Source organism: Silene latifolia, chromosome 7, assembly GCF_048544455.1.
Source record: "Silene latifolia isolate original U9 population chromosome 7, ASM4854445v1, whole genome shotgun sequence".
Classification (NCBI taxonomy): Eukaryota; Viridiplantae; Streptophyta; class Magnoliopsida; order Caryophyllales; family Caryophyllaceae; genus Silene; species Silene latifolia.
The window spans coordinates 107,609,221-107,681,309 of NC_133532.1; the positions used below are offsets into that span (position 1 = coordinate 107,609,221).

At 40.8% G+C, this 72,089-nt stretch overlaps 1 protein-coding gene and 3 non-coding genes across 4 annotated transcripts; 2 read left to right on the top strand and 2 right to left on the bottom strand.

Annotated features, from left to right (window-relative positions):
* The first annotated feature begins 17,336 nt into the window (after positions 1–17,336).
* On the top strand, positions 17,337–17,442 carry LOC141593753 (small nucleolar RNA R71). Its single transcript, XR_012521820.1, has one exon. It is a non-coding gene; the product is annotated as a small nucleolar RNA R71 (small nucleolar RNA).
* Positions 17,443–35,138: 17,696 nt separating this feature from the next.
* On the top strand, positions 35,139–39,510 carry LOC141592492 (protein TIFY 11d-like). Its single transcript, XM_074413192.1, has 5 exons — positions 35,139–35,396; positions 35,572–35,680; positions 37,734–38,080; positions 38,192–38,249; positions 39,162–39,510. Exons 1-5 carry the CDS (start codon positions 35,279–35,281, stop codon positions 39,283–39,285), a joined length of 756 nt encoding a protein of 251 aa, XP_074269293.1. The 5' UTR covers positions 35,139–35,278; the 3' UTR covers positions 39,286–39,510.
* An 11,905-nt stretch (positions 39,511–51,415) lies between these two features.
* On the bottom strand, positions 51,416–51,522 carry LOC141593629 (small nucleolar RNA R71). The gene has a single exon (XR_012521704.1). It is a non-coding gene; the product is annotated as a small nucleolar RNA R71 (small nucleolar RNA).
* Positions 51,523–67,615: 16,093 nt separating this feature from the next.
* On the bottom strand, positions 67,616–67,722 carry LOC141593630 (small nucleolar RNA R71). Its single transcript, XR_012521705.1, has one exon. It is a non-coding gene; the product is annotated as a small nucleolar RNA R71 (small nucleolar RNA).
* Between the last annotated feature and the right edge of the window lie 4,367 nt (positions 67,723–72,089).

Below are 72,089 nucleotides of genomic sequence, written 5' to 3' on the forward strand. Positions count from 1 at the left end.
GATTAGGTTTATAAAAGTGTTTAAAGAAAGTGGCGGAAGTAATTATATACCAAATCGCATTATTAACAAAACCCGATGAACCATCCCCCCGTAAACCAGCTACTCGATCGAGTAGCTGAGATACTCGATCGAGTGCCCAACAGGTCAGAAACTATTTTTAAAACGCAACACACCCTTACTCGACAGAGTAAGGCCCACTCGATAGAGTACCCAAAGACTCATAAAACCGTAGTATTACAGTATAACATGCAAAAAATTTCGTGGCTTTTATCCTTATAAATCACAAAATATTCTAGTTTTAATTAAATTACATCTAACTCGGAAAAACCAAACCGATTATGCATGCAACACCAAAGCTCTGATACCAATTGTTAGGTTCATATACCCTTATTATACTCTTCTAATGGTGATCTAAATAACTTGTTGATTTAGAACTAGTGGATCTAGTTGCATCCATAACAAAATAAAATAGATAAGGAGGAAAACAATGTTCCTTACAATGTTAAATGGTTCGAAATGGGCACAAGTAAGGTCTCTTACCTTCACTTGTTCTTGAGCTATGAATAATAGGATGATCCTCCAAAGTTTCAAGCTAGAAACTTTCCTTTTAATTGCATCCAAGACATTCCCATAACACTAATTCATATTCTAACTAGCTATTATGAATTAGTAACCTTAAATTTGGATCTAATATAATTTTATTACTACTATAGTAACATTTTGTATTATTAGATCTAGAACAATATTTTTGAGCTTCTAAAACCATTTTTAGAGTGAGAAGAAAAACGATACACAAGACAATTTTTGGAGTAAAAATTGGTTGAATGAAAAATAAGAGCCAAGCTCTTATCGTAGAAGGGGGGAACGGTTTTAGAGGCCAAATAAGGCCAATGCATGGCCTTTACTTTTCCTTTTGTTCTTCACAAGAAAATAGGTTATCATTGTGTCTCTATTTAACAATTAAATAAAAAACACTCACTAACACATAAGTCCCTCCATTTTTTCGGTCATTATAGATGAAATGGACTTCCATTTTATTTTGTCAATTTGTCATTTGTCACACAATATGTCACATGTAGCATGTAACATGTTATTAATTAATTTAATGCATACTTATTGGTCGGACTCCCTTGAAAGGTTTAGTTTTCGGTACTTGTCGTTATGAGCACCTAGACCAAAACACAATATATAACTCCACAAACAACTCTACAATTAGTAAAGAGGCAAGTAAAGGTCGGATCCCAAGGGACAGGAATTGAGATGAGATTTTATATTGCAACTAGTGGTGTCTAGAGGTGTCACAATTTGGGGTTTAAATAGAAGATCACTAAACTAAATGGCAATGAAAGTAAACAAACAAGATGATTAAAAAGGGGTGTAAACAATTGATAAAAGGCACTAGGGTGTCATGGGGTCATAGGGGATTCATGGGAATTGATCATACAAACATATTCTCAAATTATAAGCAAGCAATCATTATTGTGATGGATCGAGTTGGTTTATATCTTACAATCCTAGGAAAGTTTGGGTCCCGGAGCCGAATCGATTAGATTGTACAACACCTACAAGTCGACTTAATCTTCCGTACTCAACTATATGCATGATCTAATGAGACTCGAGTTGGTTTATGTCTTACAAGTATCATTAAAATATAGGTGATGGGTAAAAAATGCAAGGATTCATAGGCTCGCATTTCATCAAACATAACATGTGCATAAGTTGAGATCACAACAAGTAAGCAAATAAACTATGAAAACATATTAATTTAAGCATGAATCATCCCCCATGTTGGTTTCCCCTAATTACCCATTAACCCTAGCTAAGAAAACTACTCACTCATTATCAGGTTGAACATGCTAGCAAGGTTGTCAATCATACCAACAGAGTAAAACATGATGAATAAATGAAGATAATTAACAATAATTAAAAAGGGATTAAGAGAATTATACCTACTAATGATTCCAATAATAAAGTAAAGAATAATAGAAGTACTTGATGATTGATTGGAAGGTTGTCAATCTCCCAATAATAACCCAAATAATCTTCAATTACCCAAAATGAAAGATGAACAAAAGAGAGATTAAGGAAATGAGATTTGTATTAAGACTTGATTAAATGTTGATTACAAGATTAAAGAGATATTTGATTGATATAAACTACACTAGAGATTGCTAAGAAGAACCTTATAACCTAATTAGACTAATGGGGTATTTATAATGGGGATTAGGTACACAAATTAGGGTTTACTAAGGGCTTAAATGACGATTAAGTCCTTGAGGAATCGCCGGTCTCAAGAGAGACTCCGGTCTCCTTTTCGCCGGTCTTTGAAAAATATGTGCATCCTTCATTGAACAAGTAGAAGACGGATTAGCTGTCACACAATCCGAGCGTCCAAGGCACGGGACGAGCGGATTATGGGTCTTTTGGACGAGCGGATTCTTGGGGTAGACGGGCGGATTGTGGTTGTTCTGGACGAGCATCCAGCTGAGGAAGACGCTCGGATTGCTTTTCTTGGACGGGCGGATTGTGGGCAATCCGCTCGGATTCTCTGTCAGCTTCTTCCTTTCTTCTTTTCTTCCTTTCTCTTCATAAAATCCTTGAGGATTTCCTCGGGGATGCAAGGATCTTTTCTCATAATTGCCCATCTACTATAGTATGTACAAAGGCCTTCTAGTCTTGTCTTCTCTTTGATGCTTGGTCATTGAATTCAATCAATTTAGCTCCATTTTGCCATGAAAATGCAAGGTTTGCACTCCTTTCCTACGAAGGAATCAAAACCTCAAAGAATATGAAAAACAAAGGACTAAAGACAATAAATGACCCAAATATGCACTAAAAAGCATGGGAACAAGGCTAATTCGGGGGCTAAATATGCTCAAATTATGGTCACATCAAATATCCCGAAACCGAACCTTTCCTCGTCCCGAGTAAAGAGGTGACAAAGACAAGGACCGTTATTTAAACTAACCTAATAGCATAGCCGATATGAGACAATTAGCGGGTCTCACTCCGCCCCTTCAACTGACAACAAGACAACCATGAGGTAGGATGCCTTCTTGCAAGGTAAGGTGGGTCTTGCCAAAATGGCGACACATCCAAACATTAAAGCTCATAAAATCAAGTAATGGATGCATCTACAAAAGAATAGCCACTTTCCTCATCTAAGTGGCGGAAATTATCTAAAGGGGAAGCAATTCAAGGGTACACACTCCTTCATAGATGCAATTTCTTCAAACTACTATGCCTAGAAGGATACCAATAAATCACCTCCAAGTTGTGTCAAGCTAGGGTACCTTTGTCCTCAATCGTTAAATGCTTTTGTCAAGAATAGACTCCCTATGGCGTTAGAAACACTGGAGGATCGCGGAATTCCCCTTCTTGCCTAGACAAGAAGAAGGGTCGTCCCCTCTCTACCATGCACAAAAATGGATACGATGGATAAAGGGATCGATAGAATTTGAGTTTCATTTGGGAGTTTGCTTTGTTGTTTGTTTTTCCCCCCAATTTCTTGTGGCATATAACTTTTGAGAACACTTTCTTTTGCCATTTCTTTTGATTTTTGGCATTTCAACACTTGACAACTTTTCAACTTTTTGCATTTCTCTTTGAACATTTTCAAAGTCACCCCATATGTAGTGAGGGTGCCTTATATTTGAAGCTTTAGGAGTCTATTTTTGCTCCTCTTTTCATTTGATGCATTTTGCAAACTTTCTTTCACTTTTCATTTCATTGAACTCAAATCAATTTCTTTTTGTGCTCATTCCCTTTGATGACAAAAATGTGGTAGAACATGGATGATGGATGCATGGTTTCAAGAGTCACCTTGGAATAAACGGTAGACAAGGAGTTATCACACCACAAGGTACTCTTGACTAGGCCTTAATCCATGGGTCAAAGTGTTGGAAATCTATATCTCATTACTAAACATATTCTTATATGTTTCAAATTTATTTAGTCATAAAATAAATTCTAGATCTTATGCATGCAAACTAAAACATAAGAGATAAGAAAATCAATTTCTCACCAAATAAATTTCGGTCAAATGGGCACCAACAAGATCTCCTTCTTGTTAGTTCTTGAGCTTTCCAATATTGGATGAACATACATGACCTCAAAATAGAAGCCCTCCAATTAGTAGCACCCAAAACTATCCCTTAATCCCACAAAATAATATGTACTAGATATTTGTAATGTGGTATACCTTAAAATTGATTACTAACACTCATATATTACATTAATAATTTTAGTAATCTTTTAGAACAAATTTGGATCAAAAACTCATCTTTTGATGAAGATTAAAGAGAGAGAAGAGAGGAAAAATACATGAACCTTTTGCATGTCATATTAGAATGAATGATGAGTGAAATTAAGAGAATAAAATTCTCTATCTTCTACATACAAAACCGGTGGAGGGGAGTATCCATGACCAATGCATGGTGTTTTCTTTTTACTTTTGTTCTTATTAAGTAATATGTGTAAGACTACCCTACATTGTAGGTAATCATGGTGTTTTATTTATCCATTAAACAAAACACCCACTCACTCATACTTCCTCCAATATTTCGGTTTCTATAGTGTAATATGGAGTCCATTTTATTTTTATCAATTGTACAATTGTATGTCATGTGACATGTGACATGTCTTATGTCATGTTTTAATTTAAAATGCATATTTAACAAATTAAATATCATTTACAAATTAAATAAATCATATTTAACAAATTGACTAGTAATATAAAATTACTTTCTCATAAAATGGTCATTTAATTACTAGTTAGTATAATTCACAACCTCTTGAAATTATAACTGACTTATCATTCTCATCTCGCGTGTTTCGCAAACACCGATTAATTTTAGTAATATAACTTCTTAAATTACTAAATAAAATCTTATTTAATCACATTAGAATAAGATGTCATTTTTTCTCTCTTATGATAATAATTTGTTCAATTTTAAGGAATTAATTAATCAGACGGCATACAATTAATTAACCTTTTCAATTAAGGGAATCGTCCTTTAGGTGTGACCTCAAAGGATCAACTGGTCACCACCGTCGCACGACAAAAGAATGTCAAACTCTAGCCACCAATCATTACCGATATGTGTGGACCAGTTGACTATATATGTAATGTATCATCCCTTTTGTATTATTGGTATGAGATTTAATAATGATATTTAAATCATGTGATCGCACTATCGTTGAGGACACATTTCTCAACACAAAGGATACTAACATGACACATCCTAGGGTGTTTTACAAGTATTCTAACAAACAAAGTCTTAAGAAGAAAAAACATCTACTAGGGCTTATATACACTTGTCAAGCTTCCCAAGTAGACGGTTTCGCAAAATTTTTCTAACATGCAAACTACATGCCATGATGCAACTAACATATATACATCCTAATGCAAATGATTCTACCAACTAATATGCCATATAATCTAAATGCAAGTCCTAAATTCACATTGTTTATACCGCATCAATCAAAATAAAGCCACATAGTCATTAACGTAAAGAGGAAAAAAGAGATTGGAAAGATCATACCATGCGGTTTCAATATCCTCATGTCTCGGATGTGGCGTAGTCGATCAATGTGAACAAGGATAGAACAAACACAATATATACAACAATATATAGAAGTCTACACTACAAAGTAAATGAACTTGTTTTTGGATTTTCAATTTTTTTTGATTTTTTAGAAATTTTTGATTTTTTTTGGGTTTTTGAATAAAAGTTAAATTAGAATTTCCCATGCCCACACTAATATGGGCATTGTCCTCAATGGCCAAAATGATAGGAAATTATGCAAGTATGATGCATGAATTCTATACTAAATGCAAGCTATACTAAACTACACTACATGATGCATGGTTTTTTTTTTATGACGGAGAGCGTAATTTAGATTACCTCCCGTTGCGTATGCATGTACTTCCCCAAACCGAGATAGACATTATTTCTAATGTCTTAAATTTTGGGGTATTTCATGCACACAAGATGCAATGCATGAAACTAAATGTTGTCATTTTGGATTTTCCAAATGGGAATAATAAAAGAACACCTCAATGTGGCCGAGGTGTTAGTCCTCGTGTTGCTAGGACTCTCCAACTATGATCAAGATAAAAATAAAGAAATCAAAGAAAGAAGTAGACAAACCTCAAGAGGGTAGGAGCCTCCAAAGTTTGCTAGTCCTCCACCATATCATCATTGTCATCATTTTCCTCCATAGAAGCGGACTCATCTCCACTCTCATCTTCACTTCCATTTCCTTGCTCACTTCCTTCATCATCTTCATTAGCCTCTTCTTCTTCTTCATCTACCTCTTCATCAACACCCTCATCATCAACAACCTCATCATCGACATTCTCATCTTCACCCGGTCTTTCACCACTAGATGTGCTTGGAAATAAGACTTCCTTATCTGCCCAACTAGGCAAAAAAAATGAAGGATAAAGTAGTCCTTGCCTAGCTAAATGAAGGAGGGGTGGATATTGGGCCAAGTATGCATCTACTCGATCATTGTAAGCTTGTTTATGCATATCTTGCATAAGTAGAGTCATGTAGTCATTGCCCACTTCAACATCTTTGGGTTTGAACTCTTGATATTTGAATGGATAGGGTGGTGTGACAATGGAGGAAGAGGTCTCTTCAATCTCTCCCCTTTGTTGACGGATGATGTACTCGGCGCCCATGGAGAGTGGAAGTAGGTAGTTTGTTCGATGAGCACTCAAGCAGCATATCTTGGAAGGCAAAATGAAAGATCTAGCATCATTGGTTAGCCACCCATAGTTGGTGTCAAGAGAGTTATGCTTGACCCACGTGTACTTGTGAATCATGATATCCATGTCAATGAGATGACCCCCTTTGATCGCCACATAGGTGTTATCCTTGTTGAAATTTGCGTCAAAGTGCTTGGCCAAGAGAGTAACTAGACCTCCATTTACGATAAAAGCGGTGCCTTCCTTACCACAATCAACATTGAGCCATCTTTACACCAAAAGCCATATAGCATTGTAAGGCTTAGTGAATTCCCTTCCGACATTTAAGGCCGACTCAAGTAGAACACAATCGAGTTTGGTAAAATGATTAGTGTCTTTTCTCGCAATTATAGTATTCCCGATGACCTTGTGCCACACTCTAATGCCCGGATGGTGGACTAATAGAGCGCGACAAGCATGAAAGCTCACAAATTTCTTCCCGGAAATTGCCTCCCAAAGAGGAGCGGGGTCATACTTTTCGGGCATCTTGTGATAATAAGGTGTATCACTAAGGTCTAACGCTTTACTCAAAACATCAAAGGTGATGCGCCTATTCACATTGGTAAGGCGAAACTCGATGTATGTTCTAGTCTCTACCTTAGTCACTTTCAATTAACTTAAGAATTCCAAGGTAAGGGAGGGGTATGTCAATTCTCTTGTAGTAAACAATTTTCCCAACCCCATGGCTTCGAAGAAGGCTTTCGTTTGTTCAAGGACACCCAATTTGTTCAAGGCATCTTCACATATGAATTTGGTGGAAATGGCTTTCTTAGCATATTTGGTAAATGTATCCCTATGGGAGTTAGAAATGAAAATTACCTCCGGATAGTTTTATAATTGAGCGATTTCCGGAGTTGTTGATGTTGTTGCTTCCAAGAGAGGATCTTGTTGTTGTTGAACTTCCAAGTTTGCACTAGCAACCACCATAGCCATTGAAGCTTTCTTTGCTTGAAGGCATTGTTGCCTTTTTTAGAGTGCCTTTGCCTTGAGTGCCTTTGTTGCTCCTTTTGTTCTTGCCATTGATGATTATACCAAGAAAAGGTTAAAAATCTTCAATTTCCAATTATACCCAAATCGATTTTAAGATGAAAGGATTTGCCTTTGTATTTCAAAAATCGACTCAAAGGTTGAAGATTTTGGTGCTTGGATTGATTATTATTGTAAAAGGAGTGATTAATTGTTGTTGTAAGGAAGTTTGAATTTGATTTTGTTGAATTTGGTTGAGGAAATCTTGTTTTTGGTGATGGAGGGGATGGGAGTTTGGGGTTTTTGGGTAGTGTTTGAATGAATGAATGAATGAAATGAATGTGGGAAGGGGTATTTAAAACACCCGAAATTTTCAAAACTGCAGGGGGAAAACGAGCGGATTCCCGGTCGGGACGCTCGGATTCTGCTCAATTTGGCTTCAGGAAATCTCGCTTAAAGACGAGCGTCTTTCAGTGAAGACGAGCGGATTCTGCAATTCAGGACGAGCGGATTCCCTTAAAGATGAGCAGATTCTGTTACAGCGACTTTTCTTAATCTGCACTGGCAAAAAGACGTGCGTCTTCTTGCAAAGACGAGCGGATTCTTTCAGACGAGCGTCTTCTCAGCTGGGACGCTCGGATTCTCTAACAGACCAAAATTTTTGATTTTGCAGCTCATTTGGACGGACGAATTCTTCCACAGACGCTCGGATTCCTATAAGATGAGCGGATTACCGTTAAGGACGCTCGGATTCCTCCTGGTCTACCCGGATTCAGTTCCATCCGTGCACTTGCATATCCCGTGTGATTTTCATTCTTCAAATCTCGTGTTCTTCATTGTAGGGGCACTACGAAGGCATGAATAGCCTAGGCAATTGCTATCCCCACACTAAGTTAAAGCACTACACATCAATAAAATCATTAGTCCCTCCCTCACTTATCTCAAAAAATGATAAATATCTTGATCAAGGCATAAAAATCCAAAAATGACAAAAATGCAATGTAAGAATTAAAATGCTAGTTAGGGAGTTAGAAATATTTACAAATGGTGGTTTGGAGAGGACTCCACCAAACTCTCATCCTTAGAGAGATGTCATGGGGGCATGTCCAAGGTGTTGTTGATGTTACTCAACACCTTGAAGAAGTAGTCAAAAACTTGTTCATTATCATGATAAAGATCCTCAATAGATCTTTGCACTTGTTGTCCTTCATGTTGGTCTTGATCGATAGCATTACCAATTTAGGGATTGAAAATCCCTTCAAACTCACCGTCCCAAAGACTACAAACTTCGTCTACTTGATCATTAAAAATCTCTTGAGTTGATAGAGACAACTCTCCCACTTTCTTGTTTTGGCCAATGAGGCCCTCTTCATCATTGCTTGACTTTGGTGAGCTTTTCAAGCTCTCTTTGTTACAATTTCCTTGTTCTTTTGATGGAGCATCTTCGACTTTCTTCTTCCATTGGAATTCCGACTTCTTCCTATCATCCTTCCGGCTATAATGATCAACCATAAAACATGGTTCATGCAAACGGGGAGCTCTTATGGTCTTATCAAGATTGAAAGTTATGATTTCATCTCCCACTTCTAGAGTGAGCTCTCCATGCTTCACATCTATCACCGTACCCGCGGTGTGCAAGAAAGGTCTACCTAGAATGATTGGAATATTGGAGTCTTCTTCCATGTCAACAATGACAAAGTCCACCGGGATGAAAAATTTCCCAACTCTTACGGGAACATCTTCCCATATCCCTAATGGTGTCTTCGTCGATCTATCGGCCATTTGGAGTGTGATATTGGTGCATTTAAGCTCTCCCATCCCTAACCTTTTACTCACCGAGTACGGCATAAGACTCACACTAGCCCCTAGATCACATATGGCTTTGTTGATCGTGGTGTCTCCAATGGTACACGGTATTGAGAAGCTTCCCAGATCTTTAAGTTTTGGAGGTGAACTCCCTTGAAGTATTGCACTACTCACCTCAGTGAAGGCGATAGTCTCAAGCTTCCGGATCGACTTCTTTTTCGTAAGGATGTCTTTCATGTACTTTGCATAGGCCGGCACGTAATTGATTAATTCCGTGAAAGGAATCGAGACTTCCAAATTCTTCACAATTTCCATAAATTTTCCAAGTTGGTCATCAAATTTAGGCTTGGCTTGACGACTTGGAAAAGGAAGTCTAATCACAATGAGTTCCTTGTGGCATATAACTTTTGAGAACACTTTCTTTTGCCATTTCTTTTGATTTTTGGCATTTCAACACTTGACAACTTTTCAACTTTTTGCATTTCTCTTTGAACATTTTCAAAGTCACCCCATATGTAGTGAGGGTGCCTTATATTTGAAGCTTTAGGAGTCTATTTTTGCTCCTCTTTTCATTTGATGCATTTTGCAAACTTTCTTTCACTTTTCATTTCATTGAACTCAAATCAATTTCTTTTTGTGCTCATTCCCTTTGATGACAAAAATGTGGTAGAACATGGATGATGGATGCATGGTTTCAAGAGTCACCTTGGAATAAACGGTAGACAAGGAGTTATCACACCACAAGGTACTCTTGACTAGGCCTTAATCCATGGGTCAAAGTGTTGGAAATCTATATCTCATTACTAAACATATTCTTATATGTTTCAAATTTATTTAGTCATAAAATAAATTCTAGATCTTATGCATGCAAACTAAAACATAAGAGATAAGAAAATCAATTTCTCACCAAATAAATTTCGGTCAAATGGGCACCAACAAGATCTCCTTCTTGTTAGTTCTTGAGCTTTCCAATATTGGATGAACATACATGACCTCAAAATAGAAGCCCTCCAATTAGTAGCACCCAAAACTATCCCTTAATCCCACAAAATAATATGTACTAGATATTTGTAATGTGGTATACCTTAAAATTGATTACTAACACTCATATATTACATTAATAATTTTAGTAATCTTTTAGAACAAATTTGGATCAAAAACTCATCTTTTGATGAAGATTAAAGAGAGAGAAGAGAGGAAAAATACATGAACCTTTTGCATGTCATATTAGAATGAATGATGAGTGAAATTAAGAGAATAAAATTCTCTATCTTCTACATACAAAACCGGTGGAGGGGAGTATCCATGACCAATGCATGGTGTTTTCTTTTTACTTTTGTTCTTATTAAGTAATATGTGTAAGACTACCCTACATTGTAGGTAATCATGGTGTTTTATTTATCCATTAAACAAAACACCCACTCACCCATACTTCCTCCAATATTTCGGTTTCTATAGTGTAATATGGAGTCCATTTTATTTTTATCAATTGTACAATTGTATGTCATGTGACATGTGACATGTCTTATGTCATGTTTTAATTTAAAATGCATATTTAACAAATTAAATATCATTTACAAATTAAATAAATCATATTTAACAAATTGACTAGTAATATAAAATTACTTTCTCATAAAATGGTCATTTAATTACTAGTTAGTATAATTCACAACCTCTTGAAATTATAACTGACTTATCATTCTCATCTCGCGTGTTTCGCAAACACCGATTAATTTTAGTAATATAACTTCTTAAATTACTAAATAAAATCTTATTTAATCACATTAGAATAAGATGTCATTTTCTCTCTTATGATAATAATTTGTTCAATTTTAAGGAATTAATTAATCTGTATCGGCATACAATTAATTAACCTTTTCAATTAAGGGAATCGTCCTTTAGGTGTGACCTCAAAGGATCAACTGGTCACCACCGTCGCACGACAGTAATGTCAAACTCTAGCCAGCCAATCATTACCGATATGTGTGGACCAGTTGACTATATATGTAATGTATCATCCCTTTTGTATTATTGGTATGAGATTTAATAATGATATTTAAATCATGTGATCGCACTATCGTTGAGGACACATTTCTCAACACAAAGGATACTAACATGACACATCCTAGGGTGTTTTACAAGTATTCTAACAAACAAAGTCTTAAGAAGAAAAAACATCTACTAGGGCTTATATACACTTGTCAAGCTTCCCAAGTAGACGGTTTCGCAAAATTTTTCTAACATGCAAACTACATGCCATGATGCAACTAACATATATACATCCTAATGCAAATGATTCTACCAACTAATATGCCATATAATCTAAATGCAAGTCCTAAATTCACATTGTTTATACCGCATCAATCAAAATAAAGCCACATAGTCATTAACGTAAAGAGGAAAACAGAGATTGGAAAGATCATACCATGCGGTTTCAATATCCTCATATCTCGGATGTGGCGTAGTCGATCAATGTGAACAAGGATAGAACAAACACAATATATACAACAATATATACAAGTCTACACTACAAAGTAAATGAACTTGTTTTTGGATTTTCAATTTTTTTTGATTTTTTAGAAATTTTTGATTTTTTTTGGGTTTTTGAATAAAAGTTAAATTAGAATTTCCCATGCCCACACTAATATGGGCATTGTCCTCAATGGCCAAAATGATAGGAAATTATGCAAGTATGATGCATGAATTCTATACTAAATGCAAGCTATACTAAACTACACTACATGATGCATGGTTTTTTTTTTATGACGGAGAGCGTAATTTAGATTACCTCCCGTTGCGTATGCATGTACTTCCCCAAACCGAGATAGACATTATTTCTAATGTCTTAAATTTTGGGGTAGTTCATGCACACAAGATGCAATGCATGAAACTAAATGTTGTCATTTTGGATTTTCCAAATGGGAATAATAAAAGAACACCTCAATGTGGCCGAGGTGTTAGTCCTCGTGTTGCTAGGACTCTCCAACTATGATCAAGATAAAAATAAAGAAATCAAAGAAAGAAGTAGACAAACCTCAAGAGGGTAGGAGCCTCCAAAGTTTGCTAGTCCTCCACCATATCATCATTGTCATCATTTTCCTCCATAGAAGCGGACTCATCTCCACTCTCATCTTCACTTCCATTTCCTTGCTCACTTCCTTCATCATCTTCATTAGCCTCTTCTTCTTCTTCATCTACCTCTTCATCAACACCCTCATCATCAACAACCTCATCATCGACATTCTCATCTTCACCCGGTCTTTCACCACTAGATGTGCTTGGAAATAAGACTTCCTTATCTGCCCAACTAGGCAAAAAAAATGAAGGATAAAGTAGTCCTTGCCTAGCTAAATGAAGGAGGGGTGGATATTGGGCCAAGTATGCATCTACTCGATCATTGTAAGCTTGTTTATGCATCTCTTGCATAAGTAGAGTCATGTAGTCATTGCCCACTTCAACATCTTTGGGTTTGAACTCTTGATATTTGAATGGATAGGGTGGTGTGACAATGGAGGAAGAGGTCTCTTCAATCTCTCCCCTTTGTTGACGGATGATGTACTCGGCGCCCATGGAGAGTGGAAGTAGGTAGTTTGTTCGATGAGCACTCAAGCAGCATATCTTGGAAGGCAAAATGAAAGATCTAGCATCATTGGTTAGCCACCCATAGTTGGTGTCAAGAGAGTTATGCTTGACCCACGTGTACTTGTGAATCATGATATCCATGTCAATGAGATGACCCCCTTTGATCGCCACATAGGTGTTATCCTTGTTGAAATTTGCGTCAAAGTGCTTGGCCAAGAGAGTAACTAGACCTCCATTTACGATAAAAGCGGTGCCTTCCTTACCACAATCAACATTGAGCCATCTTTACACCAAAAGCCATAGAGCATTGTAAGGCTTAGTGAATTCCCTTCCGACATTTAAGGCCGACTCAAGTAGAACACAATCGAGTTTGGTAAAATGATTAGTGTCTTTTCTCGCAATTATAGTATTCCCGATGACCTTGTGCCACACTCTAATGCCCGGATGGTGGACTAATAGAGCGCGACAAGCATGAAAGCTCACAAATTTCTTCCCGGAAATTGCCTCCCAAAGAGGAGCGGGGTCATACTTTTCGGGCATCTTGTGATAATAAGGTGTATCACTAAGGTCTAACGCTTTACTCAAAACATCAAAGGTGATGCGCCTATTCACATTGGTAAGGCGAAACTCGATGTATGTTCTAGTCTCTACCTTAGTCACTTTCAATTAACTTAAGAATTCCAAGGTAAGGGAGGGGTATGTCAATTCTCTTGTAGTAAACAATTTTCCCAACCCCATGGCTTCGAAGAAGGCTTTCGTTTGTTCAAGGACACCCAATTTGTTCAAGGCATCTTCACATATGAATTTGGTGGAAATGGCTTTCTTAGCATATTTGGTAAATGTATCCCTATGGGAGTTAGAAATGAAAATTACCTCCGGATAGTTTTATAATTGAGCGATTTCCGGAGTTGTTGATGTTGTTGCTTCCAAGAGAGGATATTGTTGTTGTTGAACTTCCAAGTTTGCACTAGCAACCACCATAGCCATTGAAGCTTTCTTTGCTTGAAGGCATTGTTGCCTTTTTGAGAGTGCCTTTGCCTTGAGTGCCTTTGTTGCTCCTTTTGTTCTTGCCATTGATGATTATACCAAGAAAAGGTTAAAAATCTTCAATTTCCAATTATACCCAAATCGATTTTAAGATGAAAGGATTTGCCTTTGTATTTCAAAAATCGACTCAAAGGTTGAAGATTTTGGTGCTTGGATTGATTATTATTGTAAAAGGAGTGATTAATTGTTGTTGTAAGGAAGTTTGAATTTGATTTTGTTGAATTTGGTTGAGGAAATCTTGTTTTTGGTGATGGAGGGGATGGGAGTTTGGGGTTTTTGGGTAGTGTTTGAATGAATGAATGAATGAAATGAATGTGGGAAGGGGTATTTAAAACACCCGAAATTTTCAAAAGCTAGGGGGAAAACGAGCGGATTCGGTCGGGACGCTCGGATTCTCGCTCAATTTGGCTTCAGGAAATCTCGCTTAAAGACGAGCGTCTTTCAGTGAAGACGAGCGGATTTCGCATTCAGACGAGCGGATTCCCTTAAAGATGAGCAGATTCTCATTACGGCGACTTTTCTTAATCGACCGGCAAAAGACGTGCGTCTTCTTGCAAAGACGAGCGGATTCTTTCGCACGAGCGTCTTCTCACCGGGACGCTCGGATTCTCTAACAGACCAAAATTTTTGATTTTGCAGCTCATTTGGACGGACGAATTCTTCCACAGACGCTCGGATTCCTATAAGATGAGCGGATTACCGTTAAGGACGCTCGGATTCCTCCTGGTCTACCCGGATTGATTCCATCCGTGCACTTGCATATCCCGTGTGATTTTCATTCTTCAAATCTCGTGTTCTTCATTGTAGGGGCACTACGAAGGCATGAATAGCCTAGGCAATTGCTATCCCCACACTAAGTTAAAGCACTACACATCAATAAAATCATTAGTCCCTCCCTCACTTATCTCAAAAATGATAAATATCTTGATCAAGGCATAAAAATCCAAAAATGACAAAAATGCAATGTAAGAATTAAAATGCTAGTTAGGGAGTTAGAAATATTTACAAATGGTGGTTTGGAGAGGACTCCACCAAACTCTCATCCTTAGAGAGATGTCATGGGGGCATGTCCAAGGTGTTGTTGATGTTACTCAACACCTTGAAGAAGTAGTCAAAAACTTGTTCATTATCATGATAAAGATCCTCAATAGATCTTTGCACTTGTTGTCCTTCATATTGGTCTTGATCGATAGCATTACCAATTTAGGGATTGAAAATCCCTTCAAACTCACCGTCCCAAAGACTACAAACTTCGTCTACTTGATCATTAAAAATCTCTTGAGTTGATAGAGACAACTCTCCCACTTTCTTGTTTTGGCCAATGAGGCCCTCTTCATCATTGCTTGACTTTGGTGAGCTTTTCAAGCTCTCTTTGTTACAATTTCCTTGTTCTTTTGATGGAGCATCTTCGACTTTCTTCTTCCATTGGAATTCCGACTTCTTCCTATCATCCTTCCGGCTATAATGATCAACCATAAAACATGGTTCATGCAAACGGGGAGCTCTCATGGTCTTATCAAGATTGAAAGTTATGATTTCATCTCCCACTTCTAGAGTGAGCTCTCCATGCTTCACATCTATCACCGCACCCGCGGTGTGCAAGAAAGGTCTACCTAGAATGATTGGAATATTGGAGTCTTCTTCCATGTCAACAATGACAAAGTCCACCGGGATGAAAAATTTCCCAACTCTTACGGGAACATCTTCCCATATCCCTAATGGTGTCTTCGTCGATCTATCGGCCATTTGGAGTGTGATATTGGTGCATTTAAGCTCTCCCATCCCTAACCTTTTACTCACCGAGTACGGCATAAGACTCACACTAGCCCCTAGATCACATATGGCTTTGTTGATCGTGGTGTCTCCAATGGTACACGGTATTGAGAAGCTTCCCAGATCTTTAAGTTTTGGAGGTGAACTCCCTTGAAGTATTGCACTACTCACCTCAGTGAAGGCGATAGTCTCAAGCTTCCGGATCGACTTCTTTTTCGTAAGGATGTCTTTCATGTACTTTGCATAGGCCGGCACGTAATTGATTAATTCCGTGAAAGGAATCGAGACTTCCAAATTCTTCACAATTTCCATAAATTTTCCAAGTTGGTCATCAAATTTAGGCTTGGCTTGACGACTTGGAAAAGGAAGTCTAATCACAATGAGTTCCTTCTCCTTGGCCTTGTCTTCACTTTTCATTAAAAATTCTTCTTTTGATGGTTCTCCATCCTTAGAGTTTTGCACAACTTCTTCTTTGTCACTAACTTCCACAACTTCATCCTCAACTTGCTTCTTCGGTGATTCATATCTCGTACCACTCCTCAAGTGAATGGCACTAACCGTTTCATGTCTCGGGGGATTACTTTGAGGTGGTAATTGCCCCTTTTGTCTTTGTGAGCTTGAAGATGCTAGTTGAGTCAATTGGGTTTCCAACATTTTGGTGTGGGCTAGGATGTTGTTGATGGTGATTTCCTTTGCTTGACTATCCTTTTGCATTTGAGTGAAAAACTCTTGTTGATTCTTTTGCATTTGGAGGACCGCTTTTTGAACATCAAAACCTTGGTCATTTTGTTGATTGTATGGAGTTTGATTTTGGTAACCTTGGTTTTGGTTGAAAAAGGGTCTTTGATTTTGGTATCTCATGGGAGGTGGGGTGTATGTTGGTTGAGGGTTTTGAACATTTTGGCTTTTGTATGAGAGATTTGGGTGAAATTTGGTGTTTTCATTGTAATAATTTGAATAAGGGGTACCACTCTTGTATGCTTGAAAAGCATTCACTTGTTCATTTGTTCCCCTACATTCACTTTGGTCATGTCCCAAAGTTCCACAATTCTCACATATCCTACTTTGGATTGATGAAGATGCCGTCATGGCATTAACATGATGCTTTGGTGATTTTGAGGCTTCTTCAAGTCTAGCCATAGCTTTTTCGAACTTCAAGTTGATGGTATCAATGTGAGCACTAAGTTGAGCACTCAATTGAGTAATAGAGTCCACTTCATGCTTTCCTCCTCTAGTAGCCTTGCGAGGTCTACTATATTGTGAATTATGGACCGCCATTTCATCAATCTTGTTCCAAGTTTGATTGTCGTCAACTTCGGTGAACATACTATTTGATCCCATGTTGAGAATGTTTCTTGAGTCTTCATAAAGACCATTCCAAAATTGTTGTACCAAGAACCACTCGCTAAGTCCATATGAGGACATGAGCGACAAATTCCCTTGAATCGCTCCCAAGCTTCATACAAGGATTCTTCATCTCTTTGCTTAAAGCCCGTAATTTGAGCTCTTAGCATGTTAGTCTTTTCCGGTGGGTAGAACTTTTTGTAGAAAGCTAGAGCCAATTTCTTCCAAGAGTCAATTCCGAGAGTAGCCTTATCAAGGCCTTTCAACCATTGTTTTGCGGTGCCAATTAGAGAAAAAGGAAATAAGACCCATCGAATTTGGTCTTGAGTTACACCGTTTTGAGAAATCGCATCACAATAGTCACAAAAAGTCTCCATGTGAGAGTGAGGGTCTTCACTAGGCATCCCCCCAAATTGGCTTCTTTCGACTAATTGGATAAATGCGGATTTAGCTATGAAATTTCCGGTTAAGTGTTGTGGTGTGGGAGTACCATTGGGTAGGTTCTCCTCGGTTGGTACGGAATGTGATGAAAATTTAGGCATTGTGGGTTGATTTTGTGTTGGATTTTGTGTTGGGTTCTCCTCACCTTCTCTTGCAAAAGGGTTGATGAACTCAATAGTGTTTGGTTGAATATCTCCAACCTCACCAATACCTCTCAAAGTTCTCATAGCAAGTCTTCTATTGTTTGTCAAAGTCCTTTCAATTTCGTGATCAAAGGGTAACAAGTTACCTTGTGATCTTCTAGACATGCAAAATATCAAACAACTCGAAAATAATTAGAAAAAACCTTGAGGAGCTTTACTTCCCCAAGGCAAAGAAAGACACGACTAATAACAATTTAAGAAAATCTAAATCAAGTTAACACCGTCCCCGGCAACGGCGCCATTTTTGGTCGGACTCTCTTGGGAGGTTTAGTTTTCGGTACTTGTCGTTAGGAGCACCTAGACCAAAACACAATTTATAACTCCACAAACAACTCTACAATTAGTAAAGAGGCAAGTAAAGGTCGGATCCCAAGGGACGGGAATTGAGATGAGATTTTCAATTGCAACTAGTGTTGTCTAGGGGTGTCACAATTTGGGGTTTGAATAGAAGATCACTAAACTAAATGGCAATGAAAGTAAACAAACAAGATGATTAAAAAGGGGTGTAAACAATTGATAAAAGGCACTAGGGTGTCATGGAGTCATAGGGGATTCATGGGAATTGATCATACAAACATATTCTCAAATTATAAGCAAGCAATTATTGTTGTGATGGATCGAGTTGGTTTATATCTTACAATCCTAGGAAAGTTTGGGTCCCGGAGCCAAATCGATTAGATTGTACAACACCTACAAGTCGACTTAATCTTATGTACTCAACTATATGCATGGTCTAATGAGACTTGAGTTGGTTTATGTCTTACAAGTCTCATTGAAAAGATAGGTGATGGGTAAAAAATGCAAGGATTCATAGGCTCGCATTTCATCAAACATAACATGTGCATAAGTTAAGATCACAACAAGTAAGCAAATAAACTATGAAAACATATTAATTTAAGCATGAATCATCCCCCATGTTGGTTTCCCCTAATTACCCATTAACCCTAGCTAAGAAAACTACTCACTCATTATCATGTTGAACATGCTAGCAAGGTTGTCAATCATACCAACAAAGTAAAACATGATGAATAAATGAAGATAATTAACAATAATTACAAAGGGATTAAGAGAATTATACCTACTAATGATTCCAATAATAAAGCAAAGAATAATAGAAGTACTTGATGATTGATTGGAAGGTTGTCAATCTCCCAATAATAACCCAAATAATCTTCAATTACCCAAAATGAAAGATGAACAAAAGAGAGATTAAGGAAATGAGATTTGTATTAAGACTTGATTAAATGTTGATTACAAGATTAAAGAGATATTTGATTGATATAAACTACACTAGAGATTGCTAAGAAGAACCTTATAACCTAATTAGACTAATGGGGTATTTATAGTGGGGATTAGGTACACAAATTAGGGTTTAATAAGGGCTTAAATGACGATTAAGTCCTTGAGGAATCGCCGGTCTCAAGAGAGACTCCGGTCTCCTTTTCGCCGGTCTTTGAAAAATATGCGCATCCTTCATTGAACAAGTAGAAGACGGATTAGCTGTCACACAATCCGAGCGTCCAGGGCACGGGACGGGCGGATTGTGGGTCTTTTGGACGAGCGGATTCTTGGAGTAGACGGGCGGATTGTGGTGGTTCTGGACGAGCATCCAGCTGAGGAAGACGCTCGGATTGCTTGTCTTGGACGGGCGGATTGTGGACAATCCGCTCGGATTCTCTGTCAGCTTCTTCCTTTCTTCTTTTCTTCCTTTCTCTTCATAAAATCCTTGAGGATTTCCTCGGGGATGCAAGGATCTTTTCTCATCATTGCCCATCTACTATAGTATGTACAAAGGCCTTCTAGTCTTGTCTTCTCTTTGATGCTTGGTCATTGAATTCAATCAATTTAGCTCCATTTTGCCATGAAAATGCAAGGTTTCCACTCCTTTCCTACGAAGGGATCAAAACCTCAAAGAATATGCAAAACAAAGAACTAAAGACAATAGATGACCCAAATATGCACTAAAAAGCATGGGAACAAGGCTAATTCGGGGGCTAAATATGCTCAAATTATGGTCACATCACTTATCAAATAAATATTATTATATACATTGATTAAATTACATATAACAAATTGTCTAGTAATTCTTGATAACATAGATAAAATGGGTCATATAATTATAATTCACAATATTTTGCAATTATATTTAATCAATCATTCTTAATTTAATTGTTTCACAAACAACAACGAATGTTAGTGATAAAATCTTTTAATTACTAAAATAAATCTTATTTAATCAAATTATAATAAGATATCAATATTCTCTCTCACAAATGAATTATTAAATTTAAGGAATTGATCAACTTGTATCGATATACAATTAATCAACTTATTTATTAAAGGGAATTGTCCTATTGGTGTGACCTTAAGGGATCAACTGATCACCACCGTCAAACGACAGTAATGTCGAACTCTAGTTATCCAATCATTACCGATTAATGTTGATCAGTTGACTATATAATGAATCGTCCCTTACGTATTCTTATTATGAGATTTAATTATGATGTTTAATCATGTGATCGCACTATGGTTGAGGACACTTACTCCAACAAGAGCAAGCCAATCCAACAAACCAAGCCTAGGGATTTGCTAACAATGCGATGGATGCGATGTACGTAACTGGTATTCTTCCCTTGGAAAGGTTTTAGAATGTTAAAGGTGATTAAGCAAAGTGACGAAAACCTTTTTATATTACTCTCGCATTATTAACAAAACCCGGCTAAACAATCCCGTAAGACACACTTACTCGATCGAATAAGTCACTTACTCGATCGAGTGTCACACTTACTCGATCGAATACCCATCAGGTCAGCTACTGTTTTGCGTAAAAAGATACTTACTCGACAGAGTAAGCCTCACTCGATAGAGTACCCATAGACATAGAAAACCGTAGTATTACAATAAATAATACAAGTTAGATTTCATAATATATAATTGATGGGGCATATTCTGCACCGCTGACCAAGTCAACACATTGAGCAAGGTCAAGGGTATTCACAGCAAAGTCAACGACTTAGACAGACTAGCCGGTGAAGCCCATCGGCTGTCACACGGGTCTCGGCCGGACAACTAGCCAGCCGGGACACAAAACCGCGTACTCATATCCAAGACCCTCGGCGAGCCCGCCACAGTCCATCGGCCGAGGGTATAACGTCTTTTCACCGATAGCCACTTGGCCACTACGTGACAAAAGGTGAAAGCCTATAAATACTCCTCAATCTTCATTGAGGAGGAGATCCACAAATTGACCTAATAACCACTATTCATCTGGTAATATCTTGCTTATCTCTCTACAATACACTCTTAGCCAAGTTACAACAACTTCTCTCTAAGTTTTATCGACTTGAGCGTCGGAGTGAGTACGCCGGCCAAAGCCGAGCCTCGCTTGTTCATCGTTTCAGGAGACCGCAAGGAGGATTCAAGCAAAGACATCATTCTACTAGCTACGAGTGGTAACAAACATCTGCTCTGGAATTACACCCGGAACAATTGGCGCCGTCTGTGGGGAAGGCAAACTAGAAGCTAGTCACATTCATTCCCAAACAACGAAAACAAAAACACAAAAAACCCACCCAAAAAGCTAAGATGTCGAAACAACAAGAGATAGTCGCAACCGACGAAGCCACATTCTACCAAGATGATACATTTCACCATTCTGGAGTAGTGCAACCCTCCACCAGCGGAGTAGTCCAACCGGAATTCGGAATGCCGATAACATCGGACACGCCGCCGCCCGCCAACCAGGTCACCATCATGGGACAGGTGGTTGACGTAGCAAAACTGAAGACACTCCTGGACCTAATTGGGAGTGCACCAGCTCAGAGCGTGACTCCAAGAAACCTGAACGGAGCACTGGGAGAAGCAGACCCTACCAAGACGCCGGAGGAGCCCAAAGTGGTCGTGGTAAACGTAAGTCCTTCTCGTACTCGGGAGAGGACATCGCCGCCGCAACACCGACGAGGCACACCCCGGGGGAACTGAAGCAAAGCCCGACTCGGAGAGCCGGAGAAGAAGCCCGAGCCGGAGAAGAAGTCCTTCCCGCTACGAGGAGAGAAGCCGGACTAGGAACGCGAGGAGTCGGTCGCCGCGTGTCATCCGACACGTGGTCAAACACCCCTCGTGATTATGTCCTGGACACCGCCGTGCCAACCAAGTGAAGTTGCTTGGCGTTCACATATAAAGGAGACAACGACCCGACCGACCACGCCGAGGCTTTCGAGTCTTACATGTCGGTATGGGAGCAAACTGATGAGGTCCGGTGCCGAGTCTTCCCAACGACTGCATGGGATAGCTCAAAACCGGTACAAGGGGCTTCCGACGGTTCGGTATCTTGTTTCGCCGACCTAAAAGACGCCTTCTTAGCCCAAGACTCTTGCAACAAAAGGACGGTCGTGGAGACGTCGGACCTCCTGACTATCAAGCAGGAGGAGGGCGAGTCTCTACGAAGCTATATGAAGAGGTTCGACGGCAAGGTCCAGCAGATTCGAGAAATCAACCCCGAACTTGCGGCTTTCGCACTGATGAAGGGCCTCCCAAAGGGAAACTTAAAAGACGAGCTCATCAAGCACGGGGGTTTGGGCCTGGACGCCGCCAGGAAGATGACCGATCAGGCCATCAAGGTAGAAGATTACCACAAGACCTGGGTAGGCCCTAGCGACGCCGAGCCCTCAGAGAGGAAAAGCCGCCGGGATGATAGCCCGGATGAGAGACGCCGCGGCGACAATAGGTCGCGGTCCGATAAGTCCGCCAGGAAACAGAACTCGGCGGGCGCCGGGGGGAGTTCGGCACCTCACTACCGAAAGCAGTACGATGATCACACCCCCCTGGTTGTATCCGCCGCAGAAGTCTTCGCTCTGAGCAAAAGCGAAGGTCGAAGTGGGAAAGGCCCCTAAGCCAAGGGGCGACGGTGACACAAGCCAATATTGCGAGTACCACGGCTACACCGGCCACTTAACAAACGATTGCCGACATCTGAAAAATGCCATTGAGGAACTGATCCGGAAGGGAAGCCTAGGCAAATATATTGCCGGAGGCCGAAGAGCAGATGCCGGCGGATCAAATAAAAACCCGTCTTAGAACAGAAAGGAGTAATTAATGTCGTCATCGGGGGCAACGAGGGCGGCGAGTCCACTCGTGGGTACAAACGGACTGAATGAGCTATATCAAGCCATCAACTTTGTGCCCAACTTAGCAACCCCCGCTTCCAACGTCCCCGATATGACAATCGGGAAGAAGGACTACGAAGGAGTCGTCGCTCCTCACAGCGATCCACTGACAGTCCACCTGGACATAGCCAACCACTTGGTGAAGAGGTGCCTAATTGACACAGGCGCTTACACAAATATTATGTACGGGGAATGCTTTCTTAGCCTCGGTCTGAAGGTTGAGGACTTGACCCCCTGCACCAGCCCGTTGACGCCTTCTCTCGGGGCCGCATGGTACCCCCGGGGTCAATCAGCCGCCAAGAACGTTCGGAGAGCGAGGTGCGCCAAGAGCGTTATGTCGGAATTCGTGGTCATTGACGGATCATCCGCCTACAACGTCCTCATAGGCCGAGACACCCTGAGTGAGGTAGACGCGGTGATGTCCATCCGGCTCGACATTGATGTATGTCTCGGACCGGGGGAAGCGCATAAGCTCGTCTCGAAGAACGAGACCGATGAGGTGGTCAATATCCAAGTATCCGCCGAGGGTGCAACCCGCAATCCTTCAAAGCGGCGAAGAAATCGAAAAGGGGAAGAGCCCATCCTTACGACAGGATGGCAAACACACGGATACCACCGTCGGCATGGTAGAGGGAGCGGAGACCGAGGAGGTAGAGATTGACCCAGGCCGCACCGTGACTATCGGTGTCGACTTGGAGCCAAAGTTCAGAGCCGCTCTCCTAGATCCGTCTGAAGGAAAACAAAGACGTCTTCGCCTACTCAGCGGCCGAGATGCCAGGCGTGAGCCGGGAGGTAATCATTCACAAGCTAAACGTACTCCCCACCGCTCGCCCTGTCAAGCAAAGGATGAGAAACTCCTCGGCCGAGAAAGATGACGCCATCAAAGCCGAGGTAGATAAATTACTAGCAGCAGGCTTTATTATGCCTTGTACTTATCCTGAGTGGTTAGCCAACGTCGTAATGGTGAAGAAATCATCGGGGGCATGGAGAATGTGCGTAGATTTTACCAACCTTAATAAAGCATGCCCCAAGGATTGTTACCCTTTGCCTCGGATAGATAGCTTAATCGACGCCACGGCAGTTACACCATGCCGAGCCTCGCTAGACGCCTTCTCGGGATATCACCAGGTATTCATGGATGAGGAGGACATGCCTAAATGCGCATTCATCACCGCGAACGGCACATACATGTACAAAATGATGCCGTTTGGTTTGAAAAACGCCGGTGCAACAACGTACACCGATCTGGTGGACAAAGTATTCCAAAGTCAAAAAGGGCGAAACATTGAGGCTTACGTCGACGACGCTATCGTGAAAAGCAAGTCCGACAGCGAGCACCTGGCCGATTTACGGAAAACGTTTTGTTCTCTAAGGAAATACAAGATGAAGCTCAACCCAATGAAGTGCAACTTCGGTGTCCGGCAGTAAATTCCTCGGTGTACGTCGGTGCCGAGAGGCATTGATGCTAATCCGATTAAAGTCCAAGCAATCCTAAATCACGGAACCAAGGAATCGAAAAGAGGTTATGATGCGACCAGGGAGAATGGCGGCTCTCGCCGTTTCATCTCTCGGTCACCGACAAAAGTACTCCATTCTTCAAAGTGTTGAAAGGGAATAAAGACTTGGTGGGGGGAGGAACAAAGCACGCCTTTCAGCCTAAAAGCTCATCTTCGACTCTCCCAACTCGTCCTGTGCCGATCTTTGGGGAGACGCTATACCTTTACATAGCGATTACCTCGGCCACGGTGCCGTGATCATCGTGGAAGAAGACAAACAAAGAACACCCAATCTACTTTGTCGGCCATACACCGCCGCCGCCGAGAGAAATTACCCGCTAATTGAAAAAGCGCTTTCGCGCGTCGTCGCCGCAAGGAAGTTAAAACCCTACTTCGACGCTCATCCCGTGACGGTCCTAACCGACCAGCCTTTGGAAAAAGCTTTGGAGAAATTCGAACAATCCTAAGAGGCTTATCAAATGGGCGGTAGAACTCTCGGCTTCGGCATTCAAGACAAACCAAGGCCTTCGATAAAGGGGCAAGCACTTGCGCATTTCCTGGCCGAATGCACATATCAAGAAGAGCCAAACCAGGTGTATGGGAGGTTTACACCGACGGCTCCTCCACGACGAACAGCTCGGGAGCCGGCATCCTTATCATCAGCCCAAACGGAGACGAGTTTGAGTACGCTTTGAAATTTACCTTCTCGGCGTCGAACAACGAGTCCGAATACGAAGCGGTGATAACCGGAGTCGAGATGGCCGAGTCACGGAGCAGAACACATTGTGTTGAAGACAGACTCACTTTTGGTTACTAACCAAATCAGAGGAGAGTTTGAGGCTCGGGATGACGGGATGGTGAGATACTTGGAAAGGGTAAAAACCGACATAGCAAAATTGAAATCTTTCCAAATCCAATGTGTCCCCAGGTCCGAGAACAACCGAGCCGACGCTCTCTCAAAGCTTGCCAGCTCAACCGTCAAAAACGTCCACCAACGTGCTTGTAGACATCGGGAATGCGAAGAGCATCACCGAGACCATCGGCATGGTAGGGGGACGTGGAAACCGAGACGACGTGGATGACTCGATAATGAAATACAAACTCACAAGTGAGTTCGGATAACCGCAATCTCTCGGCTAAGCTCAAAAGGATCTCCGCTGTACTTGGTATTCGAAGGGGAACGTACAGAAGGTCCGTAATAAGACCACTCTTGAAATGTGTCGGCCCGACCGACGCAGAGCTAATCCGACAGAGATTCACGAGGGCATATGCGGACACCACATGGGGGCAAGAACACTAGCCCACAAAGCTCTCCGAGCCGGCTACTTCTGGCCCACCATGCTTCAAGACTCCAGAACAAAGACCAAGAAGTGCACGAATCGTCGATGCATGCCCCGTGATACATGCTCCTTCCCGAGACCTACAACCGGTGCTTAGCCCCCTCCCTTTCGCACAGTGGGGGATGGATATGCTAGGGCCGTTTCCAACGGCCTCCGGAGGAAGGAAGTTCCTGATCGTCGCCGTTGATTACTTCACCAAATGGGTTGAAGTGAAGAGCATCGGCAAAGACCACGTGGGCGTCGAAAGGTAACTGGGAAAATGTTATAACCCGTTTTGGATTGCCCCAAGTCATGGTATTTGACCACGGCCGAGAATTTTGGAGTGACTGATAATGAACTCGGTTAGAAGAGCTTGGCATCAAGTATGCGTATTCCTCCGTCTGCCACCCACAGAGCAACGGACAGGCGGAGGCAGCCAATAAGACAATCCTCAACGGTTTGAAGAAGACAGTGGAAGACCTTAAAGGAAGATGGGCCGATGAACTACCCGGCGTCCTGTGGTCCCTACGGACCACCGAGAAAGAAGCAACGGGATACACTCCCTTCCATTTAGTCTACGGATCCGGCGGTCCTACCAATTGAAGCGACGGTGCCGACATTGTAACGGCTACCTTTAATCCGATCGAAAATGAGGAAGGCCTTAAAGCCTCCTTGATCCGGGTCGAAGAAAGCCGAAATACGGCACGCCTCAACTTGGCAGTATATCAAAACCGGATGAGAAGAGCCTACAACCGAAGATTCCACAAGAGGGACTTAAAAGTAGGAGATCAAGTCCTAAGAAAGTCGGCCGCCACCAACAAAGGAAATATTCATGGTAAACTAACGCCTAACCGGGAGGGTCCCTATAAGGTGGTTGAAGAAATGAGGCCGGGTACATACCGGCCGATGACATGGAGGGTGTGCCTTTGATGAGCCATTGAACACCGACAACTTGAGAAAGTACTTTGTATAGCGGCGGAGGTGTCCAAACCCAATGTGGACACCCCAACGCGTGATCTTAAATGAAGAAACAACCAAGTTTTCCATCCAAGTGCCTGTCCTCCATAATCGCCACCCAAAGAGAAGAATTGCTATCGAGCCATAACCCCGTTACCTTGGCAATTGGCCGAGAGCGACGGGGACACAATGACCGATACGCTAGAAGAATTGCTACCGAGCCATAACCCCGTTACCTTGGCAATTGGCCGAGAGCGACGGGGACACAATGACCGATACGCTAGAAGAATTGCTACCGAGCCATAACCCCGTTACCTTGGCAATTGGCCGAGAGCGACGGGGACACAATGACCGGTACGCTAGAAGAATTGCTACCGAGCCATAACCCCGTTACCTTGGCAATTGGCCGAGAGCGACGGGGACACAATGACCGGTACGCTAGAAGAATTGCTACCGAGCCATAACCCCGTTACCTTGGCAATTGGCCGAGAGCGACGGGGACACAATGACCGGTACGCTAGAAGAATTGCTACCGAGCCATAACCCCGTTACCTTGGCAATTGGCCGAGAGCGACGGGGACACGATGACCGGTACGCTAGAAGAATTGCTATCGAGCCATAACCCCCGTTACCTCCGCAACTTGCCGAGAGCGACGGGGACGCACCGGTCAATACACCAAAGACGTTACGCAGTTGAGATATACATTCGAATCGCCTCGGCCATACCAAAGGTAAAAACGAAGGCACTCAATTAATAACGCAAAAAGGACAAACAAAGATGGTTGATCAATGCCTCGGCCAAGCCAAAGGCCAAAAGGATAAACTTTGTTAAAAGAGTTGTAAGAAGAATACAGACGACGGCCGTCCCCATAGGGGTAAGCCTAAACACAACCTACCAAGGAAGTTTTTTTACAAACAGGGAAAAGAAAAGCAAAAGATTACAAGCATATCAATTGAAGCGCCAAAAGATGGCAGGGAGGAAAGGCTCAATAGTTGGCCCCCGAAACGCCTAAGGCTATCCGAGATGCCGGGTGAGTCTGGAGACGACCGCCCGTCCCCCTATGCCTGTTGCTTCCCTCCATCAGAGGCAGCAGCATCTGCGGTGGCCGGCTCAAGAGAAGGCTCGACATTTTCAGGCACCTTTTGCCTCTCAGCCTCCTTTTCGGCCTCCTTTGCATCATAGGCCGCCGCCAACGCTTATCCGAGCGCTTTCGCCGCCTCCGCCTTCTCAGCAGCCGCTGCTTCCGCAGCTTCAGCTATCTCATCCAGGAGCTGGTCATATTTATCCCACGGGAAAGTGCCGTCGGGGTCGAGCCTTCTGATTGCCTCCTTAGCCGCCTCCTCGGCCTGGTCCCGGAATTGAACGCACATTTTAGGGAGGAGATCATCTTGAAGCATGTCAACATCCTTCTCTTTTTGAGCAAGGATAGCCTGTGTGTTCCTGAGCACCTCCGCCTGCTTCTGGAACCGATCCTCCCACTCGTCCCTCTTGGCAACCACGGCGTCGTAGGCACCCTTATACCTCTCCAGTTCCTCCATCATCTTGGCCGTGGCGCCATCAGCCTCCTCAACCTTGGCCCTCTCGGCCTTCGGCAGCCTTCTCGGCCCTCCTCCGCACGCTTCTCGGCAACACGAAGATCCGCCTTAGCCTTACCGGCTTCCCCTCTCGCGAGAGAGATCAAGCTTGAGCTTTGCAATCGTGGCCCAGTTGGGCCGGCCTTTTCCTCGCTCCATGATGAGGGAGGCGGCTAGACGGCTCCATTTCCCCAACCTCTTATATATTCTCTCACCCTCCGCCACGAGCTCGGTAGGAGTAGCCTTCTGGGGTGAGGAGTCAACGGTGACATTCTTGTCACCCGCCTTCTCAATCGTCTTTTCAGTTTCGCTTCCCGCTTGCCGTTCGTGAGAACGCCACGCCGATGATGTATCTACAAAAATTTACACAGGGCATCCATGTCACCGTGCATTGGCACATCGAAAGTCTCTGTCATCGGAACGCCCAACGAACCGGCCAAATCCGAACCACAAGTTAGATCCGTACCAGTTTGGACCCTCTTTTTGGAGGGGGTAGAGGCGAGCTTCTCCCCAGATCGGTGGAAGCAGACGGTGGGTCTTTCCTCTTCTTCGGAGAAGGGGCCTTAGCAACGGTCACCTCCTCCTCGCAATGTTGATCACCTCCACATGATCCTTTTGGACCACCGGGGCGAAGAGGAGTTGGCGTTGAAACCGCCGCCGACTTGACGCCGCCTTCTTCGACCTTTTCAAGCACGCCTACAAGAACCCGTGCATGGGCCGTCTCCCGATCCAACCCCCTAGTCTGCTTTTCCATGATTTCGTTGGGGATAGCTGCGATCTTTCGAATCGGCCGTGGGACGCAGATCGACAACCTTCCGTCCTTGTCAAGCCCTAGCCTCTTCAAGTCCTTCTCGCATGATCCCGCCCAAACCGATCCGCAAGAAATCAAACAAGAGTTACATAAAGGAAGTAAAACAACGCTCTGAAAAAGAAACATAACAAGCAAAGGTGGGCCTCACACCGACCCCACTCACCCCAGCTGAGGGCCGGTATGAGGCCGACGCGGCATAGCAGCTCATCCTCGGATAATAATCCGAGTGGGGGCAGCCATCCCTCCTTAGCATCAAAACCGTGACGCCCGCTTCTCATCCGCGATAAGGGGACAAACGAAGCGTCCATCTTAACCTTGCTACCCCGGGTGATGTGTTTCTCATACTCATCCCGGGTCTCACACCGTAAGTGAACGGGGCTCTGGAAAGACCGAGGCAATGGGTAGTAATCCAAGCACTGGACGTACACCCATCGCCCTTGCCGATCTTTGCAAGAAGTGAGTTTGTTCACGAGAGACGAGTCCGGCTCGCCTTTGTACGCTGACGACCACCCCACTTTGCCGGATCTTGACGGCCGAAGACTATGGAGGCGGCGAAACAAGTTAACTGATGGGACCTCCCTAAAAAAGACAGATCCATACAAAGCCGACTATCGTCCTCATGGCCAACGGATGCAGTTGGGCCACGGCAACGTTCATAGCTTTGATAATGGCCATGAGGTGCTCATTCAAAGGAAACCGGAGCCCATACTCCAGATGCCTAATATACACGCCAATATGACCCGGGGAGGACAGAGAGACGCCCTGACCCTCCCGGGGATAACAATCTTATACCCCTCACCGAAGGAGAAATGATCTCCGAAAAGAGTCTCTCCCGGAATCGCTTGCGAATTTATTTGTAAATACACGGTCGAGGGCCGGTCGTGCGAGGCCTCACCATGATCCGGGATAATCGTCCTTCCACCATCAACGGGAGCCCCCTCATCATCGACATCATCCTCATCCTCCAACTCCTCCGGAAGGGCGGACCAAAGCAGCGGGAGAGGGAGAGCTAGGGCCCCCAAACCTTAACGGGACGGCTTCTAATATCTCCTCCTCGTCAAAACGCGACGGGGAACCCCGGCGTGAAGTACTAGCCCCGGCATCAACAGAGGACATGTTCGCAAATTACTAACGAAATAAAAGAAAATTTGTTTGATTACCTTGAAGAAATACACTCGCCGGATCGAAGACCGAAGATTGGAAGAATAGAAAGCCCTTGAAAGTTTAAAGAGAGGAAGATTTTGGGAGAATTTTTGAAAATTTGAGGAAATGAAAGTAATGGCCAAAATCACGGAGTAACTACCCTATTTATAGGGAAAAGCCCATGAAGAAGGACCAATCAGGGCACAGCCCATGAAGCGTCAACCAATCAGCAAGCGGGCACGTGTCAGACATGCAACCGCGGAATGTCAATCAACGCAAGCGAGTTGAATGTCAATCAATGCTACGATTACAAGCGTATTCAACACGCCCATTCACATCTCTTCGCCTGTTCATCTCCCTCAACAAATTCCTAGGCACCTGCTCTCCGCCGGCCACATGATCGACCAAGCCGGGAAGCACGGGCCGGGGCAATCAAAAGTGACCGGCACTCTCACCCGGTCTCGCCGGCGTCATATTATTTCCCACATCGGATACCCTTTACGCATCCATGTGGAGGGGGGATATATGGTACGGCCTAACAAGAACCACGCCGATGCTTCAGAAGAAGCCGATACCAAAAATTTTCCAAAAATACTTACGCAGAATATACGCTCAACATACATCGGAGCCCATACCACGGCATAGACTACGCTGGGGGCAAATTGATGGGGCATATTTCGCACCGACCGACCAAGTCAACACATTGAGCAAGGTCAAGGGTATTCACAAGAAAGTCAACGACTTAGACAGACTAGCCGGTGAAGCCCATCGGCTGTCACACGGGTCTCGGCGACAACTAGCCCCGGGACACAACCGCGTACTCATATCCAAGACCCTCGGCGAGCCTGCCACAGGTCCATCGGCCGAGGGTATAACGGTCTTTTCACCTGATAGCCACTTGGCCACTACGTGACAAAAGGTGAAAGCCTATAAATACTCCTCAATCTTCATTGAGGAGGAGATCCACAAATTGACCTAATAACCACTATTCATCTGGTAATATCTTGCTTATCTCTCTACAATACACTCTTAGCCAAGTTACAACAACTTCTCTCTAAGTTTACTGACTTGAGCGTCGGAGTGAGTACGCTCGGCCAAAGCCGAGCCCTCAGTTTGTTCATCGTTTCAGGAGACCGCAAGGAGGATTCAAGCAAAGACATCATTCTACTAGCTACGAGTGGTAACAAACATCTGCTCTGGAATTACACCCGGAACAATAATATTGCATAATTTTTTCGATTTGATTTAATGCATATATGTAATATATTTATATAAATATATAATCCTCTTAAAATTGCATGTCTAAGTAGTAAAAGTAATTTCGTTAGTAAAGAAAAGAATTGTAGTAACATTAGATATAGTTATATGATAGTAATCACTCATTTGAATAGTAAAAGTAACAATATTATCAACGAGATTAGCGAGAGTGGTAGATAAAACAACGGGAGTAGTGAAATAATCAATATTAATGCGGTAATAGTGAAAGTAACAATAATTACGGCGGGAGTAGTGAAATTATCAATATTAATGCGGCAGTAGTGACAGTAACAATAATTACCATTTGAAGGTTGCAATGCAAGTGCTAACCGCTAATAATGGAGAAAGCGGGTAGATAAGTATTCACATTATTTTTGACAGACTCAGGGGTGTGGTGGTGGGGAGACCCGGACAGAGGACGCCGGAGTAGAGTGGGTAGGTCGGAGAGAGGATTGGGCGTTTGGTGATAGGGAAGGGTTGCATAATTGGTTTTGGGTGAGGTCTAAAGAAAAAATGACAAGGGTAAAATTGTCAAAAGCGTATGTGAAAGAGTAAAATCCGTATGTGAAAAAGCACAACCCTATTTTTTTGCAAGTTTGCATATTTGGGACTTTTAGCATATCTGACCTGTCAGTAAGCTATTTGGGGTGTTTGATAAACAACATATGGGGATAGTAAATTGGGGCCGAATCTATTAGTTTACAACATGCTGCTTCATTCAGCATATTATATGACTAGATTGAGAAGAAAATAAATTCACCTTTTTACCCTGAGAAAAATATAACCCTACCTTTATTCAATAGTACAGTTTACTCATGTCCTTATTTGTCATTTTACAAAGGATTGAGATTATCTGCTAATTTAAATATGCTAATTACCAAACGTCTTTAACAAAAACTGTTAATCGAATATGCTAGTCAAACCTGTCAACAAAATCTAATAATTATAATCCGCTTTCACAGTCTACTTCTGTCAATATTAATCCGCTGTTTACCAAACAAGGTCAATAACTTATTTAACTAATTAAGTTAACTGATATAAAATGTTACTTAGAGTAGTATTTGAGAAATAAGTTACTTGATTTTATTTAACTTCCATTTTCATCCCTTCAATCAATATTATTAAATCATTTTACCCGTCATTTCACAAAGAATCATCTACCCCTTCAGCCAGTTTGCAAATATTCTATCTAATCAGTTACCTTATTAGCTTATAATTTTCAGTTACCTTTACAATTCTTAGTTACCTATTCAATTTTCATTTTTTTAGCTATCTTTTCAGTTAATTTTACCAAATATAGTGTAAGACGTGATTTTGAGGCCATTTATAATCAAATGTGACTAGTTTTGGAAAAAAGGTACCATAAGTTGTAAACACTAGCTAAACCAATTAATCAATATGGTCACATTTGATCATAAGAATGTTTAAAATACTGCCTTATTATTTCAGACAAAAATGATCCGTTTAAAATAAAAATTTGCCCAAATAAATAAATGATACTCCCTCCTAGTCGCTCATTTCTCCCCCTTATCATTTTGCACAAGAAATAAGAAAATGATTTTGGACCACACAAAACACTCTACCTCACATGCAAATGAATTTAGACCACACAAACCTTCCCAAAAAAAAGAAAGAGGGAAGAAAATCTAACTACTATAAAAAAAGAAAGAAGGAAGAAATGATCGACTAGGCACAGAATCTCATTGAAGACGGCACGTATCCGTCACTTTGGAGTGACGGATACCATTTTCTCTCACAAATGACCCAAATAGAGGAGAGAGGGAAGCACATGGGGGTGCCCCCACCTTGTCTCCCGTATCCGTTTTGTAAGTGACATTACTCGTCACTTGCTCCGACCCGTCTTTAGCAAGACTAACTGCCGACTAGGAGGGAGTATTCGTAATCGATAACTTATCTAACGGCGTATAGAAAACGGAGCAGTTGCGTCATATTTTCAACCAATATTTTACGTCTCAGCACATGAAATTAGCACGTGTTTGAACTACCAAGGAACCAATCAAACCTGACAACTGTTCAGCTTTTACCCCACTTTTTTTTTCTTATTTTGAGCACTGATTAGAAAAACATGCACTCCTCACGCACCTCAATTTATTTAATCATTTTTCTGCCAGACAAAATTATTATTTTATTATTTTCCGTACCAGGAAGAAAAGTTAATTAATGAATAAATCTAAATTTACGAATATACCCCTCAAGCTCTAAATAGGTGCTTGCCCATTATTTGTTAATCTGTATTTATCCCGTATTTGATAGCCGCAATATACGGAGTTATTGTTTCACACTTCTATTTCCTTGGCAAGTTGGCAACTTTTGATTTCAACTATATATTCCGGTCATCGAGCATAGCCCCCACCGTAACCCGGTCATTCCGACGAAACCCCTCCCCAACGACAACCTCAAACCTCTTTTAAACCCGTTCCCAAACAGGGTTCACCATCCTTTCCTAGGGTGTCTAATGGTTCGGGTTTCGGCGGTGAAGCCGACGGATTCACCGGAAAAGGGTTTATGGTTCAATTTTACGGCATCCTTTTTCCGGGAAAATTGTCGGGGATGAGGCAATGTAATTGAACGGGTGGCTTAGGTAGGTATTGATGGCTGGTATAGGTGTAGACCCGAGTTTTGCGTTGTGTTTGGGTGGTCGGGGTTAAACGTCCTTGGTCAGTAAGGGGATGAGGGTGGTGGCCGGAAAGTGGCGATCAGGCCAGTGAAGTATTGGTGGTCGTCGGAGGTGTTTGGGACAGAGGGTGGTGGTGGCTGGGGTGGTTGGATTTGATTAGTGGTGTAATGTGATGATGGTTGGGTTATGGTAGTGTAGAACAATGAAACAAAATTATAAGAACATTTTGCTATTATCATAATTACAGTTGCCTTTGTCCAAAATTTGAAGTGTAATAAGAAGCTTATCAATTGCCCCGGGGGCGTTCGTTATCGGGATCGAACATAAATTTACAGTAATTTTTATTTTAAACTTAATCTTGTTCAATCAATAATCATTCCATCTACAAAACTAATTTATTTATCTTTAAGAAAATAGCTTCGTATATACTCTATAGTCCCGATTATTTGTTGTCCTTTTCTATATTGGGGTGTCTAAGTGAGTTGTTGTCCTTTCTATTTTAAGAATGAACAATTTGATTATTCACATTCAATTTGTTCCACTTGTCATTTAGTAATTGACGTTTCCTCTTTTCTCATTCTTTGTGCAAAAACTAAAGGAACAATTGACGGAAAAAATGGAGTATATTTTAAAAGAAAAAAATAACTTGATATAAAAAACATAACGAAATTATTATTATTTCGATTTAAAGGGAGATACAGCTTACAAGTGCAATTTTAATAGTGACGAAATTTAAATTCAAGTTATAAGAATCACATTTCATGATTTTATCAACTAAGATAGTTATCTCCTACGGAAATAATTGAGATAAGAACATATACGGACATATTTAATGTCAAATTGAGTATATAAATAAACCCCACGACCCACTTCTTCTCATTTCTTCATCTATTAATATTCCTCGTGTCTTAATAAACCACCTAAAGTCCCACAACCCAACAACCCAATTAATTTACTTATTCTACTCCTAAATTCAATCATTATTATCCAACCAAAAAAAAATGTCGAATTCAATTTCAATCAACGAGTTTAGCAGATTTGCTGCTGGTAAAAACATGAACTTCTCTCAAACTTGCAATTTGTTAAGCCAATTTGTTAAGGATAATAAGCGCCCTACTGGTAAGATCTTTATATCATTACAGGACCGTCTAATGAATTTGAGAGCAAACCGGGGAAAAAACAGAAGCTTTTGAACATGTTATTAGACGGGTTTTATTTAACATATACGAGTACTTCTTCCGTTCCATTTGATTTAAATACGTAGTTTCTAATAGAAAATATATTGATTATATAGGTGATAGATCAACAATGAATTTGTTTCCGGTGAATCAAGCTGAGGATTCAAATGGGTCAATTGGACGTACCATCAATCTTTTTCCTCAGATTTCTGGATTTGATTCAAGGTTTGTTGAATGAATATTATATTTGTGTAATTGTTTAATGTTTAATGTTTAATGTTTATAATTAATACGGAGTAAGTTTTTAAATTGTTGCTTGAAAAATAAGAACCGAATATTGACTAAATTAGATGACAACCTTTTAAGACCGAATTTTTTGGTGTTTGTTGCTTTATTATTGTTTGGAATAAAGTTGAGTGGAGTCTCTGTATTTTATTTTGATGCTATTATTTGGTAAACTTTTGCAGAATATTTAATTTTGGTAAAGTTTTAACTAAAAATGAAAACTTTTTACTTGGGTTAACTTTTTTCTACCTTTATTTTGTACTCTCTCCGAAGTAGTAGTAATTAGTTAATGTCGTGTAACGTGTAATCATTTTTGGGTACACAAATTCTTATGTGTGACCGTTGTAAGCAAAACTTGGTGTTTTGTAAAATTGTAGATTAAAACACTCGTAAACTGCATACTCTCTCTGTCCCAAGTAGGGGCGGATGCAGAAATTTTGGTTTGGGTGACACAATTTTTATGGCAAAAAAAAGGCAAATTAAGTCGACCGTGGGAATTGAACCTGGGCTACATGTTATAAGTCCCATAGACTTACCACTACCCTTAGGGGTGAGCAAAACTGGATATCCGATACGGTTTTGGAAATCGTATCGGATATCCGGTTTTTTAAATCTCCTTTTTTAGTATCCTATCCGATACGGTTTTTCCGTATATCTGGAAACCATTATCCGGTATCCGGTTTTCAGCCTCACTTATGTAATTTAATATATTTTTTTTTCTTTTCTAAGTGTGGTTGTTGGTTTTTTTCGTAACTTAAAAGTGTTTTAAAAAGTTATAAGGGTAAATAACTTATAAAGTTTAATACTAATAAGGTTTAAACACCAACATATTGTATATTTTGTGATTTTTGTATATATTTTAATATTTTATTATACATGAAACGCAACCGTATCGGATACCGTATATCCGGTTTTATATTTTGCCGATCCTTATCCGATAGGGTTTTTAAATAACCGTATCGGATATCCGGAAATCCGTATAATTAAATCCGTATAGCATATCGGATACGTATAATAAAACCGTATCGTATAATTTTGCTCAGCCCTAACTACACTAGTAATATTACATTGCATACAAAGGAAACTAATTGGTACATATAGCTGAAATTTTTGTTTTGCGGCGATAACAAGAAAACCGTCTTACAAAAGTATTTGGATTTTCAAGTGATTGTTGCACTGTAATCTCGATTACTGTCCTAGTAAATGCGGCTTGTATCACATTAACCTTCCAAACCTTTACAAAATGGCCGTGATAGGGTGTCGCTAGATTTCCTACCCTTCAATGGCCATACCGAGTTACTGGGCCACTGGCCATATTATTCAGGTCTTTTTTCCTATTGTTGGTGCCTAGGTAGTCATTTTAACATGAACAATGATGCCTGTTATTCTTAATCTCGTTTATAGCTTAATTATTCTTCAACCGGTGTGACTAAACCTTTATCTTTAACCATCATTTAAGTTTATGATGATACACTTAAAATAAGTTATGGTAAGATTGTTTCACATGTGTCTTACTCATGTAATTTTGTTATATATGAAGTGGAGCTTGAGTAATGAGTAATGATATGCTCCTCTATTTGTCGAATGAGAAAATCCATTGGTATTTTTATTTCGCAGTTTTACAATTTTTTTGATGACCAAACAAGTTATTTAGCAATGCGTAGGAGTCCGCAATTTCCCGGGTTCATAAAAATTGTGAACTATGGGATTTGGTTCACGACTCTAAGACCTAAAGTTGGTAGGAGTTGCATATCATAGACAAATTCTAGCCATATCAGGAAAACTTTGTGTCCCAAAATCAGATTTATGATGTAAAAATATTTGTTGATTTGTCGAGGTAATTTATGCATTTATTGTGGAGGTAAATCATGCATTTATGCATGAGAACCTAACTTTTAGCTAGTTGCTGAAGATGAATTAATTAATCTCCAAGAGCTGAAGCACTGATAAACTCGTATTAATAAAGATTTAAATTTAATTTATGGTGTTACAGTGTGAACAAGCGTCCAAACCCAGAGCCAGCAGCAGCACAGATGACGATTTTCTATGGAGGACAAGTGGTGGTGTTCAACGACTTGCCCTCCGACAAGGCGGCGGAGGTTATAAACTTGGCTAGCAGTTTCGAATCAAGCCTCAAGAAAAGGAAGGTCGAAACTTGTGCTAGCCCTGTTCCTATTGCAATTCCTACTTCGGTTCTGGCTCCTAATGCTAAACCGAGCATCACCCAAAACCAAAACCCAAGCCAACCCCAAAGCCAGAGCTTGGCTATGGGTGGTCCTAATTTTATGACCGGTGTCCTCCCTCCGGCCTCTCCCTTGCCACGAGCCTCGATTCCTGCTGGTACGAGTCATGCCTTGCTTAATCTTCATATATATATTTTGTCCAAATTTCGTAATTTGTTATCGCGACTAATTAATTAATACTCGGTATTTGTTTGTTTGTATGTGGTAGATCTGCCTATTACTAGAAAGGCGTCTCTTCAACGATTCTTGGAGAAGCGAAAGGATAGGTGAGTACTGTTTTGTAGCTTACACGTTTTATGTGTTTTGTTCAGTAGTAGCCGACGCCGTATAAAGTTGGGAGTATTAACTATTCCTATAAAGCAACAAAGTTGTAGGATAAACCCCATGTGATTGTTTTTGGGTTTTATGTGGAGGAAAATTAGTATGCTTATCTGGTTCAACATTTACTTCTAATTGGTTGAGATGTGGACGCATCTTAGTATGGATAAATGTTGTGGTTCACATGAGGCATGGGTATTCTGATTTTCACATCTCATGAACTCAAGATATCTAGAGATCTTACATTTTGGGTCCATTTTTTTTTTTTTTTTTTTTTTTTTTTTTTTTTTATCAAACTAGATCTATTTATTGTTATAAACTTATATATCGTTGGACATAGTGACGATGTCGCGGCCTAGATTCAGAGGTCATAGACTCATGGACGCTTGTTTACTTAAACATGAAAATGTTGATGAGGTTTTAGTGTTTTACCCTAGTAGTAGTTAAGATTGAAAATATTGTATGCATTGAAATGATTGTTGAGACTAGCGAGTCGAGTCAGGTCGTGTCGAGACGGAAGTGACATGGCCCACCTGACCCAGTAGCTGACTCCACGCGATCTGTCCCTGAACTGGACCAGTTCAGGACTGGCGGCCTTTCCCAGCCCTCCAAAAGTGGGAATTTTTTTTCATCCAGCCCATCATGTCCGACCCGCCTATGGGCCAGTTCGAGGTTAGTCTTGAGTCATCATGGGCCGGCTCATGGTCAAGTGAGCCCACCCGAGCCCATCTCCAGGTCAGCCTGGCCTTTGGCCTAGTTGAGAGTTGAGACTAACGCGTAGTATGATTTTGAACTTGGTATAATTATGATGTTTTAGAGTAAACACATTCTCACTATTCTTTGTGGCGGGATATATATAGGCTTGTGAGCAAAGCAAGCCCATCTGAGAACGTCTCGGAAACAGGGGCGGCGAAGGCTGTTGAAGGCAAGACCTGGCTGGGATTGAACTCACTCCCAGTATTCCAGCAGAAGCAGCAACTGTAACTCGAATGTATTATTAATATAATATAGGCATTGTATATGCATATACAAAACAATGAGCTTATTGTTGTTATTAGCTGTAGTGTCTTTTACTTGGAGATTTACAAGTGCCTCCTTTTTATCACTAGAGCCAACATTTTTGTGGTGATACTTTGTTAGCGTCTGTAATTTATTTAAATTATTACGCAAGTTCATTCCAGATATGTGAAATGATAATACTTGGTTAAATGTTGAGGATCTTCCATATCGTTTTTTTTTTGACAATTGGACAAGTAAAAATAATTACAGACCGATAGGCTTCTCTAACTAATTAATCTATGAAACATTTTACGTATTAAAGATTATAGGAACATAACTAAAGGAAATATAATGAAAATAAGAACCTATACTGTAATTAACCAGCACTTTCGTATGCATATTTAGCGGCGTGATTCCCATAATTTGTGCAATTACCTGCAAGCAATCAGAGTGGATACGTATATGTAAAAAACTATTTTTCACTGTCCATTTCAAAGCTTTCAAGATCGCAGATGCTTCCGCTTGAGAAACTGATTTGAGAGAAAATGTCAAATATCATCTCAGATTTAACCATAATACTACCATTTTTTAGTACCCAAACCAAACTAATTTTAAAATCAGCATTCCAAGCGACATTAGTAAAATACAAAGAGTGACAGCTCACATTATTACCAATGAAGCAAAAGTCCTTGCCAATATGTAAATTCTTAACATCCAACTCATCCTCATCAACATGGTAATAAACTGTGGAGGATCTTCCATATCTTAGTGTATATAACAAAATAAGGAGGGGCGTTTTAAAGTAAATGGAGGTCCGGTGCACCACAAAAATATGAGGCCCTAATTATGTATAATATGTCGAGATTTGTATTAAATTTTATCGATAAAACTTGTAAATTTGGGGTTTCCAAAAGCGGAGGCCTGGTTCCGCCGCCCCTGGTTGCCCGTGGCCTTAGACACCCCTGATTAAATAAGTCTATATCTATGGTCATGGTGGAAATGAGAACATAAACTAAATATATGGTTTTTTTTATCGGAAATGATTCCTAAACCAAGTCAGGTTTAATTTTCGTTTATAAAATATGATATTCTAATTTTAATTTAAGAATCATGAACATATTATTAGGCTAGAGCAACATCGGATATTCGATCCGGATTTCAAAACCGAATTGGATATCTAGTTTTAGAATTATGAATTTTGAGGATCCCGATTTGATCCAAATAATTCGGATGTGTGAAAATCTGGATATCCATATTTCATGATCCGGATTCGATCCGGTTTGAAGGCAGAATATAGTCGGCCTCATCCTGGAATGATTACTCTCAGAAAGACAATTAAGCCCATTTCACATTTTTCACACCACTGAAAAAAGGACCCATCTACTTAATACATGATAACGATAGCGCCATTAATTGCATAACTTACAAGTCTTAAAACCGCAAAGTTTACATAATAACACTTAAATATCAAATGAGAATCCCCCTTATACTAAAAGAATACGAGATCTCCCAAATTTTCCCGCCTAAATGAATTTGGTTATAATTGAGCTTTCATTATATATATATATCTATATATATATATATATATATATATATATATATAACTGGGTTGAAGCGCTGTAGATGCGCCACGTGTCAACCCAGCTTTAAATACAAGTATTAATTACAACTGAACATTAAATATAAACATAATAAATGCTGTATAAATCTCAGCAAAATATTAATTATAGCTATTTACATTATATAATTACAATCATATGATTCTAAATTTATTAAAAAATTATTTTGATAAAAATCTTAAAATGTAAATAATATGTTTATTGCGAAAAATGCTTCAAATTGAGTATAATTTTCATTATATTTATTGAAATATTTTCACCTATATAGATGATTAAAGTGAGTGTCTCATAATATTTTATGTTTACGTAAAAAGACATTTTGAGAAAGTTATATAAAACTTAGACCTTTAAATCCTAAGAAAAATATATTTGGAAGAGTCATTGTATTTCTCAAAAAACATAACTTAAAGAAAACTACTAAGAGATAAGTTTTTACGTGGGAATGAAAAAAATTATATTGCGAGAAATTGAATACATATGAGATTTTGATAGACTTAAATAGTGTGATAACGAGTATGTGTACGAGTATGTATGTACACAGTGATCGCGAATGCATTTGAATAATCAAAACAAAATAGTGATTATTAAATAATATAGTATTATAAAAGACATGAAAAAGTAGAAAAAACGACATTTTTCTTTAATATCTTCAATTAAAATACTTATACATCAAGTATAAATATTGATTATGACTAACTAAATATTACATTTAGTTAAATACTCCCTCCTATTCGCTAATTTTTCTCCCCTTCTATTTTGCACAAGAAATAAGAAAATGATTTTAGACCACACAAAACACTCTACTCCACATACAATTGATTTTGAACCACACAAAACCTTCTAAAAAAGGAAAGAGGGAAGAAAATCCGACTACCATGAAAACGGAAAGATGGAGGAAATGAGTGAATAGGAGGGAGTATTGTATATGTTATATTTTAAATACTTTAAAGTTAAACCTCAAAAAATATTATTTGAGAAAGTTTAAACTATTTTATTTACAGGTAAACTCTTAAACATCATTTATATATAGTTGTTTAAAAATACAAAAGGTGCAACTTTTATGGATATGTTTACACATAACAGATGCAAACACACAACCAAAACATTTGAATAAGTTGAGTTTGAACTCTATATGTTTGATACATGAACATCACACGTTATACATAAAAAAACTTAAAAATTTACATAAAATTATATTCACATCATTTTGAACAAATATTAATTGTTTTGGAGCCTAACGTATTGTAAAATGATATAATGTGAGAGCTTAATGTTGATTGTTGCATTATTTGAATAAATTTTATTTTAATTAATATGATATTTGATCAGTCACAAAATAATTTAAATAACGTTGATCATCCACTCCTACTGTGAAAGCCACACCAGCAAAGCAAATTATGTGGGTTAGTAGGCAGGAGAATATGGTGGGAGTGAGGTCTGGCAGGTTTAGGAAGTATACTTTTATGGATGCTTTGAACAATTCTGCTACTCCTAGGGCAAGAGTAGAGAACAGTGGAAAGGACCCTCCAAGTCAATCTAATAATGCATAGTATTGGATTCTGGAATGTTAGGGGTCTTAATGACCTGTAAACAGAAAATTGTTAAATGGTTTATGCATAATAATGGAGTAGGTTTGCTTGGTTTATTAGAAAAAAAGCTTTTTTTTTAAAGGCAAACGGATTTTATATTAGATCAAACTCCGCTAAGACTACAAGAGCCTGCGGAAACTCAGAGGTTAGTACAATCGTATTCCCATCCGTCTCACACATTCTAGCAACAAAATGAGCAACCGTATTCCCGCTACGCCTAACATGAGAAAAAGACTGCGACGAAAAAAGACGAAGAAACTGACAGATATCTTCCACATACAATCCAACAGGAGTTCTAGCAACAAAGTTTTCCTTCACTGCATTAACCAGTCCAAGAGCATCACTTTCCACTGCAATATTCGCCAATCCCATTTCCCGAGCAATTTCCAACCCGAACATAGCTGCCTTCGCCTCCGCTACCTCCACACTCCACCCTACATTCATCCTCCTACAACCAGCCCATAAAATATTACCACTCGCATCCCGAGCCACCGCACCCATGCCCACTGCATCCGAGCAAGACAAATATGCATCAGTATTAATTTTGACAGTCCCAACAGCCGGAGGAGACCAGGCATTATTACCCACATAGGAGCGTTCATTAGAGCTTGGAAGAACACGATTCACAAAACAGCGGTAGTCGGAAACAAGCTTTTTGAAACCCATCAGAACAATCTCCGGGGAAGGGCGGGAGTCATCAAAAATCCGTTGATTACGGATTGTCCAAATCGCCCAAGCCACCGCCAGAAAACTCCCCATTTCCTCCGTACTAAGGTTATGTAGTACCCACACAACAAGATCCTTAGCAGACAACCCCGGCCTATTCTCAATGCAGTCCCAAAAACCACTCCCTTCCCAGATACCCTGCGCCCACTCGCACCCGAAAATAGCATGGGTGATACATTCTTCATCAGCACAAAAACAACAGCGAGGACTCTCACAGCAATGACGGGAAAACAGTGTTTTTCGTACAGGCAGAATGTTTGTACATAAACGCCATGTGAAATGAGCCAGCTTAGGAGGAACATTAAGCCTCCAAATACGTCTCCAAAGATCCTGCATCTCTGCATTTCCTCCAAAGTTCTCCTGTACTCCATAACCCCTACGCCCTAGCCAGTATCCGGACTTCACTGTGTAGCATCCATCCTTAGACGGGCACCAGAATAGTTCGTCGCGGGGCAAACGCCTGCTTAGTGGAATCTGCAACACCAATGCAACATCGGCCTCTGTCAAAACCTCCTGGTTCCAGCAAGCATTCTCACTATCAATTAAATGCACCACCTTCAGATTCGGATCAGCTTCCAAATTAGGAGCAGGGACTCTCCACACATTCTCACCTGGTAGCCATGCTTCATCCCACACACCAATTTGTTGCCCGTCCCCAACTCGCCATTTCAGTCCCTCCAATAACAGAGATTTGGACCCCCATAAACTCCGCCAAGAGAAACTTGGGTCGTGTCCTCTTCTCGCCTCCAAGACAGAATTATTTTTAAAATATCTTGCCTTTAGCACACGTCGCACCAGAGAGTCCGGAAACAACATTATTATCCAAACCTGCTTTGCCAACAATGCAAGATTAAAAACCCGAAGGTCCCTAAACCCCATGCCCCCAAGAGATTTCGGCTGACAGAGCTTCTCCCAACTCATCCAATGGATTTTGCGCTGAGTATCCGTAGATTCCCACCAGAATCTTGCCATGGTCGAGTGCATCTCATCAATAATACCATCCGGGATTGCAAAAAGACTCATCATATAAGTCGGAATGGCTTGGGCAACAGATTTGATTAAAATTTCCTTTCCCGGTTTTGATAGCATTTTTTCTTTCCAACCCTTCATCTTTTTCCATATTCTGTCCTTCAGATTGGCAAATATCACCTTCTTGGATTTTCCAATAATAGTAGGAAGGCCTAGGTATTTCTCATGCTTCACAACTTCTCAAACCCCCATCATGCTCCTTATAGCTTCTCGCATTTGACAACTGACCCTCTTGCTGAACACAATTTCAGATTTATCATAGTTAATTTTCTGACCTGATGCTCTCTCATACTTGCTAATTATATTAGCTATAACCGAGCATTCCTCCATGTTCGCTCTAGCAAAAAGAATACTGTCGTCAGCAAAGAAAAGATGTGAAATTCTTGGGGCTCCTCTGCAAACACGCATGCCATGAATGCTCCCTTGATCAGCAGCTTCTCGAAGAAGACGAGAAAAAAATATCCGCACAAAGGAGGAAAAGATACGGAGAAATAGGGTCTCCTTACCGTAACCCTCTACTTGGTCGTACACACCCCGTAGGACACCCATTAATAATAAAAGATTGTGTCACAGTAGAAATACATCTGTAGATCCGCCCTATCCAAGCCTCGAAAAAACCCATCCGTCTCATAACCTCTCCTAAAAAAGACCACTCAACCCTATCATATGCCTTGCTCATATCTAGTTTAATTGCAACATTCCCTTTTCTCCCTTCACCACCTCTCTTCATAGCATGTAAAATTTCAAAAGCAATCAGAGCATTATCCGTTATACATCGTCCGGGAGTAAAGGCACTTTGGTTCTCCGTTATAATATCATTGAGATATTTCTTAAGCCTATTCGCAAGGGTTTTAGAAATAATTTTGTACACCACCTTGCACAAACTAATCGGCCGAAACTCCGTAATTCTCACAGGGTTGTTACACTTCAAAATCAATACGATAAGAGTCCTATTTAAGGCTTCCATGTCCCCACCACCTCCCCACCAATCCCTGACAAAACGGCATACATCAGGGCCACCACACTCCAATATTTTTGGTAAAATAAAGCATGCATTCCATCCGGCCCCGGCGATTTGTTTGGATGCATACTGAACATGGCATCCCTAATCTCATCATCACTCAACTGGCTATCCAAGTACTGATTCATCTCAGGGGAAATAACACTATCCACACATGCCAATGCTTCTTCAAAACCTGTAGGATTACAAGTAGAAAACAGGTTGCCAAAATAATCCCCAATAATTTCAGCAATTTTGTCATCATCAGAATGCCACTGACCCGTCCCATCCTCTAGTCCTCTGATCATGTTTCTTTTACGTCGCTGCGAAGCTTTATGGTGGAAATACTTCGTGTTTTTGTCACCATCCCTTAACTCGCCTTTTCTCGCTCTTGTATGCCAGTACGTTTCCTCCTGCACACGTAAACTCTCCAGTTCCCCCACAATAATACGGCAACGTACAAGCATGTCAGATGACGGAGCTCTACGCTGCCACCGCTCTAGCTTCTCTTCTTTCTCCCTTATCAACCTTTTAATGTTTCCAAACTTTTTCCGTGCCCAAGAAGAGAGTTTCCTCGAGCAGAAATCGATCTTGTCAACCACATTCCACCCCTCAACCCTGCACCAAGCCTCCTTGACTACACTATCACATTTCGGTTCCGTCATCCAGAACGACTCAAACCTAAACCCCTTTCGCCCCATGCCTCTCTCCCTAACATCAACCTCATGCAATAATAGAGCACAATGGTCAGACGGCACGATCGGGAAATGTCTCACACTCACATTAGGGAATAAAGCACTCCAATCAGCCGTAGCCACCATCTGGTCTAACCTTTCCCGAACAAAAGTTCCATCACCTCTCCCGCGTTGCCAAGTGAAAATATTTCCATGAAACCCCAGGTCAGTTAAGGCACAATCATCCAATACTGAACGAAAAGCATCTATTTGTCTATCACCTCTCAACGCCCCCCTTCCTTTTCCCATTCACATGTTATCTCATTAAAATCCCCAAAAAAGACAATTGGACAATTGTTATTCCTACACAAAGACCTCAACATGTCCCACGTCTTGTACTTATTCACTTAGCTTAAACCTAGTAAGTTACTTAATAAAATAACTACTATTTGTGATGGATGGAGTGTGTCTACCAATAGTAGCTAGCATAAAGCAGGGAGGATTTCGATACTTTGGAATCCAAACTGCTTTGATGTGCAGTTCCTTAATTACAGTGCTCAACATATACATATGCTAGTGCATTCTAAAATTGATGATAAGAGGTTCTATCTGACTATGATCTATGCTTTCAATGATCTGAATGAGAGGACAGCTCTATGGAAAATGTTGAAGGATGGAAGAGTTTGTATCACTGGGGATGTAATTCAGCAGGCTTTCCTGGAATACTATCAGCAATTATTAGGATTTCATAATACTACAGTGCATGTACAACAGAATGTGGTTACCAGGGGACCTTGCTGTACTGAGGCACACTGGCATATTTTAGCTGCACCTATTACATCAGAGGAGGTGAAGAAGAGCATCTTCAGTATTACAAAGGACAAGTCACCTGGTCCTGATGGCTATACCAGCCAATTTTATAGAGATGCCTGGGATATTAGGGAGGGGGGGGTAGAGGTTTGTGATGCTATTAGAAATTTCTGTGAAACTGGTAAGTTGTTGAATCAGATTAATGCTACAAATATTACACTCATTCCCAAGATGAAAAGACCTACCAGTGTTAAACATTTTCGACCAATTTCTTGCTGTAATGTCATCTATAAAGCTATTTCTAAGATAATGTGCACTAGGTTGGCTACTGAGTTACCTGATATTATTAGCAAGAACCAAGGAGCCTTTATTAAAGGAAGGAGTATTCTGGAGAATATCTTAGTTTGTCAAGACTTGGTCAGGCTCTATAATAGAAGTATGGTATCCCTTAGATGTATGTTCAAGTTAGACCTTCAGAAAGCTTATGACTCAATTGAATGGAAGTTTGTGGAGCAAATGTTGGATGCCTTGAACTTCCCTGGAAAATTTAAGAAATGAGTGATGTGTTGTATTACTTCTACTTCCTACTCTTTAAGTTTAAATGGTGCTCAGTTTGGCTACTTTAAAGGTAGGAGTGGGCTTAGGTAAGGAGACCCTATCTCACCTCTACTCTTTTGTGTCTGTATGGAATACTTATCAAAGGTATTGGACTATGCTACTGGTAGATGGTTCTTTAGATACCATCCTTTATGTAAAGGGTTGAAGTTGACTAATCTCCTTTTTGCTGATGACCTACTAATGTTTTGTAAAGGAGATGTGAGGTCTATTATGCTACTCCTTAGGGCTTTGTCTACATTTTCTGCTTCTTCAGGATTAAGGGTTAATGCATCTAAATATGAGGCAGTGTTTAATGGTGTAGCAGACAGTCTTAAATTGGATATCATTCAAGTATCAGGTTTTCAGGAAGGATCTCTACCTTTCAAATACTTGGGGATTCCAATTCAGGCAATGAGATTAACAAGAAGTGACTGCAACATTTTATTTGATAAGATAGTTAGTAGAGTAAGAGCAATTGAAGCAAGAAAGCTTAACTATGCTGGCAGACTTGTTCTAATTAATTTTATATTTAACACTTTGCATAACTATTGGGCTTCAATTTTTTTGATTCCAAAAGGGGTTATAAAGAGGATTGAGATGATTTGTAGGAATTATCCATGGAATGGGGATGCTGAATATCATAGAGTCCCTCTTGTGGCCTGGCAGAAGGTCTGCTGCAGCAAAAAAGAAGGTGGGTTGGGTATCAAAGATGCTAGGGTGTGGAACATTGCAACAGTGGGCAAACTTGTCAATTGGATTTATACAAAAGCTGATAGGCTATGGGTTTTATGGATTGATCATGTTTATATGAAAGGGGCAGACTGGCATAGTTATCAACTCCAGATTCTAATTGGAATTGGAGGAATATCTGTAAAGTAAGGGCTCTGTTAGCAGCTGGTTTTCCAAATAATCAATGGATAGCATATCCTAAGGGTTACTATGTTGCTTCTAGGTATCATTGGATGCAGGGTACACCCCCCCTGTCCAGTGGTTGAAGGATGTTTGGGATGGATGGGTTCTTCCTAAACATTCATTCATAGGCTGGCTTATTAAGCATGAAGCTTTGAACACAAGAGTAAAGCTCTATTCTTTAGGCCCGTGTGAGACTAAAAGGTGTGTTCTATGTGAAAGGGAAGGAGAAGTACATGGGCATCTTTTTGGGAACTGTGCATATAGTTCCAGGATTTTTGCTCTAGTGGATGCTTGGTTGCAGGTGAACCTGAATACTGTCATTGCCGTATCAAAGCTGCAGAAGAAAGCTTACAGGATGATCAGACTGCCATGCTGGCTGGAGAGGAATCAGTGCAGGATTGCTTTTCAATTGAGATGACCTGATCATGTTGCAAAGGAGATAAAGCATTTGGTGAAGACATGGTTGCAGAGAGTAGTAGCTAGGCATACTCTAGTAGGGGATAAAATTTGGCTTGAACGTTTAGGAATTTGTATTTGATGTATAAGCTTTAATTCCTAGGAGTATTAAAAAATGCACTCATGATGTAATATCGTTTGTTAATTGATGATTAATCAGAGCTCACATTTTACCAAAAAAAAAAAAATACGAATGTAAGTGTAAATCTGAAAAATGAGTGTAACTTTAATAAAATACGAGTCTAACTTTGATGTGATCAATATTTGAGCATATTTAGTCCCGAATCAGCCTCGTTCCTATGCTTTTTAGTGCATATTTGGGTCATTTACTATCTTTAATTAGTCATTTGTTTTGCATATTCTTTGAGGTTTTGTTTTCTTGGTAGGAGAGGAGTGCAAACCTTGCATTTTCATGGCAAAATAGAGCTAAATTGATCGAATCTAATGACCAAGCATCAAAGAGAAGACAAGAATAGAAGGCCTTTGTACATAATGTAGTAGATGGGCAATGATGAAGAAGATCCTTGCATCCCCGACAAAATCCCGGAGGATTGTTGGAAGAAGAAAAGAAGAAATGGAAGCTGAGCTAAGATCCGCTCGTCTCAACCATCGGGACGCCCGTCCAGCAGCTCCCCAGGCCGCTCGTCCTTACCGCCAGGCCGCTCGTCCTGAAGCTCCCCAATCCGCCCGTCCCGACCCTTGGACGCTCGGATTGTCTTCCAGAGAAACACGTCCTCTTCTTTATTTATTCGAGATGCGCATATTTTTGGAAGACTAGCTAAAAGGAGACCCGCATCTTTTCTTGAGAGGAGCGATTCCTCAAGGACTTAATTGTTATTTAAGCCCTTAGTAACCCTAATTTGTGCACCTAATCTCCACTATAAATATCCCATTAGTCTAATTAGATTATCATGTTCTTCTTATCAATCTTTAGTGTAGTTTATATTATTCTAATCTCTCTTTAATCTTGTAATCAACTTGTAATCAAGTATTAATACAAATCTCATTTCCTTAATTTCTCTATTGTTCATCTTTTATTTTGGGTAATTGAAGATTATTTGGGTTTATTGGGAGATTGACAACCTTCCATCAATCATCAAGTACTTCTATTATTCTTTGCATTATTATTTTGGAATCATCACTAGGTATAATTCTCTTAATCCCTTTTTAACTATTGTTAATCATCTTCATTTATTCATCATGTTTTGCTTTGTTAATATGATTAACAACCTTGTTAACATGTCAAACTTGATAATGAGTGAGTAGTTTTCTTAACTAGGGTTAATAGGTAATTAGGGGAAACCAACATGGGGGATGATTCATGCTTAATTTAATATGCTTTCATAATTTATTTGCTTGCTTGTTGTGATCTCAACTTATGCACATGTTATGTTTGATGAAATGCGAGCCTATGAATCCTTGCATTTTTTACCCATCACTTACCTTTTCAATGAGACTTATAAGACATAAACCAACTCGAGTCTCATTAGACCATGCATATAGTTGAGTAGGGAAGATTAAGTCGACTTTTAGGTGTTGTACAATCTAATCGATTCGGCCTCGGACCCAAACCTTCCTAGGATTGTAAGATATAAACCAACTCGATCCTATCACAACAATAATTGCTTGCTTATAATTTGAGAATATGTTTGTATGATCAATTCCCATGAATCCCCTATGAACCCATGACACCCTAGTGCTTTTAATCAATTGTTTACATCTCATTTTAGTCATCTTGCTTATTTACTTTTATTGTTGTTTAGTTTAGTGATCTTCTCATCTCAACCCAAATTGTGACACCCCTAGACACCACTACTTGCAATCGAAAATCCTACATCAATACCCGTCCCTTGGGATCCGACCTTTACTTGCTTCTTTACTAGTAGTAGATTTGTTTGTGAAGTTATAAATATTGTTTTGGTCTAGGTACTCCTAACGACAAGTAACCGAAATCTAAGCTAAGAAAGCGACCAGGACCAAAAATGGTGCCGTTGAGATTTGCGGGGACGGTGTTAACTTGATTTGATTTTATTTGATTATTATTAGTTGTGTCTTTCTTTGCCTTGGGGAAGTAAAACTCCTCATGGTTTATTCTAATTGTTTTCGAGTTGTTTGATATTTTGCATGTCAAGAAGATCACAAGGTAACTTGTTACCCATTGATCACGAAATTGAAAGGACTTTGACAACCAATAGAAGACTTGCTAGAAATACTTTGAGAGGTATTGGTGAGGTTGTAGATATTCAACCAAACACTATTGAGTTCATAAACCCTTTTGCAAGAGAAGGTGAGGAGAACCCAACATAAAATCAATCACACAATCAACCCACAATGCCTAAGTTTTCATCACATTCTGTACCAACCGAGGAGAACCTACCTAATGGTACTCCCACACCACAACACTTAACCGGAAATTTCATTGCAAAATCCGCATTTATCCAATTAGTTGAAAGAAGCCAATTTGGGGGGATGCCTAGTGAAAACCCTCATTCCCACATGCAAACTTTTTGTGACTATTGTAATGCGATTTCACAAACCGGAGTGACTCAAGACCAAATTCGATGGGTCTTATTTCCTTTTTCTCTAATTGGCACCGCGAAACAATGGTTGAAAAGCCTTAATAAGGCTACTCTTAGAATTGACTCTTGGAAGAAGTTGGCTCTAGCTTTCTACAAAAAATTCTACCCTCCGGAAAACACTAACATGCTAAGAGCTCAAATTACGGGTTTTAAGCAAAGGGACGAAGAATCTTTGTATGAAGCTTGGGAGCGATTCAAAGGAATTTGTCGCTCATGTCCTCATCATGGACTTAGCGAGTGGTTCTTGGTACAACAATTTTTGAATGGTCTTTATGAAGACTCAAGAAACATTCTCAACATGGGATCAAATGGTATGTTCACCGAAGTTGACGATAATCAAACTTGGAACAAGATTGAGGAAATGGCGGTCCATAATTCACAATATAGTAGACCTCACAAGGCTACTAGAAGAGGAAAGCATGAAGTGGACTCTATTACTCAATTGGGTGCTCAACTTAGTGCTCATATTGATACCATCAACTTGAAGTTTGAGAAGGCTATGGCTAAGCTTGAAGAAGCCTCAAAATCACCAAAGCATCATGTTAATGCCATGGTGGCATCTTCATCAATCCCAAGTGGGATATGTGAGAATTGTGGAACTTTGGGATATGACCAAAGTGAATGTAGGGGAAAAAATGAGCAAGTGAATGCTTTTCAAGGAAACAAAAGTGGTACCCCTTATTCCAACTATTACAATGAAAACACCAAATTCCACCCAAATCTCTCATACAAAAGCCAAAATGTTCAAAACCCTCAACCAACATACACCCCACCTCCCATGAGAAACCAAAATCAAAGACCCTTTTACAACCAAAACCAAGGTTATCAAAATCAAACTCCATACAATCATTAAAATGACCAAGGTTTTGATGTTCAAAAAGCGGTCCTCCAAATGCAAACGAATCAACAAGAATTTTTCACTCAAATGCAAAAAGATAGCCAAGCAAAAGACATTACCATCAACAACATCCTAGCCCACACAAAAATGTTGGAAACTCAAATGACCCAACTAGCATCTTCAAACTCTCAAAGACAAAAGGGCAATTACCACCTCAAAGTAATCCCCCAAGACATGAAACAGTTAGTGCCATTCACTTGAGGAGTGGTATGAGATATGAAGGACCAAATAAGCAAGTTGAGGATGAAGTTGTGGAAGCTAGTGACAAGGAAAGAGTTGTGCAAAACTCTAGGGAAAAAGAACCCACCAATCAAGAAGTTTCAAAGAAAAGTGAAGAAAAGGCCAAAGAGAAGGAGCCCATTGTGATTAGACTTACATTTCCGAGTCGTCAAGCTAAGCCTAAGTTTGATGACCAACTTGGAAAATTTATGGAAATTGTGAATAATTTAGAAGTCTCGATTCCTTTCACGGAATTGATTAATCACGTTAGGCCTATGCAAAGTACATGAAGGACATCCTTACGAATAAGAAATCAATCCGGAAGCTTGAGACTATTGCCTTCACTAAGGTGAGTGGTGCCATCTTTCAAGGGAGTTCACCTCCAAAACTCAAGGATCCGGGAAGTTTCTCCATTCCATGCACTATTGGTGACACTACAATCAACAAAGCTCTATGTGACCTTGGGGCAAGTGTTAGTGTCATGCCATATTCGGTTAACAAGAGGCTAGTAATGGGAGAACTCAAATGTACTAACACCACGCTTCAAATGGCGGATAGATAAACAAAGACACCTTTAGGGGTATGGGAAGATGTTCCCGTGAGAATTGGAAAATTCTTCATCCCGGTGGATTTCGTTATTGTTGACATGGAAGAAGACTCCAACATTCCTATTATCTTAGGAAGACCTTTCTTGAACACCGCGGGAGCAGTGATCGATGTGAAGCATGGAGAACTCACCCTTGAAGTAGGAGATAAAACCATCACTTTCAATCTTGACAAGACCATGAGAGCTCCCCGATTGCATGAGACATGTTTTATGGTTGATCACTATAGCCGAAAGGATGATAAGAAGAAGTTGGAATTTCAATGGAAAAAGAAAGTAGATGATGCTCCATCAAAAGAGCAAGGAAATAGCAACAATGAGAGCTTGAAAAGCTCACCCATGACAAGTGAAGAAGATGGCCTCATTGGCCAAGACAAGAAAGAAGGAGAGTTGTCTCTATCAACTCAAGAAATTTTTAATGATCAAGTAGACGAAGTTTGCGGTCTTTGGGATGATGAGTTCGAAGGGATATTCAATCCCTATATTGGTAATGCTATGAACCAAGACCATCATGGAGAACAACAAGTGCAAAAATCTATTGAGGACCTTTATCATGATAATGAGCAAGCTTTCTACTACTTCTTCAAGGTGTTGAGTAACATCAACAACACCTTGAACATGCCCCCTTGACATCTCACATTGGATGAGAGTTTGGTGGAGTCCTCTCTAAACCACCATTTGTAAATATTCTAACTCTCTAACTTGTATTAAATTATTACATTGCATTTTTGTCATTCTTGTATTTATATTTTTGTGCCTTGATCAAGAAATTCATACGCTTTCATGATTGTCGTGCTCTCTTAGTCCACCATCCGGGCATTAGAGTATGGCATAAGGTCATTGGGAATACTTTGATAGCTAGAAATGGCACAAACCATCTTACCAAACTCGATTGTATTCTTCTTGAGTTGGCCTTGAACATTGGGAGGGAATTTACTAAGCCATACAATTCTCTAAGACTTATGGTTGAACGATGGCTTAATGTCGATTGTGGCAAAGAAGGCACCACCTTTATTGTCAATGGAGGACTAGTTACCCATTTGGCTAAGCATTTTAACCGGGATTTCAACAAAAACAACACTTATGTGCCGGTTAAAGGAGGCCATCTTGTTGATATGGACACCATGATTCACAAGTTCAAGTGGGTCAAGCACGACACTCTTGACGACAAATATGGGTGGTTAACAAATGAAGCTAGATCCTTCACTTTGCCTTCCAAAATTTGCCGATTGAATGTTCACCGACCGAACTACCTTCTCCCACTCTCCGAAGAAACCGAGTATATCATTCAACAACAAAGAGGCGAAATTGCCGAGCCCTCCTCCTCCATTATCACCCCACCTTACCCATTTGAATACCACGAGTTCAAACCCAAGGATGTCGAAGTGGGAAATGATTACTTGACACTACTCATGAGGGAAATGCACAAGTGTGGACATGGGCCACAGGTCGGTCTGTGGATTTGGGCCACCTACCGATCTGCGGTCACGGGCCACCTGCACGCCAAGCCAATCCGTGGACATTCAGCGGTCTTTTGAAAGCCACCCTCGGCGGCGTAAAAATGCTTTCGACCAGATCGCTTTAGATCGGTTGGTTTCTTCTCGGTAAAGGTCTCGAAACGATGCAGAGATGTTCGGAGTCGCCACCAAGCATTTGTGGGATGCCTGGAACCCGTTCGAATCCACTTTATACCTCGGTCAAACGAAGCACAAAGCAGTGTTTGACATAGGTACTAAAGATAAGGACTCGTCCCCCTTTTAGAATTCTATGCCTAAAATGACTCTCGTACGCCCTGGATAAGGCCATCCACTATCCAAAGGTTCTGAGTAAGGGGTGAGGGTACGTATTGGGAAGCCCTTTAATCGGACACCCAATCCCGCCCACGTTAGCGGCCTCTACTGATCGATCGTGATTGTTTAAGTGCAAAAGTTGATAAAACGATGTAAATGCATGAATGCACATCCAAAAGTTTTAACCTAACATGTCAGCTTTCTAAGTCGGTTTGTTAATCCAAATATCAAGCATAAGATGGATTTAGATTGATTTACATGTGAAAACGGAAATTAAACATCCATTTACCAAGTTCGGGTTATGATGCTTAACACGATCCATTTATTGAAAAGGGGTGTCAAATGACAAAGTGTAAAAAACGTAAGCTTGTCATTCTGATCCGTCATGTGTTCGGATTAGCCGTGATCGGGATCGTCCTAGACAAGTGCTAAAAACGAGGCAGAACAGTGCCAGGCAGCCCTGTTAAGGCGCTAGCTTATTGGCGAGGTAAGGGGCTCTGCCCAGGTTTTGAAATGTGAAAGCAGAGGGCCTCTTGGGGCGCGAGCCATGGGGCGAACCAAGGGGCGTCTCATGGTTGTTAAAAAGGTTGTTTAAAACTATTTTTTGTGATTAATGATTTGCAAGTATGATTTGCATGACTCGGAATAATTACTATTATATTAGTAATATTCGTTGTCGGATTTGCATGTTTGAAAAGCATGGTTTACAAATAAAAATGTAAAATGTTTGATTTGAACTAATTATGTTAAGTTCGATTATTTGTAATTATTCAAGTTTGTCATCGTACTCGGATTAAACCGACATGGTATAAACAACCAAGGATGATTATGAATTATGACTAATATGTTTACAAATGTAAACAAGTGAGAAAAATGCTAAATAAAAGAAAAGGGTGTTAAAATACCCATTAAAATGTAATTAACCAATAATATCATCGAGTCACGAAATAAACCGTCATGGTATAAAGAACCAAGGATGATTTTTGTAATGGTCAAAATATGTTTATCATAAAAATGAATTAAAATGGTAAATAAAAGAAAAGAATTTCTTTTAAAATGTAATTAACCAATTAATATCACCGAGTCACGAATTAAACCGTCATGGTACATGGAATCAAGGGTGATTATAATTTATGGCTAAAAAGTTTGTCATAAAAACGATTTGAAACATTTGAAATGGTAAAAACCGATTGCAAATAAGAAATGAAATAAAGAGGAAAGACGAGAACAAACACGGATGCGTCGGCCGGACACCTACAAGAGGCGCGAGCCTCCCTGCATAGCAAGGAGCTCCTGTCTCAGGCTAAAACTCGGTTTTGGCTCGTCTAACCTAAATTTGAATCATGTTATGCATTGTTCATGCTTATAAACTCATCAAAACAGCAAAGACATGAATTAAAGTGAGATATTTACACCCTCAAACTTACGTATTTTGATGTTTGCGTGGTATACGACTTTAGAGACGATTTTCTTGTTGTGACTACTCGCGATCAAAGAAGTTTAAAAAGAGTGCCTTAAAAAAGGATTTTGTTTTGAAAATGAGTTGAAAATATGTTAATTAAAACATGTTGATTGATTAGTTGAGTTGGTTGAATGGGTCGGTCGAATGCACGGCGACGGTACCAAACAATATGTGTAAGGCTTGTGTTTACGATCGGTAGGTCGTAAACACGTGTCGATTTTCTGAGTTAGGAAGTCGGGTCTAGAAGTTTAAGAGAGAGGTGAGGGGGCGGACACTCGCGTACGGATTGTGTTGTGTGAAGGTTGGTATTTATAGAGAAATGTGGGATGGTAGGTCGGTTGTGTTTGCTTGGAGGCTAAGCAGACACCCCATTGAGGCGCGAGCTACCTTGTGATACAATGGGGTGTATTGTCCCTTTCAATTTGGACGTGGCCTATTCTCCATCCATTGTTGATATGTGGTATTCATATAAGATATTGTGTAACAATATGGGCATCTAATGAGATGATTTTGGGTGTTACTTGAGGTAGGTGTTTTGTGTGCTTGATTCGGGTTTGACCCGTGTGAGTCGGGATTTGAATTTCGAGTCGGTTTGGCCGGTGGCGGTTTTTGACTCTAATTAGGGTCATTTTAATGGAAATGACATGATGAAGAAACTCATGGCATTATTTTTGACATTTGAGATTTGGGTTGACTCAGGTTGACTCGAGTTGCGGGTTTTTGAGTCGGTTTTGGGTCCGAAGACGGTTTTGACTCTAATTAGGGTCATTTTAATGGAAATGACATGATGAAAACATTCATGGCATTATTTTTGACATTTGAGATTTGGGTTGACTCGGGTTGACTCGGGTTGACTCTCGAGTTGCGGGTTTCGAGTCGGTTTTGGGTCCGAAGACGGTTTTAACTCTAAATTGTGTTATTTTAATGCAAATGAAGTTAGAAAACTTTTGAAATCAATTTTCATATCCGAGTATTGCATTAAACTGTCTCATGTATACTCAATCCACGCACGCATATCAAAAACACGTTATAGTCCGATCATCATCGAGTGGTTTTGGAAGGTGCGGATCTTGGGTATCTCTGAGCCCCCACTTTGGTCGAGGCTTGGACGGGGTGAAAGTCAAAGTATGATCTCAGGTCAATCAATTATTACAACCTGAAGACCATTGCGACGTCGAGGCGACTTAAAAAGGTTTGAGCCAAGGACCTGCCGTCGGGAAGGGCGACGTCGAGGCGACTCGGGGATTCGAGTCAAGGACCTGCCGTCGGGATCATTTTAGAGTCTGTCGACTTCCGATGCGGGTCGTTTAAAGTCCATTAGACTACGTATAAAAGCTCGCCAGCCATAAGAAAGAGTCATACGAGGCATCTTCGGGATATGTCCTTGAATCTTTTTGCGCGCAAAGGCTCGCCACCCGGTGTTGAAGGTGGTGCGTTTTGAGGCTCTTGACCATAGGAAGGAGTCATACCGAGGCATCTTCGGGATATGTCCTTGAGTCGTATCTTGTGTGCGTGCAAAGGCCCACCGGTTGTGATAAGGAGTCGTACCGAGGCATCTTCGGGATACGTTCTTGAGTGTATCTTGTTTGCGGACAAAGGCTCGCCGACTTGTGAAAAGGAGTCGTAGCCGAGGCATCTTCGGGATACGTCCTTGAGTTGTATCTTATTTGCGGACAAAGGCTTGCCAGACATGGTGGTCAAAAGATCGACAGTGGGAAATAGCATGTGTGACATCCATTTAAAAATCGGCACTCGCTGGGGAGTTAGAAACTTCTCAGGGCTCTTCGGGGATATGAGTTGATGCTCGCTGGGAGGTAGCGTATGCCATGTAATCGACGGGGTTAAAGCCCTTAGACCTGATGGGTCGCCGTTTGTTGGGAACAACCCAGTACTCAATTGGAGTGAGTTTGTCTTCTCAAGATTATCTGCATGGTTAGTGATGTGGACAACGAGGGCCCACGCGGGCGCTTGGGAGGAAGAGAACAAGCGTTTGCATTTGTTGGAGTCGCCACCAATTTTTATGGGAAATTGGAACCGTTCGAATACCTCGTGCCATGTCAAGACACAAAGTAGAGACATGAACACCAAAAACTCATTACCCTTAACATTCTATGTCTAGAATGACTCTCGTGGATGCCAATGAACACGGATGTTCACAGAGATCTGGAGTAAGGGGTGAGGGTACGTATTAGGAAGCTCTTTTGATCGAACACCTAATCCTGCCCGCCTCGATAGCAACCTCTACTAATGATTAGGGAAATCGTCTATACTTGATATATCGTCGATTATATGCATGCAATGCAACATCCAAGTTTTAATCCTAACATGTGAGAATTAGACTAAGTCGGTTGACACAATTAGTTTAGCATACAATTGGGTCGAAGTAGGATTTAATGCTCAATTACATGTGAAAGCATACAAATAAATCATCCAAATGCGATAAATATTACAATGATAGAAAATTACAATAATTACATCGGGTTTCATGATTTATGTCGAAAATACCTTTGAAACGGATAATTTGAGAAAAAGAATAAAAGTAAGAATTAACGAACAGATCAGTAGGCGATAATACGAGTAATAGTCAATTATACGTAAGCTAATTAAACTAGGTCAAGCAACAACGGAGTTCGGAGACAGAACTCAACCTGGAACAGCAGAGAGATCGCCCTTTGGAAGAGGCGCAACGATTCTTTGCGTACTGTTCCAAGGATGAGTTCTGGCTGTGAAGCCTGCAAATCGTTAATATTCGTTGGTGATTTTAATGGTTGATTAATATATTTACTCGGATGGAAGTGATTAATAGGTTGTTTACATGTGATTAATGGTCATAAAAGCAACAAAACATGGACGAGACGGATGCAAACGAATTATTTACATGAATGAATGATTAGTGACATGGGTGAACAAAATAGACTAAACATGATGAATTAACGACAAAATACAGATGAAAATATATCAAAGCTCGAATTCCAGAAACCCGATATGAACGAATCGAATTCCTACAACCCGGATTAATTTTTATGACGAAAACCCGCAAATATGAGATTATAAGGGATTTAAGTCGGATTTAATGATGAATTATACATATGAATGAATGATAAATAATATACATGAAATTATTAGACTATTGTATCAAAGAATTAAAGAAAACAAATCAAAACAAATGAAGACGAACGAATTTCAGAGGACGAAGGAAGAAGAAAGGAAGCGAGGCTGCTGGCGCCTCACGAAGAGGCGCAACAGAAGCTGCGCTCCTTCGAAAAGAGGCGTAGCGATTCTTGCGTCCTTTCTCGACGGTTTGTCTTCTGGAAATCCGTAAAAAGAGATTTTGAACACGGTTTTAGAAATCGGTTTTAACAAGGTGTTTTCGACATAAACCTTACAATATGATGATACAAAAAGTAAATAACAATAATAAAATAGAGAATTACACCCTCAGACTTACATGTTTGACGAAACGAGAAGAACTAAGTTATCAATTAGTGATGCTCGACTCGAATGTAGTCGAAAGTGCCCTCGTAAGTGGAAAACGATTAGATTAAGTTGATTGATGTGGAGTTGGTCAATTTGGTCGGTCATGCAAAGGTGGTTGGTACTCAGAAGGATCCGAGCTTACGTGGTCGAATGTTCAAGCACGTAGACGCCAAAAAGTATGAACAATGGTCTAGAATGCAAAGGGAGAAGAGAAGGGCGGACACTCGCGTGAGAAATATGAGGAGCGAAGGCTCCTATTTATACTAATCACGTGAAGGAATTAGGGTTTCGGAGAGACTTTGGAAGTGAATCTCGGAAAGATATGAAAAAGATACGAAAAATACGCGAGAAAGGACTGGGAAGAGGCGCAACGAGTCATCTGCGTCTCATGGAAGAGACGCAGACTGCTGCGTCTGTTCCCAAGTGGTTTCCTTCTGCGGAAGAAAGATTTCCGTGTTTGAGTTATGGAAGGACGGAATAATTTGGTTTTCCTTAATATTTTGTATGAATATTACGGGAAATTGTTTACCAAAGATTAAAAGATTGTGAAATAATTATAAAATATGGAATAGAAATATCCGGAACATTCCAGAACATTCTGACTCGGGATTTAACGATTTTTAGAAAATGGAGACGGTTTTAGGCCCGGACTCCAAATGTACTCTAATTACTGTCAAAACGACCGTATCGGCGCGTAGATGACAACTAAGAGGTAGACATTAATGTTTGAGCAATCACTTGACGATAAACTTACGAACTGTCGCAAATCGTTCCGCGTACCAAACATGCGGCCCAATCATCACCGAGTGGTTTGCGAGAGGTGCAGAAATGAGGTATCTACAGAGCCCCCACTTTGACTGAGGCTTGGACAAGGCGAAAGTCAAAGTATAGCCATCAGGTCAATCGAAGATTACAACCTGACGACTATGGCGACGCGAGGCGGCTCAAAGGGTCTGAGCCAATGACCTGTCGTCGGGAACATTTTAGAGTCTGTCGACTATCGGGGAGGGTCGTTTAAAGTCCATTAGACTACGTAAGAAGGCTCGCCAGCCATAAGAAGAGATCATACCTGAGACTTCTGGACGAAACGGGACCGAAGGCGCTTCGGCAAAACTCTTTGGGCCTGAATATAACTTGGTGTCCGAAAATACGAAGGCTTATTTCGAAAAGGGGGCATCGAATGATATGAGGAAATGATGATTCGAGGAAAGACAACAGACACGATCTGAACGCTCGGGGAAATCTGTTCGTGTTCAGCTTCAAACAAACTTCGGAAGAATTCGGGGTCGATGTTGATCTCCATGTCTCGAGAGGGAAAGTCTATCCGCTTACTCTCGTTGGGGAACATAATCGGGAACTAATCTCCATGTCTCGAGAGGGAAAGTCTATCCGCTTACTCTCGTTGGGAAATATAATGAAGGCGTGTCGAAACACCTGTAAAGGAACATCTGCTCGTTGTGACAAGCAAGGTCTTGGAAGCGATAAATAACGTATGATAGTCTGCTGTTGGCTTAGAAATGCGGGTCTGAATGAAAGGTAATCGTCAAACGGACCAAAAAGATAAAATAGCATGGGGAAAGAGGCGCACCAAAGATGGACCCACAAATAACGAACTCATAACGAATTTTTGAAAAATTGTATGGAGGGAACACCAGGAAGAGGCGCAGCAAGAGCTGCGTCTCTTGGAATAGGCGCAGCGCCTGCTGCGTCTATTCCTGGAGGTGTCTATTCTGCGTAAAAACGCGATGAACAGAGGGATCATTTCATTTGTTTCGAAACATAAATCACACAATACTCTCTCAAATCTCAACCATTTCCGCCAAGGTTTGATCCAAAATCTTGCATTAATCATGACTAATCGAGGTATGTGTCTCATTCTTGCATTAATCTTCTATATTTGCTCAATTTGGATCGAAAAAATTAGGGTTTTCAACCCAATTATCTCGAAAATTTAGGGCTTTTGCCCCAAATGCATTTGCCTTGTAAAATTGATACTAGAAATGGATAATTGGTAGTATAAGGAACATAACCATGTATTTGTTTTGAATTTTCGTTGAGTTTTGAGCATTTGAGTGAAATTGAGACGGTTTCACAGCTAGACCGTAAATTTCTTCGAAAATAGCCTTAGGATTGCCCATTTGCGATGAAACTTGATATTTAGGATCCTTGGATGATGGGTAAACTTTCTTCCATCTCGGAATTTTGGTTTGTGATGGCTTTTTAGGACACTTTTCTAGGGCATAATCGCCGTTATAACGAAATGCTGCCGAAATTTCGACTCGAACCCAGAACTAGGCTTCAAATTAGGCTTGACTTGACCCTAATTACCACATGAGTGATCGGGTTTGTGAGAATATGTCCAAAGATGGCGAGAAAGGAGCGATTTCAGGGCTTCCGAAGGCTCGAAAATCCCTTAACCAAGGCTCGTCGTCACGTGACACGGCCTAAATTTGCTTTAATGTTGCAGGTGATGAGGCTTCTACTTCTGGGAGGGCTCCCATGGAGATAGATGCTGTTGTTGTTGAGGAGGTTTTGGAGCAGGCTTTCACCGCCGCGGTGATGGCTGCTGGGGATGAGGTCCACGAGGAGGAGGCTGTTGAGGAGGAGGAGGCCCTGAGGCGGGCCAACGTTGGGCGAGGAGGTCGTCAGCTGAGGGGAGCGCCCGCGTGGGCTAAGACCTGGGAGAGTAGGCACTTGCTCTGGGCTGCAGAGGGTCACCTGTCCTATAGGACGGTGAAGAGTTTGGTAATTTTGAATTCATTACTCATCACTCACCTTCTTTCATTTCATTTGCTCATATCTTTTCTAATTTTCATTCAAAACTAAAGATAAATTTTGTTCCAAATCACAATAGGAGGCCGGGAACATCGGGTCGTTCTCGGGTTATACGACAACGATGGAGTGCTACGAGCGGCTGTCAGCGGAGGAGCGCGCCATGATCGAGCGTGGAGCGTTCGGTGCCTTGGTGCAGGCTTGGAGGGATATCACGAAGAGGAAGTTGCGGGCTAACCTTAGCTTGGTCCGCGCTTTCTTGGACCGATTCTGGGACACGACTTCCACTTTTCACATGCCTTTTGGTGAGGTGGGAGTCACTCTGGAGGACTACGGCATGATTTATGGTCTGCCGTGTGGGACTGAGGAGGTAGAGTGGCCGGAGACTGCCATGAGGGTGGACTTGGCCGAGGCTAGGAGGTTGATCGGCTGGAACTTGTCGCCGAAGGCTGTCATAGTGCCGGGCTTGGTGCCCAGTTCCTACGTTCGAGACTACTTTGCGGGAAAGATCTCGGCGCTGGTGACGATTGACGGGAGGGAGACGGCTCATCCTCCCTGTACAGCTGAGCAGAGGGCCCGCTTGTGGCTTTGGTGGTTTCTGTCTTTGATTTACCTCGGAGACAAGGGAGATAGGCTGTCGATAAAGCTTCTTCCCTTCCTTTATGACCTGAGCTCCCTGGGGCGTTGGGACTGGGTCACTGCTGGTTTTGCGGTCCTCATCCACTTCATGAGGGCCATGGTTCGTCCGGAGTTGATGGAGAAGGGGACTTCTCCTGGTGCTGTCGGACCTGGACTGCTGTTGGAGGTATGAACCTTCATTGAGACTAAAAATCAATTCCTTTCCTTATCAAATCAATTCTTTTCCTTATCAAATTACGAAAGATCGTTATTGACTATCTTGTTTCACAGGCGTGGGTGTATTCCTACTTTCCGAGCCTCTCACCCAAGAGGACGGAGCCGCTGGAGAGGGCCTATCCCGTCGTGAGGGATTGGGTGATGTGCAGGACGAGGAGCAAGCGTTCCTCTCACGGTGTTTACCGGCGGGACGTGAACGCTCTTCAGCTGGACAGCGTGAGCATCTCACTTATATTCATTTTGCTTCTATATTGCCTTTAATCGATCACAAGAATGATTCCTTGTTTGTCTTGTCCCAGTGGGTGCCCAGGCCTTCGGCGGAGTATGCGGGAGCGCCTCCTTTTGTGGCTGAGGTCCTTCGACCTAGGAGCTCGAGCCGGCTGCTGTTGAGGACGTCGATGGGTCCTGTGTGGTACTTGGGCGAGCGCTTGACTCGTCAGTGCTCTCGGGATGTGTTGACGGTTCCCATCGATCCTCCTAGGACGATGTTCAGAGAGCCTTCCGAGGCAGAGAGGGAGGCCGACTTGGCTGGCGTTGGTGGTGACGCCCTCCTACTTCCTGGCGAGGACTACTCGGTGTTCCTCTACGGGAGATTGGCGTACTGGCCAGTAGTGGTGAGTATTTTTACTCTTCTTCTTTACTTGATTTTAAAACTACGATGAAAGATCACCGATTAATGAGAAATATTTGACTTTGCAGGAGGTTGAGGCGGCGGGCATCGAGCCCCCAGAGTACCCCGAGACCCTCGAGTACACTGACGCGACCGGGAGGACGACGATCTCCGAGCTACGTGACTTTGACGTGGCTGTGACGGATGCTGGCCTGGCCGACCGACAGCATCTGATTCGGAGGGTGAGCCTCTAATTTACATCATTTTTGTGTAAGAACACATTTGATTGAACTTATTCAATTATTGAGAACTTCTTTTCTGAAAATGCAGGTTGCGCCTTCTCGGTTTGTGGCTTTATGGAGGGTGGCCAACCGGCTGCGAGCTACTGCCGTCGAGGCACTTGTCGGCAATCGAGGTCGTCAGGTATGAAACTTGTGCCTATTTCATTTTTGAATTTTGATTTCCAACTTCTCTTGTAATTGCTTGAAATGATTGACATGAGCCAATTTTGTTGTTTACAGGGGGACCGTGAGCTGGAGCGAGAGTTGGCCCAGTCTCGGGAGGAGACAGCTCGCTTGTTAAGGGAGCTTGAGGTTCGGGACGCCGAGATTGCTGCTCTCGCGGCAAGGGTTGCGGAGCTGGAGGGCGACCGACAGTAGTTTTGTTTTGTTTTTGTTTGTATTTTGCACATTTTGTACATATTGACCTTCATTTTGGACATTTTGGACTTTGCTTGGGGCTCGAGCCCCCAGTTTTTTGTACATTTCCCTTTTTGATTGTATATATGACGGCCTGAGTGCCTTTGCTGCTGGGTTGTGTTGCTTGTACCTGCAGGTTAGCTTTGAACAGGTTTGGTAGATGACGGTTTTACGCCGTCACGCTGGCTGGAGAGGTATCAGTGCAGGATTGCTTTTCAATTGAGATGACCTGATCATGTTGCAAAGGAGATAAAGCATTTGGTGAAGACATGGTTGCAGAGAGTAGTAGCTAGGCATACTCTAGTAGGGGATAAAATTTGGCTTGAACGTTTAGGAATTTGTATTTGATGTATAAGCTTTAATTCCTAGGAGTATTAAAAAATGCACTCATGATGTAATATCGTTTGTTAATTGATGATTAATCAGAGCTCACATTTTACCAAAAAAAAAAATACGAATGTAAGTGTAAATCTGAAAAATGAGTGTAACTTTAATAAAATACGAGTCTAACTTTGATGTGATCAATATTTGAGCATATTTAGTCCCGAATCAGCCTCGTTCCTATGCTTTTTAGTGCATATTTGGGTCATTTACTATCTTTAATTAGTCATTTGTTTTGCATATTCTTTGAGGTTTTGTTTTCTTGGTAGGAGAGGAGTGCAAACCTTGCATTTTCATGGCAAAATAGAGCTAAATTGATCGAATCTAATGACCAAGCATCAAAGAGAAGACAAGAATAGAAGGCCTTTGTACATAATGTAGTAGATGGGCAATGATGAAGAAGATCCTTGCATCCCCGACAAAATCCCGGAGGATTGTTGGAAGAAGAAAAGAAGAAATGGAAGCTGAGCTAAGATCCGCTCGTCTCAACCATCGGGACGCCCGTCCAGCAGCTCCCCAGGCCGCTCGTCCTGAAGCTCCCCAATCCGCCCGTCCCGACCCTTGGACGCTCGGATTGTCTTCCAGAGAAACACGTCCTCTTCTTTATTTATTCGAGATGCGCATATTTTTGGAAGACTAGCTAAAAGGAGACCCGCATCTTTTCTTGAGAGGAGCGATTCCTCAAGGACTTAATTGTTATTTAAGCCCTTAGTAACCCTAATTTGTGCACCTAATCTCCACTATAAATATCCCATTAGTCTAATTAGATTATCATGTTCTTCTTATCAATCTTTAGTGTAGTTTATATTATTCTAATCTCTCTTTAATCTTGTAATCAACTTGTAATCAAGTATTAATACAAATCTCATTTCCTTAATTTCTCTATTGTTCATCTTTTATTTTGGGTAATTGAAGATTATTTGGGTTTATTGGGAGATTGACAACCTTCCATCAATCATCAAGTACTTCTATTATTCTTTGCATTATTATTTTGGAATCATCACTAGGTATAATTCTCTTAATCCCTTTTTAACTATTGTTAATCATCTTCATTTATTCATCATGTTTTGCTTTGTTAATATGATTAACAACCTTGTTAACATGTCAAACTTGATAATGAGTGAGTAGTTTTCTTAACTAGGGTTAATAGGTAATTAGGGGAAACCAACATGGGGGATGATTCATGCTTAATTTAATATGCTTTCATAATTTATTTGCTTGCTTGTTGTGATCTCAACTTATGCACATGTTATGTTTGATGAAATGCGAGCCTATGAATCCTTGCATTTTTTACCCATCACTTACCTTTTCAATGAGACTTATAAGACATAAACCAACTCGAGTCTCATTAGACCATGCATATAGTTGAGTAGGGAAGATTAAGTCGACTTTTAGGTGTTGTACAATCTAATCGATTCGGCTCCGGGACCCAAACCTTCCTAGGATTGTAAGATATAAACCAACTCGATCCTATCACAACAATAATTGCTTGCTTATAATTTGAGAATATGTTTGTATGATCAATTCCCATGAATCCCCTATGAACCCATGACACCCTAGTGCTTTTAATCAATTGTTTACATCTCATTTTAGTCATCTTGCTTATTTACTTTTATTGTTGTTTAGTTTAGTGATCTTCTCATCTCAACCCAAATTGTGACACCCCTAGACACCACTACTTGCAATCGAAAATCCTACATCAATACCCGTCCCTTGGGATCCGACCTTTACTTGCTTCTTTACTAGTAGTAGATTTGTTTGTGAAGTTATAAATATTGTTTTGGTCTAGGTACTCCTAACGACAAGTAACCGAAATCTAAGCTAAGAAAGCGACCGACCAAAAATGGTGCCGTTGCCGGGGACGGTGTTAACTTGATTTGATTTTATTTGATTATTATTAGTTGTGTCTTTCTTTGCCTTGGGGAAGTAAAACTCCTCATGGTTTATTCTAATTGTTTTCGAGTTGTTTGATATTTTGCATGTCAAGAAGATCACAAGGTAACTTGTTACCCATTGATCACGAAATTGAAAGGACTTTGACAACCAATAGAAGACTTGCTAGAAATACTTTGAGAGGTATTGGTGAGGTTGTAGATATTCAACCAAACACTATTGAGTTCATAAACCCTTTTGCAAGAGAAGGTGAGGAGAACCCAACATAAAATCAATCACACAATCAACCCACAATGCCTAAGTTTTCATCACATTCTGTACCAACCGAGGAGAACCTACCTAATGGTACTCCCACACCACAACACTTAACCGGAAATTTCATTGCAAAATACGCATTTATCCAATTAGTCGAAAGAAGCCAATTTGGGGGGATGCCTAGTGAAAACCCTCATTCCCACATGCAAACTTTTTGTGACTATTGTAATGCGATTTCACAAACCGGAGTGACTCAAGACCAAATTCGATGGGTCTTATTTCCTTTTTCTCTAATTGGCACCGCGAAACAATGGTTGAAAAGCCTTAATAAGGCTACTCTTAGAATTGACTCTTGGAAGAAGTTGGCTCTAGCTTTCTACAAAAAATTCTACCCTCCGGAAAAGACTAACATGCTAAGAGCTCAAATTACGGGTTTTAAGCAAAGGGACGAAGAATCTTTGTATGAAGCTTGGGAGCGATTCAAAGGAATTTGTCGCTCATGTCCTCATCATGGACTTAGCGAGTGGTTCTTGGTACAACAATTTTTGAATGGTCTTTATGAAGACTCAAGAAACATTCTCAACATGGGATCAAATGGTATGTTCACCGAAGTTGACGATAATCAAACTTGGAACAAGATTGAGGAAATGGCGGTCCATAATTCACAATATAGTAGACCTCACAAGGCTACTAGAGGAGGAAAGCATGAAGTGGACTCTATTACTCAATTGGGTGCTCAACTTAGTGCTCATATTGATACCATCAACTTGAAGTTTGAGAAGGCTATGGCTAAGCTTGAAGAAGCCTCAAAATCACCAAAGCATCATGTTAATGCCATGGTGGCATCTTCATCAATCCCAAGTGGGATATGTGAGAATTGTGGAACTTTGGGAGATGACCAAAGTGAATGTAGGGGAAAAAATGAGCAAGTGAATGCTTTTCAAGGAAACAAAAGTGGTACCCCTTATTCCAACTATTACAATGAAAACACCAAATTCCACCCAAATCTCTCATACAAAAGCCAAAATGTTCAAAACCCTCAACCAACATACACCCCACCTCCCATGAGAAACCAAAATCAAAGACCCTTTTACAACCAAAACCAAGGTTATCAAAATCAAACTCCATACAATCATTAAAATGACCAAGGTTTTGATGTTCAAAAAGCGGTCCTCCAAATGCAAACGAATCAACAAGAATTTTTCACTCAAATGCAAAAAGATAGCCAAGCAAAAGACATTACCATCAACAACATCCTAGCCCACACAAAAATGTTGGAAACTCAAATGACCCAAATAGCATCTTCAAACTCTCAAAGACAAAAGGGGCAATTACCACCTCAAAGTAATCCCCCAAGACATGAAACGGTTAGCGCCATTCACTTGAGGAGTGGTATGAGATATGAAGGACCAAATAAGCAAGTTGAGGATGAAGTTGTGGAAGCTAGTGACAAGGAAAGAGTTGTGCAAAACTCTAGGGAAAAAGAACCCACCAATCAAGAAGTTTCAAAGAAAAGTGAAGAAAAGGCCAAAGAGAAGGAGCCCATTGTGATTAGACTTACATTTCCGAGTCGTCAAGCTAAGCCTAAGTTTGATGACCAACTTGGAAAATTTATGGAAATTGTGAATAATTTAGAAGTCTCGATTCCTTTCACGGAATTGATTAATCACGTTCCGGCCTATGCAAAGTACATGAAGGACATCCTTACGAATAAGAAATCAATCCGGAAGCTTGAGACTATTGCCTTCACTAAGGTGAGTGGTGCCATCTTTCAAGGGAGTTCACCTCCAAAACTCAAGGATCCGGGAAATTTCTCCATTCCATGCACTATTGGTGACACTACAATCAACAAAGCTCTATGTGACCTTGGGGCAAGTGTTAGTGTCATGCCATATTCGGTTAACAAGAGGCTAGTAATGGGAGAACTCAAATGTACCAACACCACGCTTCAAATGGCGGATAGATAAACAAAGACACCTTTAGGGGTATGGGAAGATGTTCCCGTGAGAATTGGAAAATTCTTCATCCCGGTGGATTTCGTTATTGTTGACATGGAAGAAGACTCCAACATTCCTATTATGTTAGGAAGACCTTTCTTGAACACCGCGGGAGCAGTGATCGATGTGAAGCATGGAGAACTCACCCTTGAAGTAGGAGATAAAACCATCACTTTCAATCTTGACAAGACCATGAGAGCTCCCCGATTGCATGAGACATGTTTTATGGTTGATCACTATAGCCGAAAGGATGATAAGAAGAAGTTGGAATTTCAATGGAAAAAGAAAGTAGATGATGCTCCATCAAAAGAGCAAGGAAATAGCAACAATGAGAGCTTGAAAAGCTCACCCATGACAAGTGAAAAAGATGGCCTCATTGGCCAAGACAAGAAAGAAGGAGAGTTGTCTCTATCAACTCAAGAAATTTTTAATGATCAAGTAGACGAAGTTTGCGGTCTTTGGGATGATGAGTTCGAAGGGATATTCAATCCCTATATTGGTAATGCTATGAACCAAGACCATCATGGAGAACAACAAGTGCAAAAATCTATTGAGGACCTTTATCATGATAATGAGCAAGCTTTCTACTACTTCTTCAAGGTGTTGAGTAACATCAACAACACCTTGAACATGCCCCCTTGACATCTCACATTGGATGAGAGTTTGGTGGAGTCCTCCCTAAACCACCATTTGTAAATATTCTAACTCTCTAACTTGTATTAAATTATTACATTGCATTTTTGTCATTCTTGTATTTATATTTTTGTGCCTTGATCAAGAAATTCATACGCTTTCATGATTGTCGTGCTCTCTTAGTCCACCATCCGGGCATTAGAGTATGGCATAAGGTCATTGGGAATACTTTGATAGCTAGAAATGGCACAAACCATCTTACCAAACTCGATTGTATTCTTCTTGAGTTGGCCTTGAACATTGGGAGGGAATTTACTAAGCCATACAATGCTCTAAGACTTATGGTTGAACGATGGCTTAATGTCGATTGTGGCAAAGAAGGCACCGCCTTTATTGTCAATGGAGGACTAGTTACCCATTTGGCTAAGCATTTTAACCGGGATTTCAACAAAAACAACACTTATGTGCCGGTTAAAGGAGGCCATCTTGTTGATATGGACACCATGATTCACAAGTTCAAGTGGGTCAAGCACGACACTCTTGACGACAAATATGGGTGGTTAACAAATGAAGCTAGATCCTTCACTTTGCCTTCCAAAATTTGCCGATTGAATGTTCACCGACCGAACTACCTTCTCCCACTCTCCGAAGAAACCGAGTATATCATTCAACAACAAAGAGGCGAAATTGCCGAGCCCTCCTCCTCCATTATCACCCCACCTTACCCATTTGAATACCACGAGTTCAAACCCAAGGATGTCGAAGTGGGAAATGATTACTTGACACTACTCATGAGGGAAATGCACAAGTGTGGACATGGGCCACAGGTCGGTCTGTGGATTTGGGCCACCTACCGATCTGCGGTCACGGGCCACCTGCACGCCAAGCCAATCCGTGGACATTCAGCGGTCTTTTGAAAGCCACCCTCGGCGGCGTAAAAATGCTTTCGACCAGATCGCTTTAGATCGGTTGGTTTCTTCTCGGTAAAGGTCTCGAAACGATGCAGAGATGTTCGGAGTCGCCACCAAGCATTTGTGGGATGCCTGGAACCCGTTCGAATCCACTTTATACCTCGGTCAAACGAAGCACAAAGCAGTGTTTGACATAGGTACTAAAGATAAGGACTCGTCCCCCTTTTAGAATTCTATGCCTAAAATGACTCTCGTACGCCCTGGATAAGGCCATCCACTATCCAAAGGTTCTGAGTAAGGGGTGAGGGTACGTATTGGGAAGCCCTTTAATCGGACACCCAATCCCGCCCACGTTAGCGGCCTCTACTGATCGATCGTGATTGTTTAAGTGCAAAAGTTGATAAAACGATGTAAATGCATGAATGCACATCCAAAAGTTTTAACCTAACATGTCAACTTTCTAAGTCGGTTTGTTAATCCAAATATCAAGCATAAGATGTCAAGTTGGATTTAGATTGATTTACATGTGAAAACGGAAATTAAACATCCATTTACCAAGTTCGGGTTATGATGCTTAACACGATCCATTTATTGAAAAGGGGTGTCAAATGACAAAGTGTAAAAAACGTAAGCTTGTCAATCTGATCCGTCATGTGTTCGGATTAGCCGTGATCGGGATCGTCCTAGACAAGTGCTAAAAACGAGGCAGAACAGTGCCAGGCAGCCCTGTTAAGGCGCTAGCTTATTGGCGAGGTAAGGGGCTCTGCCCAGGTTTTGAAATGTGAAAGCAGAGGGCCTCTTGGGGCGCGAGCCATGGGGCGAACCAAGGGGCGTCTCATGGTTGTTAAAAAGGTTGTTTAAAACTATTTTTTGTGATTAATGATTTGCAAGTATGATTTGCATGACTCGGAATAATTACTATTATATTAGTAATATTCGTTGTCGGATTTGCATGTTTGAAAAGCATGGTTTACAAATAAAAATGTAAAATGTTTGATTTGAACTAATTATGTTAAGTTCGATTATTTGTAATTATTCAAGTTTGTCATCGTACTCGGATTAAACCGACATGGTATAAACAACCAAGGATGATTATGAATTATGACTAATATGTTTACAAATGTAAACAAGTGAGAAAAATGCTAAATAAAAGAAAAGGGTGTTAAAATACCCATTAAAATGTAATTAACCAATAATATCATCGAGTCACGAAATAAACCGTCATGGTATAAAGAACCAAGGATGATTTTTGTAATGGTCAAAATATGTTTATCATAAAAATGAATTAAAATGGTAAATAAAAGAAAAGAATTTCTTTTAAAATGTAATTAACCAATTAATAT

Bases quoted from the DNA above. Each gene is read 5' to 3' on its own strand.
- LOC141592492 (XM_074413192.1), top strand. From the start codon at position 35,279: ATGTCGAATTCAATTTCAATCAACGAGTTTAGCAGATTTGCTGCTGGT. The intron at 35,397-35,571 runs GTAAGATCTTTA...TTGATTATATAG, and splicing joins GGATAATAAGCGCCCTACTG to GTGATAGATCAACAATGAAT. The intron at 38,250-39,161 runs GTGAGTACTGTT...GGATATATATAG, and splicing joins TTGGAGAAGCGAAAGGATAG to GCTTGTGAGCAAAGCAAGCC.